This window comes from Sorghum bicolor, chromosome 1 (assembly GCF_000003195.3).
Source record: "Sorghum bicolor cultivar BTx623 chromosome 1, Sorghum_bicolor_NCBIv3, whole genome shotgun sequence".
In the NCBI taxonomy this organism is placed as follows: Eukaryota; Viridiplantae; Streptophyta; class Magnoliopsida; order Poales; family Poaceae; genus Sorghum; species Sorghum bicolor.
Window position 1 is genome coordinate 19,962,135 of NC_012870.2, and position 71,359 is coordinate 20,033,493.

The following is a 71,359-nucleotide window of genomic DNA, read 5'->3' on the forward strand; positions in this document are numbered from 1 at the left end:
CTTATCTTATCCCAATGCCAAGTCAAAACAAGTGAAGTCCAAGTGCTACAACATACAAGTGCAAATATTCAAGTTGTGGTGATTTATTGCATTATTTGATGGCTTGCAAATCCATTATTTGAAGCATGCAAATTGGATGATCATGAGCTAACCAAGGTATATCTTTGTTGATCACATTCATTTGGGTGCATATGAGTTGATTGAATTGGATATATATGCAATGTTGCTTGCTATAAGATGATTGAATGGATTAAATGCTTAGTAATCAAGTTTGGATTGATTTGGGTTGGATAAGTTCATGTAAGTGGATTGAATTGATATATGTCTTGTGAAAGTATTCAATCAAGTTGATTTCAAGTTTGATTCAATTTGAACAAGCATAGCTCAATTGCTTGAAATCTGTCTAAATATTGAAAATCTGAGCTAGCAGTGATCAAGTCTGTGTTTGAGTGATCAAATCTTATTGGAATGGCATGAAATTTGGTATGCATGCTGTGCACTTATCATAGAAGTTGCTGTAGAAATTTCATGAATATTGGATAAGGGATACTCTAGTTTTGTAGTGGATCTTATCAGCTAGTGCAGCAGTTTTTAGCATGCAACAGTGGTGGAAGAATTGAAATCTGGTAGCAATCTATAAGTCAAATGAAGCTCAAATTTTTACAGCTGCTAGATATCTTAGTAAAGCACATCTCCACCAAATTTCGTAGTATTTGGATCTGTACATTGTGAGATATGGATATTTCTTTAAAGGGTACAGAATCTGCCAGAAAAGTGACAATTATTGGATTGATCTAGAGTCACTTTAATTGAAAGGTCCTCAAGTTGGAAACATGTTTATAAGTGTTTGAGGCACCTGAGTTTGGTTTTGAATTGATCTAGAAGCATGACAAGTAATGAGTACAAGGTCATTTGATTGTGGAATGTACTTGGTGTACACATTTAGTACTCAAATTAAAGATCAAGTTCAAACTCAAGATGAAGATGAAGTTTAAATAACTATTGGAAATCATTTGGTAGAAAGAAAAGGACTTAAACAGGTAGAAAGAAAAGGACTTAAAGAAGGATTCATGGTTACTCATCACATTAAGTCCATCACTTGAATCAATCAATCAAAGTAATTCAAGTAAGTATCAAAAATAGTTCTTTGGAGAGAGGTCACTTCTCCCTATGAGAGGGGCGTGCCGCCCGAGGAGTGGGTAAACCAAGTGTGGTGCTTGGAAGGCTAACATGGAAGTGATGATCTAAAGAACATTTGAGATGCTTAGTTGAAGCAATCAAAAGGATTGATCAAGAAAGCAAGCAACAACCCAAAAGAGAGCTAGTCATGCTATTTCAAGTAATATTCTTAATAGTTCTCTCATGCAAGCAATGATCAAGAAAAGATGAAGCAAGCCAACCACAACAAGACATTGCACTTGATCATAAGTGGTTCTAAATTCATATGGGTGAAGATTTGATCTATCAATTGGCATTTATAATTAGTCTTCACCAAGCTTATTAATTTGACTTCACATTGCCATTGGAGAAATGAATTGGAATCTATGTGACTATCCTCTTCTCCAACATAGCAAAGGTATCATTGTAATGTGCATGATCATTTCATCCCTTACTAGTATGCGGTTAGTGCATATAGTACATGCTTAATAGGATCATGCATGACAAATGAAAAGTTTTAAATTCATAGCCCACCACTATTGCTTGAATGATTAGTTGATCTAGTGGTATGTATATGAGTTTATTCATGGGCTAGTGAACCCAAGTACTTGATCTATTTTGGATTGTTGACAAGTGACAAGTGCAACATTGGCAAGATAACCCTTAATGTGAGGTGTGAAAAAGCTTGTCATTGGTTCAAACCGGATTTGGAAACTTAGGCAAATCAACATAGTTCAAGTCAACAATTAGAAGCTCATGATGATTAGAGTACAAGAACAAGACAACAATGCAAATGGATATCTAGACTCAAATGTTCCTTCAATTGGATATCCTACAATTGGTACTCATGATGATGATAGCAAATGTTCAAGATTGCAAATATGTGGTTCCATATTAGAAGACCTTAATTGGTAGAAGAATCTCATATGGTATCGGACAAGATATTTCAAATGATATCACACTTATACATATGGTATCTATCATACAAGAAGGTGGTTCCACAAGTGATCCTCAACTTTAAGTGATCATCAAGTGAAGAAAGTTCCCTCACCAAAAAGATTGTCAAGTGAATGACCCATGCTATGACATAGGGAGAGTTGCCCCACCTAATGTTATCAAGGTCAAAGATCCTATGTGGTATCTCAAGAGCAATTCAAGTATTGTCATTCCAACACATGGTGATGTCCATAAAAAATGCAAGATTCAAGCCTCAACCATCTATCCCAATGCAATCCTTTGTCACAATGAGATTCACACTTTTTCAATTGATATCAATTGATTTAATTGGTATTATACCTTTTATGGAAATTGATGACAAAGGGGGAGAAGTTGGAACAAAGATATGATCATGGGGTAAGTTGGACAACAAAAGATATGTTTCAAAGGGGAAATATCAAAGATGGACATGGACAAGGGAGCAAAGATGGACATGGACAAGGGAGCAACATTAAAGAAAAGAGTTGGATCAAAATTCTTGGACAAAAGAGAAGCACACAAGTAGGGGGAGCAAGCTCATGAACCTTGTTTGTTTGCATTTGATTTGTGCATATTCATGTGCTTGCTTGCATTGCATAAGTGTTTAAATTCAATATGCATGCTTGTGTGGTGTATGCTAGTTATAGAACTTGATTGATGATATGATAACTAGCATGCATAGGTTGGTAGCTAGACTTGTGTTCTTTAAATAAAGACTAGACCCTTGCTCTTAATGTTGATCTCACGGGGTTTCTAGTGTTTTTGTTGTCTAGCTACACATGGTGCTAAGGATGGTGTACATTGAAAGCTTCAAATGCTATCGAACTTGGTATCGAACTACAAAGGTTTATTCTATACACCTTAGCACTTAGTAGGGTTTTGTGGTGCTTATCCAAATCTTGACATAGAGCTTAAATGTTGGATAAGTAGCATAAAATCCAAATCAAGTTAGCAATTTACACTTGTGTGAAGTGCTAGCTTGAAAAAGTTTAAATTCCATATCTTTGTAGAGTTGTCATAAATTACCAAAAAGGGGGAGATTGAAAGGTCCTTGTTTGGTTTTGGTAATTGAGTGACAACTTAGGTGGACTAATAGTGTTTATGTGAGATACACAGGAGATTAGTCCACAGGTGATGATATGATGGAGGAGCTCATTGCATATGAGACATGACATGGAGTCATGTGACCAAGGTGGATAAGATCAAGATGAGGCTTGGCTTGATGGACCGGTTGCAAGAGTGAAGGGCAAGTCGGAGGCTTTGAAGCGAGGGACCGCGTGTGACGGTGAAGCTTGAGCAAGACTTGGCGCCGATGGACCGAGGCAACGGTGAAGAGCAAGTGAGGTCAAGATCAATGAACCAATACGGTCGCGTGATGATATGAAGTGGATCATATCATTTGGTGATTGGTTGGTGCATGTGTTGCATCAACATTGGAGGAGATGGAATGGAAAGCGCAAGGCAAAGGTATAACCTAGGGCTTTTCCATTTCACCGGTCATAGGTGTGTAGAGAAGTTTATGACCGGATTTAGGATAGATGACCGTACTATCAAGAGGGGCAAACTTGTTTGCATATCGGTCATCTAGTGCCACTTGAGCGATCTAACTTTGCATACGTGTTAGGATCGAGTGGCGTGGCAAGTTGAGAGGCTAACTCCTTTGGGAAAATATTTGTGAAAATGCTAACACACTTACACATGGTGGTGTACACTTGGTGGTGTTGGCACATTTGCAAAGGAGAAGGTGTTGAAGTTGATTTTGTTCAACTTGGAGAAGAGAGAGAAGTCTTTCGGTGTTCTCCAGACATTAGGATGGCTTTTAGATTGGAATACTGCTTTGATCCATTTTGATTTGGACTGAGTATTCAAATATATTGGATAGTACTCTAAGTAAGCTTTCCAAAATATCCAAGATCATCGAATTTGGAGTTCGGAGCTAGAAGTTAGCAACCTAACAAGTTGAACTGCAGGCACAGGACGCTGAGAGTCCGGTGCGCACAGGACAAGTCCGGTGGCACAGGACGCTGAGAGTCCGGTGCGCACAGGACAGTCCGGTGGCACAGGATGCTGAGAGTCCGGTGCGCACAGGACAGTCCGGTGTCACAGGACGCTGAGAGTCCGGTGCTGCTGCAAGTTTGCGTTGCTCTCTGCGTGTGAGTCCGGTGCGCACAGGGCGCGTCCGGTGTGAAGCAGCAAAGCGTCCGGTGCTACTGTTCCAGACGCGCGTGCGTGTGCTAGCCGTTGGCGGCAACGGTCAAGTTCAAACGGCTAGTGACACGTGGCTGTTTTTTGGAGCACAGGACGCACTGTTCCAGCGTCCGGTGCTACCTATAGTAAGTCCGGTGCTCACGACTTTTGCCCAGTGAAGGGGCAACGGCTAGTTTAGCCCTTAGGGCTATAAATAGAAGTGGTGGCCGGCTTTGGCCGGTGCTGAGCACCCTTGGGACTTAGTGTCCATGCTTGGGGAGTGCTAGGAAAGCCTCTAACTCACTTGTGCTTGCAAGAGTGCGAATCTATAGCGAGTGAGTGATTCTAGTGCGTTGTATTGAGAGATTGCATCGAGTGGCACTAGGTGTTCGTGTTGCAAGCCGGTGGTGCTTGTTACTCTTGGAGGTTGCCACCTCCTAGACGGCTTGGTGGCTTGTGACTCCGTCGAAGCACGCAAGGAGATTGTGCGGTGCTCCGGAGAAGAGATTGTGAGGGGTACGGTGCTCACCCCGCGGGGATCGCGAAGAGCAACTCTAGTTGAGCGAGACGTGAAGAGCGACAAGTGGTCCGGCCGGGTCAAGTGCTAGAGCTTGTGGTAAGCACTCCACGTGGGAGAGTGTGACTTGCGGGTCACCACTAGCAAGAGGACCGGCGGCAACCTTGGAGCTTGTCTCAACGGGGACGTAGTTTGGTGGCAACCAAGTGAACCTCGGGAGAAAATCTTCGTGTCAACATTGTTCTTCCCGTTGGTTTGCAAGTCCCTAACACAAGCTTGTATTTACATTCATATACTTGTGCTTGTGTAGTTGCTCTTGTAATTAGTTAGCTTGTGTAGCTTGCTAGTTACCTTCTTGCTTGTGTAGCTAGAAGTACTTCCCTTGCGTGACTAATTTGGTTTGTGTAACCTTGTTAGTCACATTGCTTAGTTTGTGTAGCTAAGTATTTTGCGCTCTCTAATTTGGCATTAGTTGCCTTGTTATTGAGCTTTGCTAGTGAGCTTAGGAGCTTTGTGCTTTTGCTTACTAGTTGTGTAGGAGCTCCCCCGTCTTGCAAAGTACTAGTGGCATAGGTTTGTGTGACCTTGCTCCTAGAATTGGTTAGGTGAGCTCTTGCTAAGGTAGCACCTTGTTTGCTTGTTTAGGATCTTTTACAAGGTGCTAGAGAACTTAGATAGAGGGGTCTAGTCTTGGCTAGACCGATAGTTTTAATTCTGCACTTATTTCGGTTAGCCGACGCGATAAGTTTTAGAAAGGACTATTCACCCCCCCTCTAGTCCGCCATCTCGACCCTTCAACCATGATTTCAAGTTGTTTCAAATGGATGTGAAAAGTGCATTCCTCAATGGCCCCCTCTCCGAAACCGTGTATGTGGAGCAACCGTCGGGTTTTGAAGATCCACATCATCCCAATCATGTCTACAAGCTTGATAAGGCACTCTATGGGCTTAAGCAAGCCCCTAGAGCTTGGTATGATTGTCTTAAGGATTTCCTACTCAAATAAGGAGTTGAGATTGGAAAGGCTGATCTCACTTTATTTACTCGCAAAGTCAATAATAATATTTTTATATGCCAAATATATGTCGATGACATTATATTTGGTAGTACTAATGCGGACTTCAGTGAGCAATTTAGTAGGATCATGACCAAGAGGTTCGAGATGTCCATGATGGGGGAGTAGACATACTTTCTTGGATTTCAAATCAAGCAACTCAAAGACGACATGTTCATAAGTCAAACCAAGTACACCACCGACATGCTAAAGAAGTTTGACATTGACAAGGCCAAACCCATAAAGACACCAATGCCAACAACCGGACATCTTAACCTTGATGGAGATGACAAGGCCATTGATCAAAAGGTATATCATTCCATGATTGAATCTTTACTTTACCTTTGTGCATCTAGGCCTGTTATTATGCTTAGTGTGTGCATGTGTGTATTCGAATAGGCAAAAACTCTTGTGAAAAATTGTGTGAATTTTTCAAAAACTATTTTTCACAGCTCAAATGTGTCCATAGTTATGTAATGGCTTCATGAAATCTGGACAAATTTGAGTTGGTTTGAGTATACTATGTGGTTCACCTCCTTTAGAATTTCTGCTCACTGGTTTTTGACCTCCTGCAACTTATGACATTCAAGCATAACTGGAACACAGAGGTTATTTGTCAGTTTTGGGACACAGTTTACACTGATGTAGAGCACAAGATACTTCACTAGATGACTGGGGGCCTTCACTGTCAGTATGATTACCGCCAGTTCTCCCACCTTTTTGGGTTTGATCACCATGTCTGTGATGCTCCTAGCTTATATGGTCATTGTCCAAATGGTGTGGGCAGTGCTGACTTCATTGAAGGAGCCTAATGTCGATCCGACTAAGGCAAATGGTAAGACAGAAGGTCTAAAGCCCTATTTCTATATGCTCAACAATTTGCTCCGTGCTACTATTGACACAAAGGTTGGTGATGCTACTTCAGTTCAGAATCATACTCCAACCATCCATGTTTGCTTTGGGCTTAAGAAGAGGTTCAGTGTGACAGATCTCTTGTGGCATCACATTGAGGAGGCTTCCTAGACCTCCAACCAGTCCTTCCCTTATGCTCCGTATCTCATGTATATCATTGAGCAAGTCACTGGCTTTGCATTCTAGCAAGACAGCAAGCACCTGGATTGGAATGTCAGACGTATATATGCTAAGTCCAATCAAAGGGAAAGGACTAGCAACAGATGCTAGTGGCAACAGTGCAGCACAGGATGATGAGGGGTACCGTGACACTGAGTTTGAGCAGCAGCAGGGTTTTTAGTGAACCGGTGCTTTTGATGATGATGATGATGATGATAATGTTGAGTAGTTCACCTACTGCCTTTGCCCCTTGGAGCTTCTTGAAGCCTACCCTTTTTGGCATTTGATGCCAAAGGGGGAGTGTTAGGCTTATCTCATATGGTATTAGGCTTGGTATTAGGATTATCTCGTGTGGTGAACCATGTGGTAAACTTAAACTTTGTGTGTGTGATGGTTGATTGTAAGCTAAACACCTTTGCTTCATTATTATATCCTGCTTGTGTTAGCTGTTTTGGGATTGTGTTGATGCAATGTTGTTTATGAATGGTTATGATAAGCTTTAAGTCCTTCTCTTTCTTGCATAACCATTCAAGTTCTTTCTTTTTATTCTTTGTGATATATCTTGTCATATGCATCACATTTTATTATCTCACACACACTTAGGCACCCCACGGATTCCAAAATTTAGGGGGAGCTTGTTCTTGATGTATACCATCTTGATTCTAATCAAGATTTGAAATTCTGAATCCAATGCATACATTAAGGGGGAGCTCAACTTGAATTTTTGGAATTCAAAAGCTTCAATTCTTTCAATTTTTATAAGCCTAAGTTGGTTGTCATCAATTACCAAAAAGGGGGAGTTTGTAAGTGCATTCACCCCCGGTGTGGGTTTTGATAATTAATGACAACCAAATTAGGGACTAACATGTTTATCGAGCATAATCTACAGGTGTTAGTCCATTGATGGAATTGAACGAAAACATTCGGTGAATTATAGCACCCCTAAATTTCTAATGGATGAACGGTGTTTCGACTCAAGTGGCTACAAAGTTTTTATTATTTGCTTGAGTTACAGGAAACGCCGCACTATCAAGAGGGATGCAAATTGAGTTGGTAAGATGAGGATAAGAGTGCTCAGGTCAACTTAGCTCTTGCGCTTGAGAGACACACTTGCACGCACGAAGCACTAGGAAATTTCTTCTCTCCCAGGATGAACCGGTAGTACCAACCCTCAGGGCCGGTGGTACCGGCAGTGCCAGCCTTTCTCCTGAGTTTTGCGAGAAAATAAACTATCGGTAGTACCGGGCTCGGGCCGGTGGTACCGGCCAGCACCAGTAGTACCGGTGTGAAACGCCGGTAGTACCGGCAGGCCAAATCTGCGCTGACTTTGGTTGCGGAGATTTGAACTGCCGGTGGTACCGGCCTTCCACCGGTGGTACCGGCAATGGTCGGTAGTACCAACAAAAGCCCGATGGTACCGGTAGGCTTATTTCTCGCAAATCATAGAGACTTCTTACCGTTAGATCTGAGGTAGCCGGTGGTACCGGTGGTTGCCCCGGTAGTACCGGCAGTTGTTCAGGACCTATGTATAAATAGCTCTTCCCTCATTTCTGACCGTTAGCTCTCCCATTCCTTCAACTCTAGATCTGAGAAAATAGTCTCCAAGCTTTGACTCACCCACTCTCTCTCCCTCTTTGCTCCTAGACTTCACTCCTTGAGAGATTCGAGCTAGAGAAGTGAGATTAGAGAGTTGGGAGCTTCGATTTGTTACTTGAGCACTTGGTTTCTTCGTCTTGCCGGTTTGGTTTGCATTTGTTACTCTTGGGTTCTTGGAACCCTAGCCAGCTAGGCGTTCTTCGTGGTTGCCCGTGTTGATTTACTTGTGAGGGCACCCCGAAGTGTTTGTATTACCTCTGATTCTTAGTGGAAATCTTGAGCTAACCTGTGTGGTTGCTTAAGGGAGGAGACCTAAGTGGTCAGACCTTCGTGGTCACCTCAACAACGGGGACGTAGGAACTTCTTTGTGGGGATTGCCGAACCTCGGGAAAAATATCTTGTCTTGCTGTGGAGGTAGCATCGACTACCCTTGTTCTTGTGTTCTTCGTGTTCTTCCTCTCTACTCCCTTTCATAGGTGAACAAGGGCCGATCTACGTTTTAGAGAAGAACTGAGGCAAGGGAACTACATCTAGGAGAGTGGGGTAACTCTCAGATCTGAAATCAAAACTCAATCTACTCTGATTTCGTAGCTTTCATAGGGTGTCGGTAGTACCAACAGTTGCGTCGGTAGTACTGGCTGTCTTACACCGGTAGTACCGGCCCAAACTGTCGGTAGTACCGGCAGGCATTTAACTTCCGCAACTTGAGCTTTTGAGTTTCAGGTTTTTAAGATACGCCTATTCACCCCCCCCTCTAGGCCAATTAGATCCTTTCACCTGCAAAGAGTATCAATACGACATTCGAATTTCATCCTACAAAGAATCATTGTAGGCAAACATACGAGTCCATCTAAATAGTTTCTAGCTCGGTCCACAAAGGAGAGACGCTACATATAGGCTAACTCTCTATAGGAGTATTAGGGTTATTTGTCAATAGCATTAGGGGGTGTTTGGTTCAGCTAGGAGCTCCTATAAATCTAGTCACATTTAGTCTTATTTAGTCACTTTTTACCCAAACACTATGACTAAATAGGATTAAATAGGTTTTAGTCCTCTCTAATAACTTTAAAGTGACTAAATGAGACTAAACTATTTAGGAGAAACTAAAGTTTAGCAGACCAAACCAAACACCCTCTTAGAGCATCTCCAAGAGATTAGCCAAATCGTATTGTAAAGATAAATTTAGCTATTATTGAAGAAAAATGTCTCTAACATAGTTTGTAAATGACTCTAAATTTAGTAGCTCTTCATCCCACCTCTTTCGCTCTCTATTTTTGGATAGCCTACCTCAGTAGCCATTCAATACAGAGTCTGTTAGAGTACTTTAGTATTTTTTTGTCAAATCTATTTTAGAGAGTAACTAAATTAGCAAATTTAACTAATATTTTTAGATAATCTCTTGAAGATGTGCTTAGACCATGTTAAGCTCAAAGGGAATGTACTTTCTAGAAATATTCTGTCATTCATTATACAATTTGAATGAGCTTTAGTGAACAGGAATTTCTAAAATAAGTCGCCTAGAAATCCCTAAAATTGTGATAATTCCAGAATTATCCCTAAAGCTTTAGTGAACAGGAATTTCTAAAATGTGATATTGTTCTCCAATTTATAAAATGAGTCGCCTTGTGGGACGGAGAGTACGAGAAGTTGTGTGACAAAATAGTTTAAAAATACTGATGGTACTACAATTATGTCTTTTCTTTTGCTACCACTCCATATGGTTTGAGTAAACAATTAGTACGTACTACAGAATCATATCCTTCTGCCCTTTTTTTTCAAAATAAAAGTCCAAAACGATAACGGGGAAATCCTGTTGCACGGTCACCCGTCACCCATCCGTTTGGAAAATGAGCAGGGCCGTGCCGTGTGCGTCGCGCCACTGAATTTTTTTCTTTTCCTTTTTTTGTAACGTACTCCAGGTGATCCGCATCATGACGTCATGCCCGCACTTGGGTGCAACAGAGCGGCGGCACGATAGAAAGTCTCCGGTGGCGGCTACGAGGAGTTGACCCCGCAGTCGGCGCAGTCGTTAGAAGTCGCTGTGGAATTAAGGCCTCGTTTAGTTTACAAAAAATTTCAAAACTTCATATCACATCAAATTTTTAGACATATGTATAAAGTATTAAGGCCTTGTTTAGATGCGAAAAGATTTTGGTTTTCGCTACTATAGCACTTTCGTTTGTTTATGATAAATATTGTTCAATTATGGACTAACTAGAATCAAAAGATTCGTCTCGCGATTTACAAGTAAACTGTACAATTAGTTTTAATTTTCGTCTATATTTAATGTTTCATGCATATGTCGAAAGATTCGATGTGACGGAGAATTTTAAAATTTTTTTGATTTTCGGGGTGAACTAAACAAGGCCTAAATATAGATAAAAATAAAAAATTAATTGCATAGTTTGTTTATAATTTGTGAGACGAATCGTTTGAGCCTATTAATCTGTAATTAGATAATAATTGTCAAATATAATCTAAAGTGCTAAAAGCTAAAAAAAATTGTGAACTAAAAGGCTCAATTCAGAAATGCAACGTGGTTACTCTCTCCGTCCATAAATAAGACCTTATTTGACACAACTTAATTTCACTAGTAAGCTGTTTTTTTAGAAAATAGCTTCATAAATAACTTTCTAGATGAAGTTGAATTGTGTTTGAAAAAAGTGGTAAAATAGCTTTACCAACTACTTTTTGCATTGATGAGAGAGAGAAATGAGAGAGAGAGCTGTAATAAATTATTTTTTCCAGCTTCATGTCAACTCATGTGTTTGTGACAGAAAAAAAATAGCTCGCCTATAAAGCTATTTTAGAAATAAGTATGTGGCAAAAAAACAAACAGCTCACAGTCCATCAAAATGTTGTGAGTTGTACCAAACAAGCTCTAAATACACATCTTGCTTCTTTAAATATTGATATATCAAATAATATCAATACTTGTACAAATAAATATATTATAAATGTATATTTTATGTTTAATTGAATAATACATATTATATATGATAATTGTTAGTATATTTTTTTTATTTATTTGATCAAATTTGAAAAAATTATCTTTTTGAAAATTTATTTGTGGGCGGAGGGAGAACCTATAGACGGGGGAGACGACGAGATGATAGGGACAATAATTCTCGGTCTCTAATCCATGGTAAACACGGCAAAAAAATCGAGAAGTCGAGATCAATCTTGCTCGTTGACGCGCAGGTCGGTCGTCGGCGACCGGCGGGTGAGGCCGCATGTGAAACTGAGGCCCACGAGACGAGTCTGTAGGAGCGTGCCATCAAAATCCTGTGGATGAACAGAGCGTTGTGGGTCCACTCAAAAAAATACAGAGCGTCGTGGGAAGTGGACGTGGGAGACTAGGGCCTACGTATAGTTTGTAGGGGCAGTAGTTTGTTTGAGGTTTCTTTTCTTTAGGCCTCGTTTAGTTCGCAAAAATTTATAAAATTTTTCGTCATATCGAATCTTTGGTCGTATGCATAGAGCATTAAATATAGACTAAAATAAAAACTAACTGCACAGTTTACCTGTAATTTGTGAGATGAATCTTTTGAGACTAGTTACTTCGTGATTGGACAATGTTTGTCAAATAAAAACGAAATGCTACAGTACCCAAAAACAAAAAATTTTGCAAACTAAACAAGGTCTTGTTTAGTTCATAAGTTTTTTTGACTTTGGCTGTTGTAGTATTTTTATTTGTATTTAATAATTATTATTTAATTATAAATTAACTAGACTCAAAAGATTCATCTCATAAATTATAAATAAATTGTGTAATTAGTTTTTGTTTTTATCTATATTAATGCTTTATACATACGTCCAAAGATTTAATATAATAAAAAATCTTTAAAATTTTTAGAAACTAAACTAGGCCTAGCTTCTGACGAATTTTAAATTAGTGAAGATCAACGAAAATTTGTTAAGAAGTAAGAGCGTGTTTGGTTCGTGGCCTTCACTTAGCACGCCACGGTGAGGCGTCGCCAATGGTCAGTGTTTAGTTGCGCCTTGTTTAGTTCCCAAAATATTTTGCAAAATTTTTCAGATTTGTCGTCACATCGAATCTTTAGACGTATGCATGCAGTATTAAATATAGATGAAAATAAAAACTAATTACACAGTTTGGTCGGAATTGACGAGACGAATCTTTTGAGCTTAGCTAGTCTATGATTGGACAATATTTGTCAAATACAAACGAAATTGGTACTATTCACATTTTGCAAAATATTTTGGAACTAAACAAGGCCCAATGTTAGGCATGCACAGCCATGAATATGACAACAAATTCTTCAGCATTCTCGCTATAGAGTATGGCGCTACTTTGCTCGCCGCATGTGAGTTGTAGTCAACTATGGCTGGAATCCAAACATCTCATAAGTTTATTTATGCGTGATCCTAATGATAATCTACAAAGCTATCAATACTACTTATTTGAATGGTCTGAGAGCCTACCTTTCATAAAAAAAAATCTACTTATGTGAATGTTAAACGTCAACATTGAAAAAACGACCATAGTGTCATGTTGGACACCCTTAGAGCCTATTTGGATGGACTAGGACTAACAGCTGGTCCTATTAGCTCCTATAAGTGGACTAATGGACTAACAACTAGTCTGGTCTAACAATTACTCTGTTTGTTTGATGCTTAGGGACTAAAATTATCAACTACTTGTTAGTTCTATGGATCTAAACGGGTAGTACACTGCTCCAACAATGACTTATGAGCTAACTGTAAGCATTCTATTTTATATTTTAATAAAAGTGTGAGAAAAGCTACCTCTTGATCAATAGTTAGTTTTATACACACATTTAAGATCATGTGATGTGCTGTCTTGTGGACCCAATCAACATACTATGAGCCATTGCTAAAAGTTGACACTATTAGAGAGATTGTCTTGGAGCTAGTAACTACGTAGTTCTTACTATTGTGGGTGCCCTTAAGGTGTGTACAACCTTGAAAGCATAAAAGGACTCTTAAGAAAAGAGAATAATCAAAACAATTACTAGAATGTTTGAAAGTTCTTCTTTCGGTGGTCTGCACTATATGATTAGAAGAAAAATATAAATAATAGGAGCAACATATAGTATATAGGTCTTGTTTAGTTCACCCTAAAAACTAAAAACTTTTCAAGATTTCCCGTCACGTCGAATCTTACGGCGCATGCATGGAGCATTAAATATAGATAAAAACAAAAGCTAATTAGACAGTTTACCTGTAAATCGCAAGACGGATCTTTTAAGCCTAGTTAGTCTATGATTGAGCAAAGTTTGTTAAATAAAAACGAAAGTACTACAGTGTCAAAATCTAAAAACTTTTTAGACGTAAACAAGGCCATAGTTATGTAAACAAACCAGAATATTTGAAAGTCTTTCCGCACGAGGGAGTTTTGAAAGCGTCCTTCAAAAATACCTGGTTCCGCACGAAGGAACCAGGTTGCTTGTAAAGTTGTAAAGCGCAATCATGCATTCTCATATTTCTATATTGACAGTCATTGTACATCAAGGACCGGTTTGGATGGACCGTATAAACAGTCATTACTGTGACTGTTTCCAAATCCACGCATCCACAGAATAAACAACAGTGGTCTCTTCTACTAGACGTGCTAGCTAGGTTCGCTTGCAGCCGCCGCCTAAATAATTGCAATTTCCCGGTGATACGAGACAACAGAGTGCAAGACATCAGCCCACCCTTATTATAGTTGCTTTTTCACCTTCACTTTCTAAGCATGCAATCAAAAGCATCATTTTTTTTATTGAACAAAAGCATCATATCAGCTAAGACTGTATGTGGAACATGCATGATAACTCAAAATTTTAGATACAAACTAAGAAATATTGTTAAAAATTACAAATTCAAACGATTTGGATGATACACGACCATTTAAGTACTATAAATGGTGATACTCTATTTATCTCGTTTAAATGGCTGATTTGTTTGTTTAAGTGGCTGCGGCAAGTGACTAAAGATTTACCATTTAGCGTTTAGGACAACACTCTCATATGGACTAACTCATTTCCACTAAAATAAAAATGAAACAAACACTCTATGTAACTCTTCTTTGGAACACAGGATTGTCAAAATATACGAATGGAAAGGACGCATGATTGAAGTTGCATGGAACTAACAATCATACATGAATTCAAAATACATGAAAGTTTATATTATGGTCTTTGGATGCAGCACAAGAAAAATGTAGGAATTTCCCTAAAAATAAAAATATAGGAATTCTAATAGAGAGAGATACAAAAGTTTCCATGAGATCTAACATCATACTAGTTTTCCCCCAAAATTCCTATAGTTTTATACGTCCTATTGGAATAAAAAGGACCTTCATAGGGTTTTAATCCTTTGTTTCAAAGGAACATATTGCAATTTTTTACTATAGGATTCAAAAATCCTCTAAAATTCTTATTGTTTTCCTTTTTTCCAAAAGGGGCTAAGAGCACCTCAACAGTACCAAAGAATAATCTAAAAAAATCTGGTTTTCCTAATCTATACTAATATATTAAAGAACCAAAATTCTATCATTTTTTAATCCAGCCCATTCTTCAGGCCCAACTACAAGCCCACTCACCCGTGTTCCACTCGCTTTCACTCATGTCTCCCGGTGTCGCCATCGTTGCCGGAATGCAGTTTGAAGAAGTATGGAATTCGGTGTGAATCACTTAGGGGCTGTTTGGTTGCTGCAACCGAGCCTTATTTACTTTTAAAAAATTTTGCAAAATAGGAATAGTAGCACTTTAGTTTGTATTTGATAAATATTGTCCAATTATGGACTAACTTGGCTCAAAAGATTCGTCTCGCAAATTACAAGTAAACTATGCAATTAGTTATTATTTGTATCTATATTTAATGTTTCATGCATATGCCGCAAGATTTGATGTGACGAGGAATCTAAAATTTTTTGCAAAAAAATTTGGGAACTAAACAAGGCCCTGGCGGAACTAGGCTGGCCGGATGCAGGACAGCCGTGTTTGGTTGCAGGGTAACGCTGTTGGGCTAGGCTCTGGCCATGCAAAAAGGGAGTCGTGGCTAGGTTCGACACGAACGCCAGAATCGGCCATTCCTGTCGGGCCAGGCTCGCTAGCTACAGGATTAATCTAGTTAATAATGTATTAGTGTATGATAACAAATATTAAGTGATATTAATATATTTTAAAGATGTTTAAGACATAATTAGATAAAACAAGAATTTTTAGAGTGTATTTGTAAAAATAAAAAACATAATCATGACTTTTTATTTTTTATCTCGTGCAACATATCTTCATGCAAGCAACCAAACAGTATCTCTACTCAGCCAGACTGAATAGATACCGTCAACCAAACACGACTATATTACATCTTCTCATCTTATCCCATATAAGCCTGACTCTCAGATACGAGCCAAGCTCTACTGCTATGCGAACCAAACAGCCCCTTAGTGGCATTATCTCAGCCATAGTTGATCTCATCGTTTACAGCCATAGTTGATCCCATCATCTTTAAACTATGGAACAAGCTCATCTACGTCTTCACCAGAGGTGAGGTCACTTCCTGCTCCATGTCTTGTTTTTGTATTTATGAATTGATACCATAGTTGTGGGTGTAGGTAAAAGCAATGGTCTCATACTAAAAGGACATAATTGGCCTAGAGGGGGTGAATAGACCTTTTTACAAAACCTGAAACTCACAAACTTGAATTTACGGAAGTTAAATACCATACCGAAAGTTCCGGTGGTCTGGATCAGAAGTTCCGGTCAAGGGTATCAGAACTTTCGGTGCAGACCAGCTGAGCTTCTGATGCCCTAAATGAGCTACCAAATTAGAGTGAATTGAGTTGGGATTTCAGATCTAGTGTTACCACACCCTCCTAGAGGTTGTTAAAGGTGATGTTGAGCTTCTCAGGGTTTGGCACCTCACCAAGTCGTAGATTGAGACCACCCACCTATGAGATAGGGGTAGAGAGAAAGAACAACAAGAACACAAAAGCACAAAGGGTAGTCGAAGCTACCGCAACAGCAGGACAAGCTATTTTTATTAAGGTTCGGTAATCTCCACTAAGGAGTTCCTACGTCCCCGTTGTTGAGGTGACCACTAAGGTCTGACCACGAAGGTCTCCTCCCTCAAGTAACCACAAAGGTCAACTCGAGATTTCCACTAAGAATCAAGAGGTAATACAACACTTCAGGGTGCCCTCACAAATGAATTAACACGGGCAACCACGAAGAACGCCTAGTCGGCTAGGGTTCCAAGAACCCAAGAGTAATAAACACAAACCAAGTCGGCAAGTTGGAGAATCCAAGTGCTCAAGTCATAGATCGATGCTCCCGTTCTCTAATCTCATGTCCCTAGCTCAAACAATCAAAGATTGAAGCTTAGAGGCAAAGGGAGAGAGAGTAGGTGAGTCACAGCTTAGAGAGAGTTAGAAGGTTGAGAATAAGTGTTGCGTGCACAACCAATGGTTAGAAATGAAGGTGAGTGGTATATATAGTGTGGCATCAGAAGGGATTAAAACTTCTGGTTCACCCAGATCTAACGGTTGAAAGAGCTTGGCCCCACCGTGAGAGCACGAGTAAAAGCTCCTATTGAGACTTCCGGTCACAGACCGGAACCGGTCAGCCACCGGAAGTGTTTCTAGCAACGCAAGACAACCCACGGAATTTTACTGCGTGGACTTCCGATCACCGGAACTTCCAGTCAGGGATCGGAAGTGTTTTCTGAAACGCGGGCGACCCTCACTAATCCCGACCAGAACTTCCGGTCACCTATTTTTCACCTAGAAGACTGTCGACACGAGCACTTTTCATCCCCATTTTGCTAACTAGTTTTGTGTCCCTCTTAATAGTGCAGCATTTCCTATTACCCAAATAAAGATTGAAGATGTTGAAACCCTTGATTCGAAACGCCTTTTGTCCATCAAAATTTAGGGTGCTATATGTCACCAAACGTGTTCATTAAATTCTATTAATGGACTAATACCTGTAGATTGTACTTGATAAATAGATTAGTCTCTAATTTAATTGTCATTAATTATCCAAAACCCACATCGAGGGCGAATGCACTTACACATACTCCCTCAGTATAAGATTTAAAAGTCATTTTGGACAAGATTTGGATCAAAATTAAAAATATAAATCATCAATAACTTATAAATTATTGAGTTTGCAAATGTGAAAATTATATGAATAGATTTTTCTTGAAAAATACTTTCATAAAAGTATACATATATTATTTTTTCTAAACATTTTTATAAAAATAAGATGTCAAAGTTGTATTTTAGAGATCGTGTCATTGTCCTAAACAACTTCTAAAACCTATATAGAGGGAGTACATAACGCTCGATGCTACTTATAGGGCCTCATCAAAGATCGCAAAACCACTGTCCATATTCAGTTGACTTGTAAAACTTCAGTAGTTATGGAAACAAATGTTTTGTTGCTGTTATTGTGGTGAGGCATGATTGTGGGCACCATCATGGAACCCTTATTATGTTCTAATGAAAAAATTGTAATATCCTTGTAAAAAAAGAAGTAATATATTGCATACACAAATAGCGATTGATCGATGCCTTATGGTGTTATTCTTATTATGTATTCGACTGTGTTGGCCTTTCCTCGCAATATTTTCTATGTTTATTTTAAAAAATAAGTCAACATGACATTCACCCGTAGCAGCGTAGGACATACTCCATTTTATAGTAAAAATAAAAGAAAAGGCAAGTCTGCCGTTCCCGACGCTAAACTCCAAAACGTAAAGCCTCGTTCGTTTCATCTGGAATGTCCACCTAGAAAAATTCCTGGCTGGAATACTAGCTAAATTTGTATAAGTTTCATCAATTGGAATAATTATTGGGCTGGTTTTGCTGTAACCGAACGGGCCCTTACTTTTTTTTTGAGGGGAACGTAATATTCCTTACATAAATCAAAGAGAAAATAAAAAGAGGAATTGTAAAAGAAAAAACATGAAAAAAAACGCCCCCAGCGGCCCAGCCCACAGGAGAAGCCCGCGTGCACTCTCTCTCTCTCCCTCAGCCGCCAGGTGCCGAGGCCTTCGTCGGTCTTACCCCGGCGACGGTTCCAATTCACATCCCCCGCTCGTGCCCTCTCTCTCTCTGCGCGACGCCTGGGTGGGCTACCGCCGCCACGGCGCCAGGTGCGGAGGCCTTCGTCGGTCAAGCCGGCGACGAGCACCCACAAGGTATTCCCACCCCTTCTCTTCCCTTCCTGCTGTGCAAAACCGAGCACCCACACAAGCAAACCCTAACTTAAAGCTATTTGGTTATTTGATTTGATCCCAACTTCGATTTTTTTGCAAAAAAAAAAACAAAAACAAAAAAAACAAAAAAAAAACTCGGGTTTGCACATATCCCTTTACTGGCTCCGCCCCTGGTTATCAAGAAGCTATTTTTCCACTGTTCTTTCCTGTGCGATTGGGGATTCGGTACTAATCGTGTCCTACAATTCCTGTTCAGGTGGCCGACAATTTTGCAACGCTTTATAAGATCTGTGACAGTTTATATTTTGCAGTTGAAGCTCCGTGATTGTGCTGTGGCACATTCTGTTTTTGTCTTATGATATGGCAGAATCATGTACTGTTTCGAATTCCGAGAATAAGCGCAGTCTCCCAGCATGGATGTTGAAAGCAACCTCAGGTAATCAAGTGGCAAAGACCGAAGATCAGAATAAGCAGGCACTGGAATCTGATGAGCAGATTGGGGCTCTTAATCAGAGCAAGCCCGTCAAAAGGAATAACAGAAGGCCGTTAAAAAGCTTGGATTCAGGGGCTGCTGGTGAACTGGGAGTTTTGCGGCGATGTGAGGGTAGAGAAAAGGCCAGAAGAAAGGGCAAGGATGGTGTCAAAGATGAAGTTGAAGAAATTGTGGAAGTAAAGAGTAAGAATGTAAGAAAAGCGAGTGGAAGAGCTGCTCCGAAGAATAGCAGGAAACGGAAGCTGGATGTCAATTCAGAACCATCATCACCAGTATCAACTGATGATGACATAGAGCTTACTGTTGAGGATCTTGTGAACATAGCTGAAGAGGTAATCATACTGTTTACGTTGTTTGACACAAATTCACACTTTACATCTTGGAGTGTTATGTTGTGGTTTTTTAAGATACACCATTGGTAATATTGAGTATGAGGCTTATTCTTGTGTTAATATTGAGTGTCATAATGAAAACTATTTCTGTATAACCTTCTTGGCTTGCCTAATTCTTAAAGCTTCTAATCTTGTCATAAGTTAAACCTTGTTGTTTTTCTTCCTAATAAGATGATTGAAACTATTCTAACAAGTGATTATATGCTGATGCATTTTGTTTTGCAGTTTGTTAATGCTGATAAACAGAAACAATGTGAACTTGAAGCTGTGAAGGCTACCAGACAGAAAGAGCATCTTCTGTGCCCTACAATTTCCACTGAGGCAGATAAAGGACAGTCAGTAGTAAATGCTCAATCAGTGGAAGGATTGATGCAGTGCACAACAGTCACAAGAAATACGAGAGCAATCGAGTATACAGAAGACGAGAACACAAGCCATCAAGAGGTGCAGTGTCCGTCAAGTATCAAAACGACAGAAGATGTTGCTCAGGATATGATAACCCTGTTATTCGGTCATCTATTGAGTAAACCTGCAGGCAGCACAAAGAAATCTGATCCTGTAGAATCAATGACTAGAACTATAAATCAGGTGCCAGAGGAGAAAGGCTGGCATAGCGAAGTACCAAGGCAGGAGGAACCTTTGAAGAAATCAGAGCCTGTAGAATCAATGACTTCGACCATAAATCATGTGCCAGAGAAGAAAGACTGGCGTAGCGAAGTACCAAAGCTGGGCGAACCTGTGACGAAGAAGAAGAGCAGCCTGAGAGATAAGGTGGCCTTGTTTATGTGACTGCATCAGATGAGCATTGGGCAGTAGAATGTGATTCGTATGAGGCCGCATCTGCTGGTTCTGAGCGTGTCTTGCCCCCTGTAAATATGCCCCGTCCCACTACATTATTTTTACATGTAATTATCTTTATTATATCTTTGGTTAATAAGCTGGCCTTTTGAAATCTAGTAAGCCACAGCAGCCCTCATGTCCATGTGTATATGTTCTGTCATTGTTGCTAGATGGCATTCCTGTGTATAAATGATGTGTGGTGCGTTTTCTATCGGTGTTACTCAACGGCACTAAAGGGGAGCGGTTTAAACATCGTAGGGTTATTACTTTATTAGCCATGGAGCCCCGCTCTCTCCTTACTCGCCATGGAAGCCTTTGCAGAAGTTGCTGGACACAGCTGACAGCCTGACAGTGTCCTGTTCCCAGTCATTTACAGTGCTGCAATGTAAGCTGATGATGCAGCCGTCTTCGTAAAAGCTGTAATGGATGTGTTGCCTATCTTTGGGAGGTTTGGTTACTGATAAACAAGCAAAAGTCCAATCAAATGTGATGACCTTAATACACCTTGTTTGGTTGGTTGATAACTCATGAGGCCAGTCTCAATGTATAGTTTCATGACACAGTTACCAACTAGGTAACCGAGCTATATTCCTCTCTCATCTGATAAAACTTCTTCATTTAATGACTCTGTCAAGTCAGCATTTTTGCTTATGTGGCACCTTATTTAATGTGCATGACACTTTCATGAAACATGCATTGAGACTGGCCTGACAGAAAAAAAAACATTGTTGAACACTTATGAAAGGTATTATGGAGTGGTTAATGTCCAATTAAGATCTTTCTGTATTGCCACTCACTAACGAAGCTGGTTGACTGAAACTGTAAGGTGCACTGAACCGTTTGGCTGACAACGCTGATAAGGCCCTGTTTAGATTGGAGATGAAATTTTTTTTTTGTGTCACATCGGATGTGTCGAGAGGGGTTTTTAGAAACTAATAAAAAATAAATTACATAACTGCAAGACAAATCTATTAAACATAATTAATCTGTCATTAGCACATGTCGGTGTAGCATTTAAGGCTAATCATGGACTAACTAGGCTTAAAAGATTCGTCTCGCGATTTTTAACCAAACTGTGTAATTAGTTTATTTTTTTATCTACATTTAATGTTTCATGCATATGTCCAAAGATTCGATGTGATGGATGAAAAATTTTTTAGTGAAAAACTAAACAGGGCCTAAGGTGATAAGTGATAACTGATTTGTTGTGAAAGAAAAACACTATTAAATAACTGATTAGACTGATAAGCTTAGGTGAACAGGCTAAGATGATCGGAAGAGCTTTCCTTTGGAAAAGCTCGGCGATGGCGATGGCGATGGCGATGCAAATAGTGGACATCGCTTGGTCTCATGGGCCAAGGAAAATAGGCCTGGATCTGCACAGAGCTTTAGGTGGTTATGCCAGAATGGACTGACCCAGATATAGGCCATGGGTTGCCATTGCCACTCCCTGTAATGTTGTTGACAGGCAGCTCATCAAGGCCAGTACCTGCGTTGAACTTCTACAGGCTTGCATGCAACAAGAACAGAACGGTCGGGGATGTGTTGCACGCAGCATCAGAGCTGGGCCTTGTTTAGTTCTGAAAAAGTGAAAAGTTTTCGGTACTGTAGCAGTTTTGTTTGTTTGTGACGAATATTATCTAATCATAGACTAACTAGGATCAAAAGATTCGTCTCGTGATTTACAGCTAAACTGTGTAATTAGTTTTTGTTTTCGTCTATATTTAATGTTTCATGCATGTGCCACAAGATTCGATGTGACGAGGAATCTTGAAAATTTTTTGGTTTTCACCGTGAACTAAACAAGGCACTGGACAAAATTTCTGGAGTACGACTACAGTGACAGAGATTGCAGAATCACTATGCTGTGGGGCTTTCAGTAACAGATTTATTTTATTTTTATATATACTCCCTCCGTCCCACCAAAACATATAATCGAAGGACTGAACACAGATACCAATGCAACATGGAGAATTACCAGAATACCCTTATAAACTGATTTGACATATTTGTAATCATTGCAAACAACAACAATATGGCACTAGCAATTGCGGTAAGCACCAGAAAGGATAGGCAAAGTTTTGGAGAACACTCTAGGGACACAGCCATTACACGTCAAGCTGGTGCTGTCGGTGTGGGTTCCCATCCTAGACCTGGTGTAGTACGCTGGTAGACTACTTTAGCGTTTTTTTTGGTACAAATTTTGAACTCCTGAATTGCATTTTTTCTTGGATAGAGAGAGTATTTTTTTTTTGGCTCCGGTTGAGTATTCCAACTCCGTAGGCGGACCTTGGTTTTGTTTACTTGTTAAGAATCTTCGTCACATCGAATCTTTAGACATATACATAGAGTATTAAATATAGATAAAAAAGAAAAAAATTCATATTACTCCTTCCAAGTTTGCCCTATACCCAAATAGCCCCTCAAACTAATATTTGGTTCAATTTACTCCCTCCAACTATTTAAGTTGGTCCAACTAACACCTTAAAGAGATTTTTCTTTTTGTTTCTCTATGTACAAATTATATTTTATTCCAAAATTTGTGAGGTGATAGAGAACATTTGTATTTTGTGTTAGAAAAATGCACTATGATTTTTAATCATTATGTTTTATATGATATTGTATCTCTACTAATAATTTATTGTTAAATTTCCTAAGTCATCAAAATTTTGGTAAAAAGTTAAGATATATTTTTTCTAACATAACTTATGATGTTCTCTATAATATCACAAAAAATGATATTAAGACTCAACTAATACGTGGAAAAATAGAAATAACAAATCATGTTAAGGTGTAAACTAGACTAACTGAAATAGTTGGAGGAGTAAATTGAACCAGATGTAAGTTTAAGGGGTAATCTAGACATATGTCAAGCTTGAGGGGAGTAATTTGGACTTTTTTCATAAAAAATAACTAATTACATAGTTTGTCTGTAATTTATGAGACGAATCTTTTAAGATTAGTTAATCTATGATTAGATAATATTTGTCAAATACAAACAAAAAGTGCTACAGTAGCCAATGTGGACTTTTCCATTTTTTTGTGCTCCCTGCAAAATCTAAGAACAAAATCTACTTAGGGGGTGTTTGGGACTGCTCCACAAACTCTGCTCCATAAACTCCATCATGGAGCAGCTCCACAAAAAACTGTAGTTTGTGGAAAAAACTGGAGTTTGTGGAGTACCTCTTTAGGTGCTCTCACAACTCCACCTTTTTTACTCGAACTGAGTGTGTCAAGCTGAAACCGTTTGACTAAAAAACATGGAGCGGAGCTGAAAAACATGGAGCGGAGCAGTGCCAAACACCCCCTTAGGCCCGGCCTTCTGGAATTTGGCCCATGTTATGTTCGCACCTAGTCCAACCGAGCTTGATTATTTATATTTTAGATGAAAAATGTTTTTTAACCCAAATTCTTCGGTTGTTCGATTGATTTATCTCTTATCTAGTTTTTTAAAAACCATTTGCTTTCACACTAATGGCAGATTTTTTGCTAGTTTTGCAGATGTGGCGTGTGGCGACATGATAAAGAGGGTAAATCGGATTAAATTAATAATTTAGGGGTAAATAAGACTAAAAATACTTCTAACAAGACATCCAAAAAACATGTGACGGAGTTGATGGAGGTAAAGCTGATTTTGATTGAGAGGAGCATATCAAATAGGACCAAAGTCGAAGTATTTAGAGCAACTTCATGGGACCATAAACAGAGCCCCTACACTATTTTTAATGTTAGAGAAAATCTTAATCCAAGAGGACCTCAACTCAAGTCTCTATTTTACGTGGGTCTCGAATCTCCCCTTTAAGGCCTTGTTTATCTTTAGTCGTATGCATGGAGCATTAAATATAAACAAAAATAAAAACTAATTACACAGTTCACTTGTAATTTGTGAGATGAATCTTTTGAGTCTAGTTACTTTGTGATTGGACAATTTTTGTCAAATAAAAACGAAAGTGCTACAGTAGCCAAAAACTAAAATTTTTGCGAACTAAACAAGGCCTGACTCTGTTTTTCAAAGGTTCATAGGAAGTTTATACTTCTTCTGTAAAAGTTTCATTTATCCACACTAATTCACTCTTATGTTTTTTTCGTTCTGACTCTCTCACCCCACTGTCCTCAAATCTCCCCTTCAACTCTCTCACTTGTGCTCCTCATCTCATCTCTTGTGCTCCCATACCTCCGTACTCCCTCTGGCCTTAAAAGCTTCAACTTTTAGATTTATTCTAAGTCTTTAAAATTTTGACCAAATTTTTAGAAAAAAACGCTAAAATTTATAGTACCAAATTAATACCATTAGATTTATCACAGAATATACTTTGAGATATTCATTTTATGTCATAGATATTGTTGCTCTTTTTTACAAAGTTGGTCAAAGTTTAAAATTTTTAACTGGCACAGATCCTACGAATTGAAGCTTCTAAAGACTGAGGGAGTAGATTGGAACAATAATGGATATGGCCAAATGACAAGAGATTTTATACGGCAGTGTCTATTGAAATATGACTTGAGAGCCCTAATTTGAGTCCCATATATCAATATCTGCTAATAAATTAATGTAATCTAATACCTAAGTGCTCTTAATCAAAACCAGAGCTGCACTCTCATGTGTAGGACACCATCATGAGAGATGAAGTCCTGAACGGCTGAACCCCACGAACAGGCGACTAGGCGAGCACGAGCCTTCAACACCCGCACTCTATATAGAAAGAGCCCGCGGCACCCGTTCATCACAAATCGGACGGCCTAGAGTCCCTCAGGGTTAAAACCCTAAACTAGAAAGGGGCTCGCAGAGTCGCAGTGGCAGCGAGGCAGCCAGCCAGCCAGCCAGCCAGCCTCCCCCCTCCCAAGCCCTATCCTTTCCCCACCTCCCGGGTCTCCCGCATTCCTATCCTCTCCTCTCCTCATCCGCGCCGCCGCCGCCGCCGCCGTAGTCGCCGCCGCCGCGGCTTCCCCTCCTCCCCCGAGCCAAGGTGAGCTTCCTATCTCCAGTCCCGTAGCGTGAGTAGCTTCCTTCTCGCATCGAGTAGCGGTGTTTTGCGCGATTATGTTTGGCCTAGGAGCTGCTGGATCTGCACGCTTGGCCCGGTTACGTACATGTGCGTTTGGACGATTTGAGTTGTAATCGGAGGCTATCTTTGGGATGTTTTGTTGTTTGATTGATGTGTGGTCGGAGCTAGCAGGAAAGCGCTGGGGCTTAGTAGATCCCATTTCTATTAGATTTGCGGTATTGTGCTCGGGGAGAAGATGTACCATGTTCCTGATTAATCACTTGATACAATGTTTAATAGCAGCAGCCGTGCTAGATTACGTAGTGTTGGACGGTATAAGAAGTCATGGATTTAGTTTTCACACTCTGTGAGTTTTCACACTCGTACCATTTTGTCATAGATACTTGCTTCACGGATAGTTCTAGTAAATGAATGGGCAGCTTAGCTCCAGAGAAGTTAGATTAAGTCTGATTTACTAGTGGCTCAGGAGATGTCTACTGCATGGCTTACCGTATGCACTGCCTCTGCCATGTTGTTTTTATTGCTGAAGTAGCCATGGTGCATGAGCATTTTTATTGCTGAAATAGCCAGGGTGCATGCACATTTTTATTGCTGAAATAGCCAGGGACTAGGGTGCATGCTTTTGTTGTCTGAACTGGTTGCGGTTAGGATTTTTTCTGTTTCTGTCTTCGGTTACTTGTTTTTGTCGTGCCACAGCGTTGTCTTTTCCCACTTTCTATTACTTCTTCCATGCACTTTTAGTCCATGTTATGGCATTCATTGTTTGATTGCACCTTTTCCTTTTCTATGTGCAAATACGTTTTCTTTGACATTGTAATTTTTTGCTTCCGGTTACTTCTTCCGGACAACTATACTACATATTGGTTTTGTGTGCTGCCTTTACTGAGTAAATTGTGTACTGTCTTTTTTGTGTTTCATGCAGATGAATGTTGACAAGCTCAAGAAGATGGCAGGTGCTGTGCGCACTGGGGGGAAGGGTAGCATGCGCAGGTGCTTATTCTTCTACTGTATTTATTCAAGACGACGTGTCAACAGTTCTGCAGAGCTTTACTTTCTGTTTAGTGTGTTCAAAAAGGTGCTACTAGGTGCTCGTCTACGCGCGCTTATGCTCTAGGCTGGGGGGAGGGGGGCACCGCCTTGCCTAAGGGGATAGGTGGTGGTTAGGCGGTGTGCCCCCAGATCCAGGCTGTGCTGCCTGTGGGAGGGATGACGGGTGGCGGCGAGCGCTCCAGGAGGAGACTAGCGGCAAGCGCTAGCATGGCCGAGAGGAGGGTGGGCTGGGAACGCAACCAGGAGGATGCATATGACAGGTGGAGGCTGGGGCATGGCCGGGAGGAAGACGAGACGCAGCAGGAAGCAGCAGCGGGATGGGGGCAAGCCAGCGTTGTCGGGGGGGGGGGGGGGGAGGAGAACGAATGGCGAGTGGAAGAGCTGCTGTCGTCGGAGGCAGGAGAACCATCGGAAGGGATTTCGGGAGTTGGACTTGGGTTGAAAATACTGCTATTGCGCTTCTTTTAGCCTGCTTTGTCGGGGCCTAACAGGCCTCTCTCTTTAATAAAGTCCACTTATCTCTTATTTCCTTTTCTTTTTTAAACATATATGTATGTAAATGCTAACACCTAGAAGAACGCCTAGGCTTGCTTAGGCATGGAGGGTCACCGCCTAGAGAGCGCCTAGCGCCTTTTATAACCTTGGTTAGCACATACATTTCTGTTGCACTCACAACCTTTGCATATATTAACTTATGTGGAGTAATTACTCTTTTGATTTAACAGGATCATTTTTGCCATCCCTTGTTTATTTACGTGTGCTTGATTTTGTCTCTGTACATGAATTTGCCTAAAATAATTTCTTATTTATGGTACTGTCTGCAGACTTATGCAATTTGACCTGGTAATATGCTATGATCTGAAATGGTAGACAGATAATGTTATGTAGTTCAAATCATGTTCTACTCAAGAACTTGCTTTAAATTAGCGCATAATCATACTTGTGCTGGTGCTATCGTATATATGGTACCAATGCTGTCATATGTATGGTACCGGTCTAGGAAAGCCCTGAATTCTGTACTTATAATTAGCTTTGATTGGTGGCAGGAAGAAGAAGGCAGTTCACAAGACTACAACCACAGATGACAAAAGACTTCAGAGCACCCTGAAAAGAATAGGAGTGAACACCATTCCTGGTATTGAAGAGGTCAACATCTTTAAGGACGATGTTGTTATTCAGTTTGTGAATCCTAAAGGTAAGATACTCCAGTACTCAACAAGATTAGTACTTCACTTCTTTTCTAACAATGGTTTTTTTTGGTTCCCCTCCAGTGCAAGCTTCAATTGGTGCTAATACATGGGTGGTCAGTGGAACTCCACAGACGAAGAGTATGTTCTCATAACTTGCATTATCTGCTTAATTAGCTTCTGTTAAGACACTCTTAATGGCCTAATATTATTCATTCTGTTGTGTGCTGGCTTTTGTACTTAACTAGGTAGTAATGATGTCCTATAGTCTTGTCACATTGGCAGCTGGTTCTTTGTGTTGTGCATGCCTTTTGTCAATTTAGTTATAAACTTCTTTGAGCTAGATTTGCATAACAGTATTCTTATTGTAGTATTTTTCTTATTTGAACAGAGCTTCAAGATCTGCTTCCATCCATTATCAATCAGCTTGGTACGTTTCTCTTTACCCATGGATACCTATTGAATTCAAAATCTATAACACTATCGATATGTTTCTTTTTGTTTCAAAGTCTACATAGTACTTGAGAATTACTGAAATCATATATGTAGTTACGACTCGTGAGTTCCATAAGTATGCTGTACGAAAAATGATTTTGGTTTACCTCCTATTCAGGTCCTGACAACTTGGACAACCTGCGGAGGCTTGCAGAGCAATTCCAGAAGCAGGCCCCTGGTGCTTCTGGTGCAGAGGCTGGTGCCAGCGCAGGTGCTGCTCAGGACGATGATGACGACGTTCCTGAGCTTGTCCCTGGAGAGACATTTGAGGAGGCCGTGGAAGAGAAAAAGGAGGAGGCATCATAATTTTGCTACAGGCCTACTGTTGTGAAGTGGGTATAAGTGAAGCGTTACCATTAGAAGAGACCTGTTGAGAACTCTGACCTACCTTATTTGTGCCTGTGGTCCGGTTATGTCGTGAACGAGAATTTGGTAGGATGTGCTGGTGGGATTTTACATGAAGTACGCCTCTCTTTTTTCACGCATATATCTCCCTTGCTTTTGTGTGGTAAAGGTCTTGTTAATGGTAAAGGCCACACTTAAACCAAACAAAGGTACCATGATTCCCGAAGATGAATACCAGATATCAGTTCTCACCTGCCATTTATTTGCCTGGGCTGTAGAAAATATATGATCATTTTATGGTCTCGTGTTTCATCTGTTATCCTTACCTGGGCCTTGTTTAGTTCACCTCGAAATCCAAAAAGTTTTTAAAATTTCATGTTACATTAAATTTTGCGGTACATGCATTAAGTATTAAATATAGACGAAAACAAAAACTAATTACACAGTTTGTCTGTAAATCGCGAGACGAATTTTTTTGATCCTAGTTAATTCATAATTGAACAATATTTGTCAAATAAAAACGAAAATGCTACGGTAGTGAAATCCGAAATTTTTTCGAAACTAAACGAGGCCCTACTTATGTTAGAACCTGCTTCAAGTAGCTGCTACTTGTCTGCTGTGGTATTGTTGCCTAGGCTAAGCTCTTGTGCCTTGTATTACTGTTGGAAAATATGGGGATGGCATTATTGTTGCTTAGCCTAAGCTATCGTGCCTTGTAGCAGTGTTGGAAACTGTGGCGATCAGCTGTCTAGCAATTAGCGTAGAGTTGTAGCAGCAGGAAGTCAGGAACAGTTACTTGCAAGGTCCCCCTTAGGCCGTCCCCAACGCTCCACCGTGTATTATAGCCTCGAGTGACACGTCTGTATTTGTTGTCCATCTCACGTCGAATGATAGCCTCGCAGTGTGTCAGTGTATCCTGCAGAAGCGCCTACAGCTTCAGCTGACAAAGTGCTAAAGAACCAGTAGAATGAGCGTTTGGCCTCAGACTGAGCGGAGAAAAGCAACAAAGTAAAGGGACAAAAGCTGCAAGCTACATGTATACACGGTGGACTACCGTTGTGAAATAATATGCCTCAACTACTCCTCATCTACATGGACTACTACTTTTACTTGAGGCTAACATATGTGTTCGCTTGCGTTGGTGGTGCTCTTATCTTGTTGGCCCCCACGCCCAGGCCCACACGTCTGATCTATATGAAGGCGTAGGCCCATTCCCACCCGTTTTCAGGCCCGTTCCGGGTGTTAAATCTTTCGTTGCTGACTTGCTGACTTCATCCTGAAGATCAATTTTGATGGGGCTTTTTCACAGGAAGAGAGGAAAGGTGGATGGGGTTTCATTGTGAGGGATCATGATAGTTTAGCAATGTTAGCCGGTGTAGGGAGAATAAATTTTCAACATGGTGCCCTTAGCGTAGAGATCCATGGTTGCCTTGCAGCTCTTTCTGCAGCGTTTGATCAAGGGATGTTTCATTTTATCCTAGAATCAGACTCAACAGTCTTGTATGGGCGCTTCAGTCTAATGACTATGATTTCTTGGCTGCTGGCGTTCTCATTAGAGAAGCAAAATTTCTTATTTCTATGAATTTTGTACATGTAGATGTGGTCCATGCGCCACGATCTTGTAACAGTTGTGCTCATGAACTTGCTCGTGTTGGCTTGAGTTGGGATCCAGATCAATCTTTTGTCTGGACTGATCCCCTCCCAGAGTTTATAATCTCTTGGGTAACTCGGGATTCAAGTGAACCCGTGAGAAGGCAATAAAATGATTGCTTTGTTAAAAAAAAAAAGACTTGGTGCCCGGCAGCGGCAAGCCACGTTACCAGTGGCCTCCTCCCCTGCCGGGATCCTTCCGTTGCTGCGGGGGATTTGAGGGGGAAAACAGCAAGTCAGGAGGTCTCCCGTCGCTGGCCGGCAACGGCAACACCGCAGTGGTGCCATGAGGACTAGCGAACTGTCCAACCGTGGCTGGTGGCGGACGGATCTTGCCAAGTCGCCATCCAGTATTGTCCATACACCTACCGTTCCCAAGCGGCGGCATGGTGTGTTTAGTAGGTTCTCAGCTCTCGATGTCACCAGCCAGTTCGGCGGCTTCACTGTTTAAGCCGTCGTGTGCCCTGTGCCGGGCGTAGGCGAGTTCCCTGCCCTGAGCGGCTGAGTAACATGAGCACATGGCGACAGGTACACGTGTGCTGATCAGTTTCCTTTGCCTTCGTCGTCTCAAAAAAAAAAAAAAGTACTCGTCTGCTAATAATCCGTTCTGGCTCATGGGCTCAGTCTCACGTTGCTCGCTATGTGTCTGCGGCTTTATGGTCTCTGATACCACGCATGTGATCGCGCCATGCCCGTCCCTGCATATGCATGTATGTATATATGATGTAATTTCTTAATGATTTTTTTATTCTTCGATTAATAACGATCTGACCTTGTTGACGCCATCTATATCCTTTCAATAAATTGCTGATCTCACCGTTGAGAATCTACCGACGTACCAGAAAGGGAGAAGTACAATAAGGACTGCGTGGCCTCTGAAATCTCCAAATAAAATACACACGGTTCGGGGCAGTTGACGGTTCTCGTCTTCTCGCCGTTTGGTTGCCGACTTGTCGTTATCTGCAAAAGGGGGGTGGTTTTCACCAGTTGACGTGTTGATGCTGAAACCAAGTCCAGAAATTGGAACCGTTCATCGGCATGCATATGCACGCCCGTGAGGCAGGCAGGCCAGGCGTATGCATTTTCCCTTCCCTCTTGCAATTGAAATGGTCACGGCTGTCGAATTAGCGTCCAAGTCTCAACAACTATGGCTTACAAGCGAGGACGGCTGTCACGGTTCTGTGACGGGTGTTGTATATATATTTTTTTATTTAGGTTTAGCTAGATATATAGGCATTATCAACTGTTAAGCTTTGGAGACCTACCCTTAAATTTTATCTCTTTATAAACATGCCATTATTAATTCGCCATCTATCTGAATCTTATCACTTTCTGAGATTTAGATACTAAATATTATTAGACCAATCTGTAGGCTACCATATTCTCCTCTTCGGTAGCTTTCTTCTGCTCTTCTAGGCAAGGGATGGTTACCTGACCGCAGCGGGCGCGACAAATATGTTATTAGATCAATAATGAGTCAAACAGAGTCAAACTACGATAGATGACGAAAAAAATATCATGATATTGTTCTAAATACATGAATAGTAATATTTTTTTTCTTAACGGTAAATTGTATATCAATAGAAATATAATTAACCCATTTTTAAAACTCACTGGTCACTAATCAGTATGAGGTCAAACATACACATGAGCATGTGACGAAGCACGAAGCCGAGGCAGAACAGTGTCAAACAAATATACATATATTCATTGAATTGGTATATGTGAATATGTGATACGCGAGTCAGGTCAGCGGTCAGCCAGGGCTCACGGTCACAGATGCAGAATTGCCCATTCTTCACAATAATCTCGCAACTCGAAGGGAAAGAAAAGGAAGAAATGATCGAGCTACTTGTTGTTGTTCAAATATCTTTTTTTTTAATAAGATGGGAAGAATATCTTCACTGATGATTGGCCGCGCGCCGTCCACGCACACACTTGAAGGAGTCAGCACCGTTTCAACGGTGACCAAATGGCACAAGAAACTGGATATGGTCCAGGTCCAGCAAGCCACGATGATGTGTGCTCCTGAAGTTGGCGCGTCTGTTTATCTTCTCTTCAATCACACAAATTTGTTTATCCTTGTATCCTTATACGAATGATGTCGGAAGAGTCGATGCTTCAGGGGGGGGCCTTGCTTGGCGGCACTTGTCCGGCGAACCCGATGCAGGCAGAGACAGCGTAAGAGATCGTCCCGTAGCCGCGCAGCAACTCGCTGCCTAGCGTGAAAACGACTAGGGATCAGACCGGTTTTCTTTCGTCCGCGGCAGGGGAAATTCTTGGGAAGCTGCTTGGATTTTGACGATTTCGATGCCATACAAAAATATCCCATCACCTCGCCGGACCTATCTGTGGCTCGCTGGCCGTGTCTGGTATCGCTACACTGTTGCTACGCTCCGGCCGTTTCTCAGGGGCGATGGAGAAGCTGACACGTGCAAGCCAGCCGTGGCTCGAGAGTCCAGCGCCAACGTCAGAAGCTCGGACCAGACAGGGACGTTGATTCCCAATCGAACGGCCCCCCGGAACTCTGCAGCCTTTCCTTCCCGGCCGCCGTATCCCATCCAGTGGACGGCACGGCGAAGAAGCCTGCATCCATCTCCTTCTGTGACTCCAAGATTTGCCCGTACCAGGCGCCAGCGTCTGACTTGAATGCACTACCGCCAGAGTACACGCACCACACAACCGCCGCTGCCTGCACATATGCGTAATGACAGATCTAATTATTGTAAATTGTTAGATAAATTTGTTAATTTATAATTAAACAATATTTGTCTCAACCAAACGAAAGTGCTACCATGGTCAAAAAAAAAATTTTTCGTTTCATCGACCGTATAGACCTGTGAGGCCATCACCGTAGTCAGTAGCTCCAATCCCCGCCGCCTACGGCGGGTGAGACCGCAAGACCAACCCGCCTGCGCCGTGCCGGCGCCGCTCGAGGACTCCCGGCCGCCCCAACCCCACGCGGCAGCGGCGCCAAACGCCCCCGGCCGCAAGGCCGGAAAAATGAAAGAAACCAGCCGAGATCGCCGACCCGGTATCGGTTCGGCACTTGTTGGTTTGGCGACTCGTCTCAGCCTCACGCTCCGGACCTGACTGACCAACCGAGCGAACCGTCCTTCCACGTTCAACACTTCGCGCGCCCCGCCCGGCCGCCGGTTTTTTTCCGGCCCCGCACGTCAGCTCCCTTGTGGCCACGCACACCGCGTCCACGCCGTGACCTGACCACGTCGTGGGTGGGGCGCGCATCCCGCGGCGGTTCTTAAACCCCCCTGCTCTCCCTCGTCCCTCATCCGTCGCCGCTGAGACCAAATCCCAATTCCCAAATCCAGTTACCCGCTGCCCTCCCGTTCCGTTCCGTCGCGTTCGGGTCCCTCACTCCCCTTCGTAAACTCAGACGGCCAGGGAGCCCCGCGCGCGGGCGCCAGAGAGAGAAAGGGCGGCATGGGAGAAGAGACCCTCGTGGCCATGCCGCTCGCGCCCCACCACCACCACCACCACCAGGCCTGCCTCGACGCGCTCCCCCCCCACCTCGTCCCCACGCCGCCTCCGCCGCCGCCGTCGGGTCCATCAATTGCTGCGGATAAGGTGGAGGAGGAAGGGGATCATCATCTTCCCACAGAGGACGTCGCCGACGGCGAGCCGCGGGCGCAAGTCCCGCGGTCGGTGACCCCGCCCGCCGTGGCGGCGGGCGCCGGCGAGGACGGGGACGTGTACTACGCGCGCAAGATGCTTCAGGGCGTGGTGCTGCGGCCGCCGCCGCACCTGCCGCAGCCAGAGGCGCCGCCGGGGCTGGCCAGGGCGCACTCCACGCCGGCGCCGCACGACTACGCGGCACAAGACGACGAAGACAACGAGGAGCAGCAGCAGCAGCAGCAGCAGCAGAAGAGGCCTGTGGAGCGGTCGGCCTCCGCGAACTCCGCTGGTACGATCGTGGACGACGTGGTGTCCATCGGGCGGTTCTTCCGCGACCGCCGCGACGTGCTGTCCTCGGCCATAACCCGCCGCATCTCGTCGCTCAAGGAATCCTCGTCGCCGGCCCCGGCGAAGGCGGCCGCGGCCGTCGTCGACACCTACGGCGTGCAGGAGATCCACCTGCCCAACGTCAAGGTCACGGTGCGCCTCAAGGACGCGATCGCCGCCGAGGACGACGACGTCGGGTACTCCTTCTCGGGCGGGCACATCAAGGGCCGGGTCAGCTTCTTCTCCCGCTCGGGCTGCCGCGACTGCGCCGCCGTGCGCGCCTTCTTCCGGCAGTCCGGCCTGCCCTACGTGGAGATCAACCTGGACGTGTTCCCGGAGCGCGAGGCCGAGCTGGCCTCCCGCGCGGGCGCCGCGGCGCGCGTGCCCCAGATCTTCCTCAACGAGAAGCTCCTGGGCGGCCTCGTGGTGCTCAACTCCCTGCGCAACAGCGGCGAGTTCGAGCGCCGCGTGCGCGACCTCGCGGGACGCCGGTGCCCCGACTCGGCGCCGCGGGTGCCCGTGTACGGGTTCGACGACGAGGCCGGCGCCGGCAAGGGGGAAGAGGCCGCCGAGGACGCCATGGTGGGCATCGTGAGGGTGCTCCGGCACCGGCTGCCGATCCAGGACAGGTTCGTCAGGGTGAAGCTCGTCAAGAATTGCTTCTCCGGAACAGACATGGTGGACGGCATCGTGAACCACCTGGACTGCAGCAGGAAGAAGGTGAGTCGTCGTACTAGATTGTGCCATTGCTGCTGCTTCATCGTTTGACTTCTTTACTCGTTGGGTGATTCGGTGCTTGGCTGTTTGCTGCTTTTAATCTTTGTTTGCATGCATGAATAGTGATAGTTGACTAAACTGAAGGGCATGGCTGTGGAAATAGTTTAGGTGTGTAGGACGAGAATGCATTTTGCTCCTGCTAATATGGCAACTAGTAATGCCGCATTTATATGAGTGGACCAAAGTGCCGTGGGTGTTAGTAGCAGTGTGATAAAAATGAGTAGCTTAAGAATTTCAGTTAGGGAGTGTTGGTATTTATCTTTGTCGAGCCATTTCACAAGATTTGAACATTTAGTTCCGAGCTTATTACTAGTTTATTAAACACGTTTAGAATGAAGTAACATCTATGTGACTCTTTTATACACGTTGAGTGTGTCTAATGCCTTTAAGAGAAAACATAAATATGGTTGATAGCAGATCACGCGTCTGGTTCCCTTAAAAAAAATGTTCCCTTGTAGTAAGATCGAGGTGAGAATAGTAAGCTGGCATGGTGCCCACCAGATTCAACATTTTGTTGTTTGACAGAAGAAGATGGTATCCTAGAGGATCGATCTAATATCATCCATCACAGTACTACCATTCCTTGAATGCAACTATGCAAACAGTTTGGTCAAAACGAATGGATTTCAGAAAGAAAAGAAAAAAAAAAGGCAGGCAGGGGCCTGGACGCAAATTAGAAACGTCCCTAGGATCACGTGCGGCGGGCGTGTGGGGGAGCGTTACGTGCTGCCGTGCCGAACCGGCCCCGCCCCGCCCCGCCCGCTCGACCTGGTTTTCCCGCGCCGCACGCGCCGCAACGGGTGGGCAGAGGCGGACTCCAACGGAGCGGGGGCCGGCAAGTCGTGACGACGGATTCGATTTGTTCGGCTGGTTAGTTCGTTGCAGCCAGGGCCCCACGACAGGAAACCGTCCGTCCATCACGTCCGCGCCTTGCGCGTCCGCCTTGACCGTTTCTGCCAATACGGGTCCCAATCGTGCATGCATTGTTTTTTTAAACCGTTTTAGGCCTTGTTTAGTTCCAAAATATTTTGCAAAATGGACACTGTAGCTCTTTCGTTTGTATTTGACAAATATTGTCCAATCATGGACTAACTGGGCTCAAAAGATTTGTCTCGTCAATTCCGACCAAACTGTGCAATTAGTTTTTATTTTTGTCTATATTTAGTACTTCATACATGTTTCTAAAGATTCGATGTGACTAGAAATCTGAAAAATTTTGCAAAATTTTTTAGAACTAAACAAGACCTTAGTTCATCGCCGAGGAACAGATCCAGAGTGACGAGTCCACTAGATTACGAACCAATGACGTATACACGGTAAAATCTCGAGCGAGTCTTGACTCTGACTCGATCGATAATTGGAGCCGGTCCTGCTTGCCTGTACGACGCTCCGAGTGAGAATTTTGTGCCGACCACGTTGCTCCACCGGAGGACTCTCACGCCGTGGCGGTGAGGGCTCGACACAACCGTCGTGTGTGCCGCGACCCCTGACCGGTCCGCTGATCCTCATCATGCTATAAGATATGATTCCGGGGCACAGCAGATCTCTCTGGTGGATATTTTTCTCCCACACCAACATAGTGGACGTTTTTTTTTTTTTGGTTAAGGTCGTGAGTAGATGAAACATACTCGTCGTGAGATCGATCGATCGTGTCCCGGTCGTCTTGGAAACAATCGAGAAAAGTTGGAGGAAATGATATTGGAACCTCAGCTCAGGATTTGTTCTTAGTGGGGGCGTGCCGAATGGATAGTGCGAGGTCATTTGACTCACTGGTGCATAAGCACCACCGACCCAACAATTGATCGCGTCCCCTCCCTAATTTTCCTCCACGAAATTTGACTCCGTTTCGTGTTTTGCTGTCCCTGTCCCTGTCCTAGCCAGTCGCTGTCATGGTTACATTGCAGCACCTGATGGATTTTTCGGCGTGCAGCTTCAGGCTTGTGGTGGGCGGAAGAACTTTTCCAGTGCAGTTTGGCTTTCGTTTCTTTCTACAGTATTAATTTGGGTTTGGATGGATAACAACAACCGTTGGTGCTCAGGTTGAACGTATCTGAAGAACGCCATTGTGCACTTGAACCAAATGAGGGCCCTGTTCTTTTTTTTTCCTATAAATGAAATTAATGGTACACAAAAACTGGGCAATAGCTCGGTTATCTTTTGGTTGAAGTGAATTGAACATATATTTAATCATTGCTTGAGGCATGTCATACACCCCCGCTAAATGCTGAAAGATTCGTTCAAATGAAGGCGTTCTCAGTGGCAGTTATAAATAGCTAGCTAGGTGAGCTTAAAATAATAATAATAAAACACGGAGTTATGTGAGCGGTGAGAAGCTGTTTTTGGAAGATCATGCTAGACTAACTCTTTTGACAATCGCTAACTATTTATTCTGTCTTCTTGATAGCCAATAAAATCCGTTGTATATTAGTTATTTGGAACCATTGAAGACGTCTTTAGGATCAAACAATCCAATGTTCCTTCACCCTTCTTCTAAGACTGGAATAACGACTGACAACCTATGAGCTGTTGTTGCAGGCTGTGGAGATCGGCAAGGAGCTCGCAAGAAAGCACTTCATCCACCATGTCTTCAGGTCGGTGCACCATCCGTCCATCCCCATAGCAGATACTGTACCAAACTCTTGCAATGCCATTTTAGCTGACGGGTCCATGATGCCGTGCCGTGTGCAGGGAGAACGACTTCGAAGACGGGGCCCAGAACCTGTACCGCTTCTTGGAGCACGACCCCGCTGTCCCCAAGTACTACAACTTCCGGGGCTCCACCAACGACGGCGAGCCCAAGCCTGCCGCGGCCGTCGGTCAGAGGATGACCAGGATCATGCTCGCCATCCTGGAGGCCTACGCCTCCGACGACCGCCGCCACCTCGACTACAGCCGCATCGCTGCCAGCGAGGAGTTCAGAAGGTACGGCAACACACGCCGTCGCCACCTGCTTGCACGTACTGTTCAGAGTGTCAGCAAGTTAAATTACTAACGAACAACGGCCTTGCCTTTCGTTTTCGGTGCGTCACTCAGGTACGCGAACCTGGTTCAGGAACTGCAGCGGGCGGACATGACCCAGCTCCCCGCGGAGGAGCGGCTGCCGTTCTTCCTGAACCTGCACAACGCCATGGCCATCCACGCCGTGATCCGAGTCGGCCAGCCGGGCGCCGTCGATCGCCGGCCCTTCTTCTCTGACTTCCAGTACGTCGTGGGAGGGCACCCCTACTCCCTCGCCGCGATCAGGAACGGTATCCTCAGGGCTAACCGGCGGCAGCCCTACACGCTGGCCAAGCCGTTCGGCTCCAATGACAGGAGGCTCGAGGTATGCAGATGACACGGTTCAGTCGGTGTCATCTCTGGAATTTAGCACTGCTCTTCTATAGCTTATGATCGTCGTTACCCGAAAAAGCAATTTTTTTTTTTAAAAAAAATCTTCCATGCAGCTGGCACAGCGGCGCGCAAACCCACTGGTGCATTTCGCGCTGTGCGACGCGACGCGGTCGAGCCCGATCGTGCGGTTCTACACGACGCAGGGCGTGGAGCCGGAGCTCCGGCACGCGGCGAGGGAGTTCTTTCTCCGCGGTGGCGTGGAGATCGACTTGGAGAGCCGGACCGTGCATCTCACCAGGATCATCAAATGGTGAGTTGTCTTCTCTGCTTCTCTACTCTCTGTCTCTCTGTTACCTGGTCAGCCTGCCTTCCCTCGGTGCATGTTCAGACGCCACAACACAACCAAGTTGTGAATGCGTTGTGGTTTGAATCAAGAAGAAGAGACGCTTATGAGTTCGTTGTGGTTTGAATCAAGAAGAAGAAACCCTGATAAAGATCGCCGTGGCTTGTTTGATTGTCTCAGGTACAGCGCGGATTTTGGGCAGGACAGGGACATCCTCCGGTGGCTCCTCAACTACCTTGACCCGACCAAAGCCGGGCTTCTGACGCATCTCCTGAACGATGGCGGCCCGATCAACATCTCCTACATGAACTACGACTGGTCTCTGAACGTCTGACCAGAATTCCTCCGGGACGGGTACAGTGGTGTAACTTGGGGGTAGGGCCACGGTACATTCAGAGGTGCAGTCAGTTCGATCAGCTGTTAGTTAATGGCCAATTGGACGGATCATAGAGCGCGCGGACGCTCACATATATATGCAATTAGCATACTGAGCTTGTTCAGTAGAGAGAAGTCTTAAGATGTATATATATAGAATTGTGAATGTTGATTTTGTACTCTGAAGAGTGCATCACTATGGGAGAAATTTCTCTCCAGCTGAAGGCATGTCGTTCAGGGCAAATTTTCTGTATTTGAGTTGTGAATGTTGATTTTGCTTCGATAGTGAAGAAATAGTAGATTTATATATCATTTATATATTCTGGGGAAATGGACTGTTCTAGTCGGCGTGAAGTTTCCGCAGTGAAGAGCAAATGCGTTTTGGTGAAGTGCATTTCTGCTGTTCAAGTAATGATTTTTGTTCTATTCTCAGTGACATCGGCAGTGTCATGGTACCTGCATTTTGGTCCTGGTACTTGAGACTGATCCGATAGACTGTTATTGCAGTGTAGGCCCAATTGAACCGGTGGGACTGCATTGTTGCGTCGTCAATTCGTCATGCACATATATTCGAGCTGTCGTGCGGGAACGGTATCGTGGTCGGCCAGGCCCAGGTTGCGTGGTCCAAAGCCCAGTGTATCGACGGTCGCTTGACTGATCGAGCGCATGCATGCGTCAAGGGAGAAGAGCCTTGCTTGCATCTCATTCTCATCTCATGACTCATGTGCATGCGTGCTTTGCAGGGTCAGTCATGCCGTTGGAGAACACGGCACACCTTCCATCCGGAATCAGAGCGCCGCAGTTGCATCTTTTCGGCCAGACCGCGTTTTCATAAGTCCAGTCTCAATGCATAGTTTTATGACACAGTTACTAAGACTATAAACTAGGTAACCGAGCCATAGAAGTTTTATGGAGATGAAACTCCTCTCTCATCTGATGAAACTCCTTAATTTAATGACCTTGTCAAATCAGCAATTTTACTTATCTGACATCCTATTTAATGTGCATGACACTCTCATAAAACATACTTTAATAAGATTGGCCTTAGAAAAATCCACGAAGTGGAGTACTATAGGCCTTGTTGCGTGGAAGGCTCGCGGCCGATCGGTCCGCATCCATCCTCGACCCGTTTACGTCCTAGCTCCTCTTAGGCTGTCTCCAATAGGAGACCTATTTGGAAACCCAAACCCAAAATGGGTCTCCAACACAATACCTATAGCCTCCAACAGAGTACCCATACAGAAGACCCATTTTGGGTATCAGGAGAGGCATAACCCAAATTTGGGTATCCTCTCTCCTTGAGACCTATTTGCAGAGAGTGTTGTCTTTTAGGTCTTGTTGTTGGAGAAGACTAAAAATAGGTATGTAACTTTTTACCTGTAGCGCTACCCAAAGGACAGATGAGTATTGTATTTTAGGTAACGATTGTTGGAGATAGTCTTACTTTTCGAAATGACGAGATGCTTGAAGAGGCCAGCACGAATTAAGACCTGTATAATTAGTTTTTATTTTTATTTATATTTAATGTTTCATATATATGTCTAAAAAATCGATGTGATAAAAAATCTAAAAAAAATTATAATTTCTTTTTAAAACTAAGCAAGGCCTAAAAGCAGACGCATACGGTTTGCCGCACACCCATCATCACGCCGCGCACATGCGCCCACAGGGGCGGATCCACGGGGTGGGCTGTTCGGGCTGCAGCTCCCCTGAGCCTAACTTATGCCTTTAAATCTATAGTACTTTTCAAATTACCATTAATCTCTAGCTTTAGTTCTAAACCTTCACTATTTAGCCCCCTTTTGTCCCAATTCTAGATCCGCCCCTGTACACCTAAGCCCAACAACCAAACCGTTGCAAGACTGAAAGATCAAAGACGGTTTGCTCAACATTTTTCCAGTTCCGTGAATCGACTGAGCTTTGCCACGCCCTTATCACTGATGGATTCTTGAGAAGCTAGTGTCAGGAATGCTACTATTTTATTTTATTTTATTTTTATAGAAAAACCGGCGTAAACGAACAGAAGGAAGGAGACGGCGCAAGCAGTCAAGCCCAAGCGCAAAGATTCCAGGCCCAAACGACTGGCCAAGGCGCCAGGCCCAACAGGCGCTATGCTTGCTGGCCCAGAGTGGAACAACTAGCTCTGTATGAGTGTTGCGTCTGTCCTCGCCCACGCTACCTTCGCCTCCGCGATTCTCCTTCCCCCCTTCGATCCCGCTGCTAACAGCTAGTCTGTCAAGCACCTGTGCTCGCCGACGCGCAGCTGTGAGCCACAGCCCCGCCACCGTGTTCATCGCGCGCGGCGTCGAAGATGCAGTGCCCAAAGCCCTCCGCGTCGTTTCCGCGCTGCTGATCCTCCACCCCCACGTGATGGCTGTTAGCTAAACTAGATAGCAAACCGATGTAATCTTTGTTTCAAGTATTGTTTAGATCATGCATTAGTCGTAGTGGGCTAGGACATGATCGGTGGCGTGCTGGATCGTGATCTAAGCCGAGTCGGTCTTGTATCCGGCGCCAGAACGCGTGCTGCGCACGCGGCGTGCTCCGCAGTGAAACAGAGTCGCGCACGACCGTGATCTGGCGCGGAGAGTCCTTGGCACGAACGCCAAGATTGTATCTGCATCATGTGTATATACCGAAAGGCTGCAATGTTGGGCAGCGCCTAATTAATTCTATCTTGAGTTCATCTTCTAGCTCTCATCGTGGTCACCGCCGTCGAGCGTCGCCGGGTTCGCGCACAGGAACGCTATTCGGTTCCAACACGTGGTATCAGAGCCGTTTGGGCTTGACAGGAGAGGTGTTCGGTGCAGTTGGAGAGTAGAAGACGAAGCTAGGTGACTCAGATCATCATCAAGAAGAAGAAGAAGGCGAGAACTCTAACATCGCCGAGATGAGTTCGTCGGAGAAAGACAAGGACGTGATGGATCGGGCGTTCAACCAGGCAGCCGGGAACTTGATCTGGCCGATCTTAACTCGCACAAATTATCAAGAGTGGGCGTCTCATATTCAATGCAATCTTGAGGGGATGTTTCTCTGGGATGCAATTGAGGATGCAAAAGTTGAGCGACGCCGGGACAGACTAGCTTTGGGAGCTATGCTCCGCGGTGTGCCAACTGAGATGCATTCCATGTTGCTGAAGAAGAAGAACGCCAAGGAGGCATGGGAGGCGCTCAAGACCATGAGACTTGGAGCAGATCGAGTTAAGGAAGTCAATGCTCAAAAGCTCTTGTCTGAGTTTGAACAGATCACTTTCAAGCAAGGAGAGACAATTGATGAATTTGCAATCAGAATCTTGAAGTTAGCCACAGATCTGGAAGGATTGGGAGAGAAGATTGCTGACAGTCGAGTTGTCAAGAAATTCCTCCGTGTGGTGCCGGCACGCTACAATCAGGTAGCGGTCACTATCGAGATGTTCTGCGACATGAAAACTCTAACGCTCGAGGAGCTCGTTGGCCGGCTGAGAGCGGCTGAAGATCGTTTTGAGCCCTCGATGGAGGAGGTCACAGAGAAGATGCCTAAACTTTTGCTCTCTGAAGAAGAGTGGTTGGCAAAGCACAAGAGCCGTATGATTCAGGATGGGTCTTCATCATCCTCGAATCAGAAGAATAGCGGTGGCCGTTATGTTCGCAAGGACAAGACTGGAACGCGTGGAGGAGGCGAAGCACGCGATTCCGGAGTAAGACTCACGTCCATGGGGACACCGAGGAGAAACGGCAGATGCAACAAGTGCAAGAAGTACGAGCACTTTGCAAAAGAGTGCAAGACCAAGCAGAAGGAGGAAAGGCAGGAAGGTGCTCACCATGCTGCGGCCGATATCGAAACCGGGGCGCTGATGGTGGCACAGGTGTGCACGGTGATCCGCTCGCCGATCAAGCACACACCAACTGTGTTCCTGAATCAGGAACGCGTATTCCCTGGCGTGTATAGTGAAGGCGCGTGGATCCTGGATACAGGCGCCACGAATCACATGACGGGCTGCAGCGAGGCACTGTCGAGCCTTGACAAGTCGGTGCGTGGCGCAGTACGTTTTGGAGATGGATCCACGGTGGAGATTCATGGGATCGGCGCCGTCACCATCGCTGGGAAGAACAACGAGCACAGAGTGCTCACCGAGGTATACTACATACCTTCCCTCAAATGTAATATAATTAGTCTTGGACAACTTGAAGAAGGAGGACACCGGGTTGAGATAGACCACGGAGTCATGGAGGTGTTTGAGCGTGATCAAGGCCTGCATCAGCAGAGAAGAATTCTTATTCGAGCAGAAAGGAAGAACCGACTTTATGTCATGAAGATCAAGCTCAGTTCACCGATCTGCTTATTGTCCAAGATGGAAGAGGAGGCTTGGTTGTGGCATGCCCGGTATGGACATCTGAATTTTCGAGCACTCCAAACCTTGGGGGCCAAGGCCATGGTGGAAGGCATTCCCCTCATCAAGAGAGTAGAGCAGGTTTGCGATGGATGTGCACTTGGGAAGCATCACCGTACACCGTTTCCACAGACATCAACGTATCGAGCAACGGATAGGCTTGAACTGGTGCATGGGGACTTGTGCGGTCAGATTTCACCACCTACTCCAGCAGGCAAACAGTACTTCCTACTCATTGTTGATGATTGCAGTCGCTATATGTGGTTAGAGTTGCTAACACACAAGAACCAGGCCTTGGAGATTTTTCAGAAGCTAATGAAAGCAGCAGAGGTGGAGTCGGGCTGTTGTCTGAAAAGTTTCAGAACAGACAGAGGTGGGGAGTTCAACTCAGGTGCGATGATCTCGTTCTGCAGTCAGCGTGGGATCAAACACAGCACAACCACACCCTACACTCCTCAACAGAATAGCGTTGTGGAGCGTCGTAATCAGACTGTCGTCGAGATGGCTCGGTGTTTAATGAAGTCGATGAAAGTTCCGGCAAAATTCTGGGGAGAGGCAGTCAAAACTGCAGTGTATATTCTAAACCGGTCACCGATGAAAAGCCTGAATAACCAGACTCCGTTTGAAGCATGGCATAAGAAGAAGCCAGCAGTACGTCACATGCGCACTTTCGGGTGTATGGCTTATGCCAAGAAGGTTGGTCCGACAATTACCAAGCTTTCTGATAGATCAATCCCTGGTGTATTCTTTGGTTATGAACCAGGAACGAAGGGGTACAGAATTTATGATCCAGTTCGAGATAAGTTGATGATCTCCAGAGATGTGATCTTCGATGAGAAGCAGCCGTGGAATTGGGGGGGAGAATTCCAGCAGCAACACCGAAGCAATAGAAGTACCTCAGGTCTTTGATGTTCAGTACTCGGATACTGTTCCTGATCAGGCAACGGACTCGGCAATGGGTTCAGTTTCAGATTCTGACAGTGGGTTCGATCCTTTCTCTGAAGGTGCTCCGGTTTCTCCTGCTGGTTCAATTCCACAAGCAGTGAATGAGGGAAGCTTAGGCACACCACCTCACACCCCGATCTCTGGAAGCACAGGATCAGCACCCCCAGCAGCTCAGATTCAGTGGGCCACCCCACCATCAGATGGCTTGGTGGATTCAGCAGGGAGACAGCTTCGATACAGGACTCTATCTGATCTACTTGAATCAACAGATGTGGTTGATATGCAGTACAGTGGCTTATGTCTGATGACTGCAGATGAGCCTGGGTCAGTGGAGGAGGCCATGAAAGAGGCATGCTGGAGGGAGGCAATGCAGACTGAGATGTAGTCGATTGAAGAAAGCAGAACTTGGGAAATTGCAGAATTACCAGCAAAGTAAAGAGCTATAGGGCTCAAGTGGGTTTTTAAAGTTAAGAAAAATCCTGAAGGGAAGATAGTGAAATACAAAGCAAGGTTAGTGGCTAAAGGGTATGCTCAACAGCAGGGTGTTGATTATGAGGAAGTCTTTGCACCCGTTGCCAGAATTGAAACAGTTAGGGTGAGGATGGCACAAGCAGCTCAGGGAGGTTGGCAAATACATCACATGGATGTAAAATCTGCATTCCTAAATGGAGATCTGTCAGAGACAGTGTTTGTGCAGCAACCACCTGGTTTTGTGATTGGCAAAGGTGACAAAGTATTAAGGCTGAAAAAGGCTCTGTATGGGTTGAAGCAGGCACCGAGGGCCTGGAACTCTAAGCTAGATAAGGAGTTGATCAACCTTGGCTTTGTGAGAAGCAAGTATGAACATGCAGTATACAGAAGGAATAACAAGAAGTCCTTCCTGATTGTGGGCGTTTATGTTGATGATCTAATCATCTCAGGACCACATGTGTCTGATATCTTTCAGTTCAAAGAGGAGATGAAGAAGAAATTCAACATGAGTGATTTAGGCCTTCTGAGCTATTACTTAGGGATTGAAGTAAAGCAAACAGAAGAAGGAAACACATTGAGTCAGAGCTCCTATGCACTGAAGATTCTTGAAAATACAGGGATGATGAACTGCAACCCTAGTGCAACTCCAATGGAAGCAAGACTGAAACTCACAAAAAGTCTGGAAGATGAAGTTGTTAATCCTACTGCATATAGAAGTATAATTGGTAGCTTGAGGTATCTAATAAACACCAGGCCAGATCTTGCATTTTCTGTTGGTGTGGTAAGTAGATACATGGAAGCTCCAAGTAAGCAGCATTGGGCTGCAGTAAAACACATCCTGAGATATCTGAAAGGTACAGTGGAGTATGGCTGCAAGTTTGAGAGAACAGCTGCACTAAAACCCTTCTTGTTGGGCTACAGTGACAGTGATTTTGCTGGAGACATTCAGGACAGGAAGAGTACTACAGGAGTGGTGTTTTTTCTCGGGAATAGTCTAGTCACATGGGTTTCACAAAAACAGAAAATTGTGACATTGTCATCTTGTGAAGCAGAATATATGGCAGCAGCAGCCGCAGCCTGTCAGGGTGTATGGTTAAGTCGACTAATTGGTGATCTATTGGGAACAAAGGAGACTCCAGTCAAACTGCTCATGGACAATATGTCGGCCATTACTCTAAGTAAGAATCCAGTGCACCATGATAGAAGTAAACACATTGATACAAAGTTTCATTACATTCGTGAGTGCATTGAGCAAGGGAAGGTGGAGATAGAGCATGTTAGAACTGAAGAACAGCTCGCAGATATCTTCACAAAAGCTTTGGGAAGAGTGAGGTTTCAGGAGATGAGGCAAGCTTTGGGAGTAGTGAAGGTGCATCAAGTTTAGGGAGAGTTTTGTTAGCTAAACTAGATAGCAAACCGATGTAATCTTTATTTCAAGTATTGTTTAGATCATGCATTAGTTGTAGTGGGCTAGGACACGATCGGTGGCGTGCTGGATCGTGATCTAAGCTGAGTCGGTCTTGTATCTGGCGCCAGAACGCGTGCTGCGCACGCGGCGTGCTCCGCAGTGAAACGGAGTCGCGCACGGCCGTGATCTGGCGCGGAGAGTCCTTGGCACGAACGCCAAGATTGTATCTGCATCATGTGTATATACCGAAAGGCTGCAATGTTGGGCAGCGCCTAATTAATTCTATCTTGAGTTCATCTTCTAGCTCTCGCCGTGGTCACCGCCGTCGAGCGTCGCCGGGTTCGCGCACAGGAACGCTATTCGGTTCCAACAATGGCCGCGGAACCAGGGATCGCGCTGAAGCTGGAGCCGACGGCCGGGCACGAGCAGACACATCCCTCCGCTCGTCGACTGCGCTCCGTCCCCTGCGGGTGCAGGTGCGGCGCGCTCTGACAACCTCAGCGCGTTCCGCGACAACCTACTGGCCGGCGATCCTCGGCGCCCTTCCGCCGGCCGCGCCCACGGGCTTCGTACGGCACACTGCAAGCCGTGTACGGCTACGGCCTTGACATGGTTGTGCTACTGCTCATTGAATCATGCCGGTTGATGATGGGCCTCGGCCGCGGCAAGACGTCGCTGACGTGCGTGGACGTGCGCCTGCTGTCCATCCCGGACTTCCGTCGTCTCAACCGCCGGCACGGTGATCAAACGCCTTGCCACCGAGGCGTACGCGCCACTGCGGTCCGCGCTTGCCAAGGCCATGGAGGGTCTAGTAGGCTACAAGAAGGGCCCCCCGCGGTCTCGTTCCTGGACACCTGCTACGACGACATCAGGGGCGTCGAGGCGGGCAAGACGCTCCCCGCGGTGTCGCTGGTGTTCCACGGCGGCGCGAGCCTGGAGATGGACGCGCCGGGGATCCTGTACGTCGCCAGCGGCTCAGCGCGTCGCAGGCGTGTCTGTGTCTTGCGGCCAACAACAATGATGACTCTGATCGGACATGGCCATCATCGGGAACACGCAGCAGAAGACGTATAATGTGCTGTATGATATGATCTCGGCAAGAAGGTCGTTGGCTTCACGCTGTTTGCTGATTTATTGGCTTTCCACGCTGGTTGAATTAAGAGCAATAAATCTAAATTTTATATACAGATCTTTTTTGTTCAGCATCGCTATTTTGATTGAACCTAGGGTTCTCCTTTCATTATTCATTGGCTAACAAATCGTTAGCAACAATCACAATCACAAGTACAACATCAGCTACAGAGTTGGTGATCAACTCCTCACCCTCATTACACAGATAATAACCCAGTGCAGCCAGCTCATGAGTATTACATTCTCTACTAAGGCTCTGTTTAGTTCCCCACCCAAAAACTTTTCGCTCACCCATCGAATCTCTGCACACATTGATACATGAAAGCATTAAATATAGACAAAAAAAGACTTCGAATCTTGGGCAGTCCTAATGCTAGAAACTATAGATACTATATATATAGAAACTATGGTCCCAATGAATAATTTTTATAGAATAATTTTTTATCCAATCACATTCATTCTCTCTACATTCTCAATCAATCATATCACTTCATGTCTTAGATCTCATATAGACATAGTTTCTAATTTAGATTTGGTTTCTATGATTTTTACTCTCTCTCTCCAGTAACAACCTTGCCACATCAACAATGTGTTTATGTGGCATTACAATTAATGTCTATAGAAACTATAATAGTTTCTGTATTGAGAGTGCTCTAATTACACAGTTTAGTTGTAAAATCGCGAGACGAATATTTTAAGCCTAATTAGTCCATAATAAACCATAACTGCTATAGTAACTCACTCGTGTTAATGACGGATTAATTAAGCTTAACAAATTCATTCTACAGTTTCTAGACGAGCTATGTAATTTATTTTTTTATTAGTATGCAAAACCCCTCACAACATTCTTCTGACACATCCGACATATTCTTTTCGCGAACTAAACAAGGCCTAATATGAAAACATTCAAAGGAAGATAAATTTTGAACACATCAGAGACTCACCGCTCATCACAAGGCAATTCGCAATGGACTCGCGCACAACCTTCGGAAAATGGCAAGATGCAGTACGACGGCCCGTCCGTACGTCCTGGATGTATGTCTTCATATTCAGACTGACCGTTCCTGTGAACCCTGTGTGAAGGGTAAGATAGCATATGTGCACCTTCCTCGAAGCTTCCGGTTGATGGTGCCTTACCACTGTATTACCCTTTGCCTTTGGGCATGCAAATAGAGCACTACCCATATATAGGCCGTATATAACAAACTAAAGAAACGTCGACCGTTGGTTGCGGTTTGTGAAAAAACGTACTGGATGCACTTGATGTTGTTTGCAGGATGCATGTGCTGATGGTGATAGTAGCCTTGCTTATCTTCCATCTTACATTTCGTTCGCACGTACGTACGTCGCTCGTTTCCACTAAACAATTTGTTCAGTGTTTTTTTTTTCTCTTTGTGTTGGACGCGCCCTCTTTGCCAAGGGCTCGAAGCCCTCGACAAAGGCCTAAAAGAGGGCTTTTGTCGAGGGCCTTTTATCGGGTACTCGGCAAAGCCTTTGCCAAGAGCCAAGTTGGCCCTCGGCAAATAAAAGCGACAGTCACAGCGCCGTTCCCTTGGACAGTGTCTTTATCGAGGGCCGTCTATGGACCCTCGGCAAAGAATAGGTCTTTGCCGAGGGTCTCTACCTATGGCCCTCGGCAAATAAATTATGCAGATTTTTTTTTGAAAAAATCTTTGCCGAGGGCTGAGGAGAAGGCCCTCGGCAAAGACCCATTCTTTGCCGAGGGCTGATTTGTAGTGCTGCCCAAAAGAAGGCAAGCACTTTAGTACGTTAAGAAAAAAAAAGGGCAAACACATACTGTAAGAATTGACGAGTTGAACTACACATACACATATTCAGTCTATCGGTTTGAAGTTTGAAGAGCATCAAACGCAAAATACGCAATAGCCTTGAAAGCACAAATCTAGCTAGTAGTAAGAGTAGTGGTAACAGATGACAATGAGAGAAGGTTGTGCGCGCGGTGATACTGCAAAGGACAGGAGTCACACGGCACATGCATATATGTTGTGGACGTATACTAGACGTCAGGATGCGAGGACTCGCGGACGTGCCGGACGCGCACCTCCACTTCCTCCAAATAACCGTCAAATGCAGCAGCATGCACATTCGATTCCAAGTGGCCTGCCGGAGTTGTAGCATATCGTGCGATCGAGGAAAGATGCCTTCCATCATTACAGCCGTTCTCCGTTACGCTTACGCGCGCTTCAACAGGACGGGAGAAGTGGGGAGAACTGGCTGGGAACGTACAAAATTACAACGCGATCTCCCTCCTCTCCTCCTCGATCGCTGGTTTTGTTTACGAGGAAACAGATAAACCCCCTTTTCGCAAACAGATACCAATTTCCTTTCACGTATTACCGGACGATGAATCCCAGAGATTTACGTACGTACGGCACATAGGGGACCCACCACGATCGACGTGTTGCTTCCTCACGAGTCAGGACTCGACCCAGCCACCGGACACAGAGCCAACCCAGATCGAGATCGTTCCCACTCCGCCGCCGCCGCCGGCTAAAACCCCAATTCCGTCTTCTTCCTCCTTCCCAAATCCCAACCTCCCCTCCCAGCCTATATATCCGCGCCGCCTCCCCAAGTGCTATAGATCTATACCCTCGTCTTCTTTTCTATTCTAATCGTGCAACAACAGCTCGTCTCCAGCAGATCGATTCGATCCCCTCCTCTCCCCTCCCGCGCCGTGTTCTGAGGATGGCGTCCTTCAGGGTGGCCGACGCGTCGGAGTACCTGGCGATCACGGGCTGGGGCATCGAAGACGTGAAGCTAGCCAAGAAGGCGTGGGTGTTCGTCGGCCAGCAGTGCAAGAAGTTCGACATCACCCCCGTCAACTACGAATTCGAGGTGCACGCCATGAGCTCGGAGAAGCTGCCCTTCATCCTGCCCGCCGTCTTCACCATCGGGCCCAAGATCAGCGAGGACGGCAGCCACAGCGCGTCGCTGCTGCTCTACGCCAAGCTCATCGCGCCGCACGACAAGAACTCGTCCCACGTCCGCGAGCTCGTCAAGGGCGTCATCGAGGGCGAGACCCGCGTCCTCGCCGCGTCCATGACCATGGAGCAGATCTTCCAGGGCACCAAGTCGTTCAAGCAGGCCGTCTTCGAGAACGTGCAGCTCGAGCTCAACCAGTTTGGGCTCTACATCTACAACGCCAACGTCAAGCAGCTCGTCGACGTGCCCGGGCAGGAGTACTTCTCGTACCTTGGACAGAAGACGCAGCAGGGTGCCGTCAACCAGGCCAAGGTCGATGTCGCTGAGGCGAGGATGTTGGGCGCCGTCGGCGCCAAGGAACGTGAGGGCACTACACTGCAGAAGGCGGCCGAGGTCGACGCCCAGACCAAGGTCTTCAGGGTGCGCCAGGAGGCTATTGGGATCAAGGAGCAGGCCAAGGTGGAGGCTGAGGTCAAGGTGTTCGAGAACGAGAGGGAGGCCGTCGTCGCCGCCGCCAAGGCCGACCTCGCCACCAAGAAGGCGGCGTGGGATAGGCAGACTAAGGTCGCCGAGGTTGAGGCGTCCAAGGCCGTCGCTATCCGCGAGGCCGAGCTCCAGATGGAGGTGGAGCAGAAGAACGCGCTGCGGCTGACCGAGAAACTGAAGGCGGAGCAGCTCAGCAAGGCCACGGTTCAGTACGACATGCAGGTACCGTCCGGCCGTCTCTGGTCAATTTTCAGTTTCAGAGAACTTGCATTGCGATTTTCGAATCTCAATTCCATGTTGCAGTTTTCAGTTTCAGAGAACTTGCATTGCGATTTTAGAATCTCAATTCCATGTTGCAGTTTTCAGTGAACATGCATTGCGATTTTAGAATCTCAATTCCGATCCATGCTGTGATGGTTGCAGGTCCAAGACTCTAACGCCGCGCTCTACAGCCGGCAGAAGTCGGCGGAGGCCAAGCTGTACGAGCAGCAGAAGGCGGCGGAGGCACGCAAGGCGCAGGCGGACGCGCAGTTCTTCGAGCAGAAGCTGGCCGAGGACGCCAAACTGTACGCCAAGCAGAAGGAGGCGGAGTCCCTGGCCACGGTGGGCAAGGCGAAGGCGGAGTACGTGGCGTCCATGCTCCAGGCGCTGGGCGGCAACTACCACGCGCTGCGCGACTACATGATGATCGACGGCGGGCTGTACCAGGAGCTGGCGCGCATCAACGCCGGCGCCGTCAGCGGCATGCAGCCCAAGATCAGTATCTGGACCGGCGCGGACGGCGGCGCGGGCGGCGACCTCGGGGCCAGCAGCAGCGGCGCCGGCGCCGCGGCGATGCAGCACGTTGCGGGGGTGTACAAGATGCTCCCGCCGCTGCTGTCGACGGTGCACGAGCAGACGGGGATGCTCCCGCCGGCGTGGATGGGCGCGCTGCCACCCAAGGAAGAGCCCAACACCAACTGAATCGGCTAGAGTGCTGGTGCGCTACATGGCTGTGGCATTGGTTATCTTATTAGCGTCTCTTGATTGGTCGGTTAGTAGTCGTTCGTCAAGGTTTGTTAGGGTTAAGTTCTTGATTGGTCATTTTCGAGTCAGTCAGTTCGTGAAGGGTTAAGTGACATGGCATATAGTTAGATACTACATCATCTATCTGGCACCTCTGGGTGCTCTGTGAACTCGGTTTTTTTATATGAGCGTTCTGTGTGAACTCTTGGTTAATGCTGGTTGTGATATTTTCTCTTCTATATATATTCCTGATGGTAGTGCTACTATAATTGGATTGCATCTTATTTCTCAGTAATATGTTCATGCTCCAAAAAAAAACGATTAAATGTGCATTTGGGTGTTGCTCAAAACAATAAATGTTCAAGCTTGTGGTTGGGGTGAATGTGCTGCTTGTACTGATCAAAACGTGGCTCTGTGCTTTTGTGTGTTGCTGCGGACAGCAACTGGCGCTGTGCTTTTTGTGTGTCGGTGTTGCTGGCTATGGCTTGCTGCTGGTGTGAACTCTGTAGAGTATATTTGTGCAAGCAGAGGCTCCTTGTGTCCCTGCTGTGTGCCTCGTTCCTGGGCACGCACAGGTGCTTGCTATGCCAACTGTGACTCGTTGCTGGGCATTGCTAATGCCAGTGTATCTGTAAATCTACGGGCACTCAGGGAGTGCTCTGACACGAGAAGCTAAGAGCTAGCATAGTTCTAAAAAACAATTGGTAATTGTTGATGCAAAACTGGTCTGCAAACACAAAGGGCTAATACCCGATTCAAACGTTAAGGCGTGCCAGCCGATTTGACCTTACTATCGGCAAAGGTGATAACTCGAATACTTTAGTCCTGACAACAGCGATGCGCCCGGATGTCACGGCTAAGAGTTACTCACGCGGAACTCGAGAACACGCCGAGCTTAAGTCGACGGATTCCTAAGAACTCGTAATAAAAGGAAAAAGAATATGACGAAGTCGTCGAAGAGTAAATGCTGGAATATGAGTAAAAACGTGTGTTTGATTGATTGATTGATTCTTATTATAAGGTCTTAGGGTTTATATTTATACCCTGCTCAAAGAGCTACAACCAGACACGATTAGAATTCGAATTCCAAATTACACAGAATTCGTATACAAAACGATGCAAATAATTAAGGAAATAATAAAACTATCCTTCGTGGCAAACCGAGACTCCTCCACATGACAACCGGCAGCTTCTGGACTCCTCCTTCGCATCATCGGCAATCCCCTTGTCATAGTCATCGGCAGACCTTTTTATCCAGCTATCGGCACCATATTACTGCCCGTGGACTTAGTCACATTCAACCTCTCCCTCGTCGGCAACCATCCTCATCGGCAACCCGCATCGTACTACCACCTTATCCTGTCATCCTAGACACGTGTCCAAAAACGGTGTCAACACATGCCCCCCAGTTTCGGAGTATAAAACTATTAATGCTCCGAAATTCTCTGCAGTAATGATGCCTTCTCCCGCAATTAATGCTCCTAATCTGGTAACCAACAACCTCAACCTGGACAACTCTGATCCTAATCTTCTGCAGATTCCTCGAAATCCCCAACTTCCTAAACGAGCGTCTTTCTCGGTCGTACATCGGCAACAATACCGTTACAAAGATCTGCCGATGCTCTGACCAGGATATTCGGAAAAACGGTTACTCCCCCCCTATCCGCCCATCGGCAAGATGACCGTTATAGAATATCGCCGATGGACTGACCAGGAGATCTCGCACAGTAAAATATCTTCAGATAATGACCGCTTCCCGTCAAATCACCTGCACAATCCCTGGATTACCGTGCGAACAGTTACCATATCCACCTGAGTACCCTCGGATTTCTCGGATGCGGCAAAGAGATAAGTCGGATTTGCCCTTGCCCATTTTGTCCTATAAATAGTTCCTTCTTGGGTACTCCTTCCCCATCACACCATTCTACTACCCAACTTTACTTTTCCAGCGGCGGCGCCACCAAAAACTCCCAAGGTCTCCGACAAGTATCCCTCTTCACCAACTCCGGCGCCTTCAAACGCTTCCTCCGCAGCAAGATGGCCGTCGGGTTCGTCGTCCCTGAGGTCAAATCTCCACCCCGTCTTCTGTATTTTTCTTCATATTCCTGTTCACTCGCAATTCATTTTACTGAACATCTTCCTTTTCTTTCCTCTCTGTATTTCTTTCTACGCCCAAAATCACTAGGAATTGTCCAACAAAATTGTCATCCCCACCGATCAACCACACCTTCAATGCCTCGGCCCTCTAGGGGACCCAGATCCAACTGACCTTATCAACGCAGAAACCAACAGGATCCCCTTCAGAGCCGAAAATTTTTCCTTAGATCTGTGGAAGGACACCTTCCGCTCTTGGCCCAGCCCAACTGTAGGGTGGAAAGACTGGTTCCTGAGGGTCAGCAACTCTAATGAAGTTCAGTGGGGTGAAAGGAATCTAGCCCAATGCATTAGATTGTCCATTGCCGACATGCATAGGAACGAGTCACTGCTGATAGCTGCATCCTACTTTTGGTTAGACACCCTCAATGCTTTTGCCTTTGGTCACGGCCCTGCTTCTCCTACTCTTTTCGACGTAGCTATGCTTACTGGTCTAGATATATCTTCTGCCGATAGCACCCACTTTTTTGATACTGCCCCTAGTGCCAAAGTGGAGACTCGCGCTATTGGCGGTTGGTCGGGGTACATTCAGAAGTACCGCGGGAAAGGATCTGTCACCATAAAGGAACAAACCACCTTTCTGAACATGTGGCTGGACAAGTTTATATTCTGTGGTCGATCGGCAGGACCGACTTCTGTCTACCTATCGGCAGCAGAAAGACTGGCTAACGGTGGCCGATTCCCTCTCGGCCGATACTTGCTTGGCGCTGCTTACCACCTTCTCCATCAAGTAGCCCAGAAACTTCTGCTCGGCCAATCCACTGGCAACTTGGGAGGCCCCTGGTGGTTTGTCAACATGTGGCTCAATCTGCATCTGCACAAGCGTCTCAACTTCAACCTGTTCACACAGCGTTTTCCAAGAGATATAGCTGAAAACCATGTATTGGGTGAAGAGGAATCGGCAACACGCGCCCCCTTGAACTTTGGCGAAGCTGTCATAGTTCTGCCTGGTTCAGGGGGTAATCCAGATCAGATCGGCCGATTCTTCCAGACTCTGTATGAGGGTTTGACTAGAGACGAACGACCATGGTTGGCTTATGATGACCCAGATAGCATGCTCCCTCTGACCTTCAATCCATTTGACGAAGCTCTCGACAGGGACAATGAGGTGATGATGGCAATTGTGACCCCCAGAATCATTCCAGTGAATTTCTTTGGTAGCACAAAAACCTCCCCTCAAACTTACGAATTTTACAATCCATCGGCATTAGCTCGCCAGTTAGCTTTCGGCCAGTTGCCGATTGCACTTCCTTATGCCGATGTGATAAAACCCAGAGAAACTATCAACAACCTTCTTGAGTGGACTCGAGCAGCCCAACTACCACCAAACGCCGATATAGATGTAGATCTGTCAGAATGGGTTCCGGCTACTTTTATCACTGAGGCATACAAGTTATGGTGGGCAGAATGGAAAGAGCATCTATTCTGCAGATCGGCACTTTCATACCGCGGCATGATTGACTCCGAATACGAAGTTCCCGATGACACTGTAAGTAACTCAAACCAACGTTTCATTTTTTCAATATTACCTCCATCGGCAGCTTACCCTTGTATTCCTTTTGCAGGTTGACAATATTCCTCCATTGGTTAGCAGGAGTGGCAGGCCGATCGACTTGTTTCCATCAGGCCCGATTTCCTCAATCGGCCACAATGCTCCCACCCTAGCTTCCATCGTGCATCGGGGTGTACGCCTCAGAAAAGTCACCACCAGAAGAACCCAGACATCACCAACGGTTGCTGCTCCCACTCTTGCGCGGGCTTTCAAGGCAATTTGTCAAATCTTTTCCTTTATGCTGACTATCTTTATATCGGCTATATTTATGCTTATAAACTCTTGTTCATTATTGCAGCAAACCGGCACATCGGCGAAAGCCAGGTGTGAGAGTACCGATGCCCCCTAGTCTAGCCAACCCAAGAGAAAGGGCACCACGGGTGCTAAGACTGGAACAAAGCGCCAGAAGGTAGCAACTTCCCCTCCTCCTCCGGTATCTCCAATTCCGGTGGAGTCTTCCCCTTCTTCTCCAGAAGTCCAGACGCAGCAAGCACCATTTCCCCAGCCAATGCAGGAAGCACCACAGATGGAAGAACTCCAGCAGGAAGAACCTCAAACGGAAGGCACATCAGCTGACGTGGGTGAACAAATAACTGGCCCATCTGGTTCAATCACATCATCGGCAGTTCCCCCGATCCAAACAACTGTTGTTCCTCCTCCGGGTAACATATTTTAATAATACTGCCGCCGATGAACTTATTCTCATTTAGTCTCATAACCCTTTCTGTCTTCTTTCAGTCGATATCGTTCCATCGGCAACATTTGCCGATCAACCTGTAGCTCCATCGGTATCTTTGAGTCAAAGGCAAGAAATTGCCTTGAAACAAGTAAGTCATCCAATTTTTCCACCAGTATCGTCTGCCGAAACTTTGACCATAAAAATGACTTATTTCATTCTCATTTTCAGGAACAAGATTCTCCCGATAGCTTATTCTCCTTCGCCATTGATATCTTCGAAGAAGAAGGTGAGGAAGCAAGCTCCTCTCGGGCAATTGGGACTGTATCGGCAGAAACCAGAGCTAAGCTGGAGGAGCTATCGGCCATACTTCATCAAGACACAGCTCAACTGGTCAACGATTCTGACCCAGCCAAGGCCCTGTTCAAAACCCTTAGAGGTCAAGTTCCTGCCGATGCTGAAGAAACCCTCTTCCATGCTGCACACCTAGAAAGCCGCCAGCTACAGTACGAGAGAGCCACTCGACGCCTTGCCGATAGAGCCGCTCAAATCCAGCTTTCTGAGGAGATGATGAAAGAAAAACTCTTAGCCGATGAGAAACATAAGAACATCGGCACCTTAAAGTCCTCAGGTGATGTACTGAAGCAGAAAGTATCTGATCTATCGGCAAAAAGAGAAGCTCTACTGGCCGAACTCAAGCAAGTAGAGGATGCTCTGTCTCAAGCCCAGCAAGAAGAGAGTCAACTGCCGGAGACCATCAAGCACCTTGAACAAGAACGAAACGTCCATGGTCGCAAAGCGCTGCAGTTGAAGAGGAAGCTGAAGCCGATAGAAGGTTCTGCCGATGATGATATCAAGGAGATAGAGACGGCCAATCAGATCCGGCTGCGCACCATATCGACAATCCAAGAGCTGCTGAACATCTGAAGCTTTCATCGGCAACACACCTTTGTTTTCCCGCTTTTAGCTTTTAGTCTAGCCGATAAGACTGTTATCGGCATCTTTTGAAACATTAAGTCTGCCCCTAAACATTTAAATCCAGCCGATAGGAGTGTTATCGGCACTTAAACTTTTATGCATCGACCCATATGCTGGGGTAGTACTTCTTTAAATATTTGCCATTTAATGCTCTGGGAAATTCAACTCCTTCGAGAGTTTCTAGAATATAGGCATTACCAGGAGCCGAGTGTCTTATCCGATAAGGACCTTCCCAATTAGGAGACCACTTCCCAAACTTCGAACTTTTAGTCCCGACTGGCAAGATCAACTTCCATACCAAATCCCCGTCAGCAAACTCCTTAGCTTTTACTTTCTTATCATACCATCTAGCAACTCTCTTCTTATTTTCTTCTATACTCATTAAAGCCTTTAACCGATGCCCTGCTAAATCATCTAACTCATCGGTCATCAAAGTGGCATAATCATCGGCAGCCAATTGATCTTGAACAGATAATCGCCTAGATCCAGCCTTAATCTCCCAAGGCAACACTGCATCATGTCCATACACCAATTGATAGGGTGACACCTTGGTTGATCCATGACAAGCCATCCGATAAGACCATAGTGCTTCATTTAACAATGTATGCCACCGCCTAGGATTTTCTTCAATCTTTCGTTTAATAAGCTTGATAATTCCTTTGTTAGACGCTTCGGCCTGCCCATTGGCTTGAGCATAGTAAGGAGAAGAATTCAACACTTTAATCCCCATACCGATCGCGAATTCATCGAACTCCCCTGACGTGAACATGGTGCCCTGATCGGTAGTAATCGTTTGGGGAATCCCAAATCGGTAAACAATATGTTCCTTTACAAAATCAACCATATTGGCCGATGTGACTTTCTTCAAAGGAATAGCTTCGACCCACTTAGTGAAATAGTCAGTGGCAACTAGGATGAACTTATGCCCCTTGCTAGATGGTGGATAAATCTGGCCGATCAGATCGATGGCCCATCCCCGGAACGGCCAAGGTTTTATTATAGGATTCATAGCCGATGCGGGTGCTCTCTGGATATTACCGAACTTTTGACAACCTTGACATCCCTTGAAATATTTAAAACAATCTTCAAGTATGGTTGGCCAAAAATATCCATTCCTTCGAATCATCCACTTCATCTTAAAAGCTGACTGATGTGCTCCACACACTCCTTCATGGATTTCCCCCATCAAACTTCTGGCTTCATCATCACCCAAGCATCGGAGAAGAATTCCGTCGACAGTTCGATAATACAATTCATTTTCAAGGAGCACATACTTGGTTGCCTGAAATCGAACCCGTCTTTCAACTTTTTTGGATGGATCTTTTAGATAATCAATAATTTCTTTCCTCCAGTCACCGGCACTGACTGCCGATGTCGCATTAACCATAGGCTGATATCCCGAGGCATGCTGGGCTAACCGATTAGCGTCTTCATTGTGCAATCGGGGAACATGCTCCAATCGGAAGTCCTTGAATTCCTTTAACAGTTGCATACTTTTCTCGAAATAGGTTATGAGAACTTCACTTCGGCATTCATAGCTTCCGGCCAATTGATTTATAATCAACATAGAATCCCCGAATATTTCAACAGCATCAGCACGAACTTCTCTTAACAACTCCAATCCCTTGATCAGAGCTTGATACTCAGCCTGATTATTTGTCGATGTAGCAACAATCGGCAAGGAAAACTCATACTTCCTCCCCTTAGGGGAAACCAATACAATGCCGATTCCTGCCCCCCGGTCACAGGTAGATCCATCAAAGAAGAGCGCCCAGGGTGCAATTTCCAAGGTTTCCACTAGACCGCAATGCTGAGTCACAAAATCGGCCATGATCTGCCCTTTGACTACCTTAGCCGATTCGTAACGCAAATCGAACTCCGACAGCGCTAAAATCCATTTGCCGATCCTACCACTCATAATCGGCATGGACAGCATGTATCGGACCACGTCATCTTTGCAAACAACAGTGCATTCAGCCGATAACAGGTAATGTCTCAGCTTGATACATGAAAAATATAAGCATAAGCATAGTTTCTCAATGGCCGAATACCTGATTTCAGCATCAATCAACCTCCTACTCAAATAATAAATCACCCTTTCTTTCCCTTCAAACTCTTGAACTAGAGCTGAACCGATAACCGATCCATCGGTAGATAAATACAATCTGAAGGGCTTTCCTTGTTGAGGTGGAACTAGGACTGGAGGATTTACTAGATACCTCTTGATTTCATTCAGAGCCAACTGCTGTTCTTCTCCCCAAATAAACTCTTGATCGGCTTTCAATTTAAGAAGAGGACTGAAAGCACGGATCCTACCAGATAAATTCGATATAAATCTTCTGATAAAATTCACCTTGCCGATCAAGGATTGGAGCTCGGTTTTATTGGTAGGGGCCACTATTTTATTGATGGCATCAATAGATCTTCGACTAATTTCAATACCCCTCTGATGTACCATGAAACCAAGAAACTGCCCTGCCGATACGCCAAACGCACATTTGTTGGGATTCATCTTCAATCCATGCTTCCTTGTGCACTCTAGCACTTTTCGTAAATCGGCAAGATGCTTTGAGAAATCTCCAGATTTAACCACCACATCATCAATATAAATTTCTACGATCTTGCTGATGAACTCATGAAATATAAAATTCATAGCCCTTTGATAAGTAGCACCAGCATTCTTTAACCCAAAAGTCATGACTATCCATTCAAATAGTCCAACATGACCAGGACACCTGAATGCGGTTTTTGGAATATCCTCCTCTGCCATGAATATTTGATTGTAACCTGCATTACCATCCATGAAACTGATGACCCGATGGCCAGCCGCAGCGTCAACCAGTAGATCGGCGACAGGCATTGGGTATCCATCCATCGGCGTAGCTTTATTGAGATTCCTGAAATCAATGCACACCCGAAGCTTCCCGTTCTTCTTGTAAACCGGAACAACATTGGAAATCCATTCGGCATACCGACACTGCCGAATAAACTTAGCTTCAATAAGTTTAGTGATCTCGGTCTTAATATCAGGTAGAATGTTAGGATTACATCGGCGGGCTGGTTGCTGATGTGGCCGAAATCCAGACTTGATGGGTAACCGATGTTCAACAATTGATCGGTCTAAACCAGGCATCTCTGTATAATCCCAAGCAAAGCAATCTTTATATTCCTTTAACAAACTAGTTAACTGCCGTTTACACTCAGGATCTAATTTAGCACTAATAAAAGTAGGCCTAGGCTTATCACCGCCACCTATATCTACTTCTACCAACTCATCGGCCGATGTGAATCCCTGGCCCAATTTTCCATCATCGGCGAATCTATCCATTAAAAACCGTCGTCAGAACCGACTGCTTGGATCGGTGGAATCTCATAATCGGCAACTTTGAGAAAATCTTTCTCCCAAACTTCTCCTGAAATGCACCTGGTCCTTTCGTAAGTATCCGCTTCTGCCGATGCGATAACATAAGAAGAATCTCCTGGGACAATCTCAATCTTGTCACCTACCCACTGAACCAAGCATTGATGCATTGTAGATGGGATACAACAATTGGCATGAATCCAATCCCTCCCCAATAATAAATTGTAGGCACCTTTTCCGCTAATCACGAAAAAGGTCGTCGGCAAGGTTTTGCTGCCGATGGTCAATTCTGCGCATATCGCCCCCTTGACTGGAGACACGTTTCCTTCAAAGTCTTTGAGCATCATATCGGTCTTGGTCAAATCTTGATCCCCTTTCCCAAGCTTCCGATATACTGCATACGGCATAATATTAATGGCAGCCCCACCATCAACTAGGATTTTGGTCATTGGCTGCCCATCAACCCTTCCTTTGAGGAACAGAGCTTTAAGATGTTGCCTCTCGTTATCGGCAGGTTTCTCAAAGATAGCCGTCATCGGATCCAGAGCCAACTGAGCTATTTGATCAGAAAATTCCAACTCGTCATCACTGGCTGGTGCAAGAAACTCCATCGGCAACATGAAGACCATGTTGACGCCTGCCGATGGACCTTCCCTCTTAGTGCCTGACGGCTGCCGATTTCCAGAGTTCTCTTCCTTGTTTAGCTCTTCTTGCCTTTCACGTTGCAATCTCCTTTTCTGTGTCTTGGTTAATCCTCCAGGGCACCATGGAGGAAGTGGCCTTTGCCTTGCCGTCGGGCGTCGGTTCTCCCTTGACTCCATACGATGCGTGTTAGCATCCCTGCAAAATATGAATTCATCGGGAACCCGCGCATCAGCCATTTCCTCGAGCTCTTCTTGGTTCCTGGGAAAATACTGGACACGGTCACTAAGTCTGTTGTGCCCACTAAATCTGCCCCCCAGCCGGTCATGAACTGACACCCTTCCTCTGATCGGCCCATTAAATCGCCGTCCATCATTATGATAATGCCGATTGGTCCTATCGTACCGATCATAACCGTTGCACTCAGGGCAGTCTCTGATAGTAGGAAGCTTGATATTTTCCTCCCAACAATGGATGAAGAATGGACAATTCCAATGATCCCTGTGCCGATTCCACTCCTGTCGGCGCCTTTCTTCTTCCCGTCGATAATCTTCCTGCTGGCGCCGATACCGATCTTCCCGTTGTTGCCATGTTTCTCGAGGCCTTCTATGAGTTATGACGATACCAGATCGAGGAAGCCTTCCTGAGCTAGTTCCTTCCTGAACCAAGCCCTTACTTCTTGCATCGGCAGTAGTAACTTGATGCTGAGGATCTACCGATGCACTCTTCTCAGCTGTCTCCGATGTTAAGACCTTAGCCTTCCCCTTAGCATCCAACATGTTTGTCGGGAAAGGATGTTGGTCTATCTTCATCGGCTTCTGGGCTTTGGAACTGTCAAACTTGATTCTCCCTGACTCTATAGCCGATTGCAGCTGCTGTCTGAATACTTTGCACTCGTTGGTGTCATGGGAAGTTGCATTATACCACTTGTAATATCTCATCCTCTTCAACTCTTCTGCCGATGGGATCACATGGTTAGGTGACAGTTTGATCTGACCTTCCTGAAGTAGAAAGTCAAATATCCTATCAGCCTTAGCGGTGTCAAAAGCAAACTTCTCTGGTTCCTTCTGCCCAAAAGGGCAAGACATTGGCTTCTTGTTTTTTACCCATTCTGCCAAGCCGATTACTGGTTCTTCATCAGAATCTGAGCTTGTTGCTTCATCAACAAATGACACTTTCTTATTCCATGCCCTCTTAGGCTCGAAAGGCTTGATGTCTTGATCAGATATCCTCTGCACCAAGTGACTTAAACTTTCGAACTCCTGAGAGGCATACTTATCCCTGATATGTGGCAACAAACCCTGGAAAGCCAAATCGGCTAGCTGCCGATCATCCAGAACCAGGCTATAGCATTTATTCTTGACCTCTCGTATCCTCTGCACAAATCCCTCAACCGACTCATCATTACGTTGCCTCAACTTGACCAAGTCGGTGATCTTCTTCTCATGAACCCCCGAGAAGAAGTATCTGTGGAATTGCTTCTCTAGATCGGCCCAAGTAATTACCGAGTTGGGAGGTAATGATATGAATCAAGTAAAGGCCGATCCAGACAATGATGATGAAAATAGACGAACTCTCAATTCGTCCCTGTTACCAGCCTCTCCACACTGAATAATGAACCTGTTGACATGCTCCATGGTTGACGTGTCGTCCTGTCCGGAAAACTTTGTAAAATCCGGTACCTTGTACCGATGTGGAAGCGGGATCAAATCATACGCTGGAGGATACGGTGTCCGATAAGAATAAGTGTTGACTTTGGGTTTTATCCCAAATTGTTCCCTCATTACTTCAGCAATCTTATCGGCCCAATACGCATCGGCATCTTGCCGATGGGGCGGCTGCGGATCTGGCACTTGGTGGCGAACCTCCATGTGTCTGTTTGGGACGTGACCTGCATGGAACATTGTATTGGTCACCTGTCCTCCAATCTGCGGACTACCAAACTGCTGTCCACCGATTAGCTGTCCTCCGAGTTGCTGCCCAAAATTCATTGGCTGGTTGGGAATCCCCTGACCTTGGAACCCGGGATAGACCTGCCCTTGCTGGAACCCTGTAGTCTGATAACTCTGCTGGGGCGATTGTGGAAAGGCTTGCTGTCCAAGCCATCCATTATTAGCGTTCATCGGCATAGGTGCTGTCGATGATTGGTAATTGGGTACCGTCGTTGAATTGACATACCCCGACTGGGCCATAGGCCTCTGTTGCATCAGCATTGACTCTACCGATGCGTTGGGCATCTGGAACATTGAATCTTGAGGATTTCCAGTGTGAGGCCTTGCAGTAGTAGTTGTGGTATACCGAGGACTCTGGTTCACCGGCACATTGGAAGGTGCCGATGTCATAGGAGTTTTGCCCCTCATGTCAGTTATCTGTGATGTTCCCGGCGTCAACTCTGGAGGCATACCATAACCCCACCAGTTGGGAGGAAGAGTCAACCCTGACATTGCCGATGCCAACATATCTGTTGTCAGTTTATGCTGCCCGACTGAAATTTGTGGGTTGGTTGCCATCGGCATAGATAGTGCACCAGTAGTCCCCGATGTACTTGGAGGGACGGCAGACTGTGCACTTGCATTCGTCAAGGCAGCCGATGGAGCCGTGACCTCTGGTGCCGTTGGCTGATGATGGGAGGGCCCCACATAATCTGGCGGGATTTGTCCTTCCTTGAAAGTTCTTGCTACGGCGTTGAAAACCGTATTAGACAGCACACCAGCTTGGTTAATCAACGCTCGATTGATGGCATTGTCAACCATATCTTGAAGCTTGCCAGGATTGGCGTCAAAGGTGACTTGCCGTGGTGCCGGCAGTGCATCTTTCTGGACCACTTCGCCGCTCCTGTTTATGCTGAAAGACCTCAGGCATTGCTGCTTAAACACTTCCATGGCTTGGGCAATAGCTTGCTTTTGCTCATCCTTGAGGTTGGCCTCCGTCACGGGGATGACGTTGTCTTGATCGAGGTCAGAGATCGACATGTTGATCTTGATCTTGAATCTGTCCCACCGGGCGTGCCAAAAGATGTGTTGATGCAAAACTGGTCTGCAAACACAAAGGGCTAATACCCGATTCAAACGTTAAGGCGTGCCAGCCGATTTGACCTTACTATCGGCAAAGGTGATAACTCGAATACTTTAGTCCTGACAACAGCGATGCGCCCGGATGTCACGGCTAAGAGGTACTCACGCGGAACTCGAGAACACGCCGAGCTTAAGTCGACGGATTCCTAAGAACTCGTAATAAAAGGAAAAAGAATATGACGAAGTCGTCGAAGAGTAAATGCTGAAATATGAGTAAAAACGTGTGTTTGATTGATTGATTGATTCTTATTACAAGGTCTTAGGGTTTATATTTATACCCTGCTCAAAGAGCTACAACCAGACACGATTAGAATTCGAATTCCAAATTACACAGAATTCGTATACAAAACGATGCAAATAATTAAGGAAATAATAAAACTATCCTTCGTGGCAAACCGAGACTCCTCCACATGACAACTGGCAGCTTCTGGACTCCTCCTTCGCATCATCGGCAATCCCCTTGTCATAGTCATCGGCAGACCTTTTTATCCAGCTATCGGCACCATATTACTGCCCGTGGACTTAGTCACATTCAACCTCTCCCTCATCGGCAACCATCCTCATCGGCAACCCGCATCGTACTACCACCTTATCCTGTCATCCTAGACACGTGTCCAAAAACGGTGTCAACAGTAATGATGAGTTTTTCAAGTAGCTAAAAAAGTTAGAAGCTCCAACAGATTACAAAATATTGCTCCTAAAAATAGAAGATAATTTTATCAGGAAAATCATCCAATTACTTTTATAGTTTCTTTATCCCTTGTACAATATATTTGCATTAGAACCTTATACTTACTCTTATTCTTCTTCCATACTCTTCTTCCCCGCCTGTCCTTCTACTTCTAGACTATATTGGAATTTTTCTAAGTGCAATAAGATCGGAAGTTGAGATATGAAGTTGTTGTAGAGTGTTTTTTTAATCTTGTCAAAAATGAAGATTGGTAATAGATTTTGAAAACCCTCGGAGATGCTCTAACCCCGCACTGAGTTTTTGAGGCTTTGCTACCTGTGAACTCCAAGAGATCGATCCTTCATAAAATTCATGTTCTAGGTAACTCTTACAATTGATTTTAGAGAAAAATAGCAGTTGGTTTGAGAATAATGTCACTTATATATGTCAGAGATTTGGACTCACGAGCTGCGCTACCCTGGCGCCTATTTTCCTTGACGTGATTTAAGTGATAGTATTGTCCTTGCTACATTTGCTGCAATTCTATATTTGCAAAACCTTTCGTTCCTTAGATTTTTCAATTTTATAGTTGTGATCTCATAAACTCTTTTTTTCCCCTCTTTGGGGTACATTTTTTGTTCGAAGGACGAAGAAGTGTGGATGCTTATATTCCATAATATATGGGCCACATTCTCCCTGCAACTTATTTTTCCAGGGGGCGCGATCTATCAACTGGGCCTCTAGTGATGTTTTTTTATGCAGCCGCCTCTAGAAAGAAAAAACGAAGATATTTGAAAATTGTTTATCTAGTACTAGTGTAGACCGTAGAGTGCTAAAAAAAATCAAAGAAGTGCAACTCGGTATAACGCAGTTGGAAAGCACTTGGAATGCCTTCTTCAGTGTTTCAGTCGTTCTCGTACCCTTCTTTGGATTGTCTATTTTTTAATACAGAAGAATGCCCCGCGCGTTGCTGCGGGAATTACCGGTAAAATTATACTATCATAATATATGCTAATAGATGATTTTTAGTATTCTAGCATAGACAACTTAATATATATATATATATATATATATATATATATATATATATATATATATATATATGTTAGAAAATGATGTGGTTTGCTAATGTGAATAACATAGATACAAGATAAATGATATATGTTAGTTCGATTTATTAGTGGATAATGATGTGAACACTTTGCATGGCGGGATAATGTATTAGTGAGATGATTTAGTGGATGTTGATGTGGACGTTTTGCATGGCAAGAGAATTAGTTAGTGGGATGCTCTAGTAGATGATGATGTGGATGCTTTGCATGTCAAGAGAATTAGCTAGTGGGGTTTATCTATATAAGCGATATAGATAACATTTAAATAACATATAAAGATGTTCAACTACCATTTAAAAATGCCTAAAGTGAGGATAGCTCGATTTGTTATATTTCTTTTCATTGAAATTGTCCACTCGAATTTAAGTCTTCCATCACTTAGGTTTTCTATGTAACACCATGATTTTTTCTATTTCTTACATTTTTTATGAAAATAAACCTATTTCTGTGATTTTTTTTGCAATTCATATATTTCAAAGGAGCCTTATATATGCTTTTTTCAGAGGCCTGCCTGGGCTACCGCCCGAGGCGTTGCCCAGAAATCTCTTACCAGTTTCTTTGTCCAGCCCAAGAAAACCCATACAATATAGATTTAGTCTTATCAAATGCGGTATAAAAATACTGAAAGGTCCAAATGGCTAGAGGAGGATTGAATAGCCTATTTAAAAATTCTACAAACTTCACTAAGCAAGTGAGTTAGTAAAACAAATAGCGAAGCAATTCTAGCACTAGCTTAACTAAGCTATGCAAGCCACCTATACAAACTAGTACAAGGCTAAACACTAAAGCACAACAACCAAAGAACTAAGCTAAACAAGCTACACAACTAGCAAGGTATGCACAAAAGTAAAGGAGAGGTGAGTGATTGTTATACCGACGTTGTGGAGTAGAAATATAGCCAATCAATCAATCACAACAATAAGAGAATCCTCGGCAAGAGATGACACAAGATTTTTTACCGAGGTTCACTTGCTTCCCGGCAAGCTAGTCCTCGTTGTGGCGATACACCCACTTGATGGATCACGAGCTAATTGGCAATCTAAAGCCAAACCCTCAGCGGGTGCCGCACATCCACTCACAAGATGGGGATCCTCCAAGCCACGAGCAATCCACTAGAGTAGCCAATTGCGATCTCCCACGGGAAAGGCTCAAGAACCCCTCACAAATCACTTGGTGAGGCTCGAAACAATCTCCAATCACGAGCTCAACACCACCGCTGCTCCAAGCCGTCTAGGGCGTCGGGAAACACCCAAGAGTAACAAGAAATCCGCAGCAAACTCAAGTATCAAGTGCCACTAAATGCAACTCTCAAAGCAATGCACTTGAATCTCACTCAATCTCACTAGGATGAGCAATCAAGCAAGGAGATGAGTGAAGGGAGTGTTCTCTAGCTCAATGTATGTCTCAAGTAATCAAATGTGCAAGAGTTAACCTCCCAAAGCCGGCCACCAACTATTTATAAGCCCCTCAAAGAAACTAGCCGTTGGCCACTTTCACTGGGCTGAAAACGGGGGCACCGGACGCTACTAAGTGAGCACCGGACGCTCGACTCCCTGCGTCCGGTGCACTGGAGTTGGCCACGTGTCGAACTTGAATCTCGTGCGTCAGTTTCTAACGGCTACCTGCAACACACCGGACGCTCTGCAAGTCCACACCGGACGGTCCGGTGCTCACCGGACTCGTGCGCAGAGAGTTTGTCAAACTCGCGACCTCACCGGACGCTGGGCACCGGACAGTCCGGTGCTCACCGGACTCGTGCGCAGAGAGGGTTGCAAAAACCCCTCACAACGGACGCTAACCACCGGACGCTCTCAGAGTGCGTCCGGTGCTTAACCCTAGCAGGGTCAGGCACACCGGACGCTGAGGCCAGCGTCCGGTGCCTCCGCACTCAGCGTCTGGTGAGTGTTTCTCAGTGAGAAAACACTCCCGCGACTTCACCAAATTCTCATCGGCGCAATAGAAAATATACTCTTATTTTTCTCAAAAGCGCCAACAAGTGTTAACACCAGGAAATCCACACTCCTCTCAACCCTAGGAAATCCACCTCCTTTGTAAAAGTGCTAACACCAACAAGTGTTCACCACCAAAGTGCATGTGTGTTAGCTTTTCACAAACATTTTCACCAAAGGAGTTAAGTTAGCACTTTACTAGATCCTAATGCATATGCTCAAGATGTAGACCTAGTAGCACTTGATTCGAGAGATGACCGTGATTTTCCCTCTTGATAGTCGGCTATCTATCCTAAACCCGGTCAATCACTTCTCTACTCATCTTAGACCGGCAAAAGTAAAACCCTATGTTTATACCTTTGCCTTGATAACTTTGCTCCTCGTCTATCACCATGATCTTCACTCATGCTTCATCCTTTTGTGATCATATGGCCACCTTTCCATGCCACCATGCACCTTCATCACATGTGTTGTTATGCCTAACTCACATCACTCAAACACAAGGCATTAGCAACTTGGTGTCATTAATTACCAAAACCAAACTTGGACTTTCAAATACCTTATACTATTTTTAGCCCTCCCTTTGAGGTGTTTCTGGATCCGCAACTGCTTCTTTGATGGAACATGTCTGTCGTCAGTCGAGAGACCTGTTTGCAGAGGCGGACCGACCAGTAGGGCGAGGTCGGGCGGCCGCCCTAGGTGCTTGCCGGTGAGCACCACTAGTACCCCGTAGTTCTTCAGCCGTCCATGGCGTCCGTCGTCCGTCATGGAGCATAGCGCCGCCGCCGCTGGATGTCGTGTTCGTGAGCTCCTGGAATCAAGATAGAAGATATTGGACGCATGGGCTAGTAGGCCGTTTTTCACTCTTGCCAACAACTTAAAAGGCCCATTTTCTGGCCCATTTTGGCCTAGAGAAGGTGCAGGGCACATCGCACAGGCCACAGGCGCTGGCTGGCTGCGGCGCTCGGCTTATCCGCTCCGGCCGCTCGCTGGTTGCGGCGCTCGGCTGTTCTCGAGCGGCGACGCGGCGCAGCGGCGCTCCAGCTCCAGGCGGCCAGACCAGCAAGCTAGGATCCCTCTTCCTCCTCCATTCCTCTTCTCTGCGCGGGTGTGCACAGCAGACCGGCATGCGGCAGTGGACGGCGGCCAGCGAGCTGCGAGCGGCACCGAGGGCGCAGCCGCGTAGAGCCAGCAGATGGAAGGGGGAGGAGATGAAGAAGCTAGAGCCGCGGCCGGTGATGTGTCTACCATGACAAGGAGGCCGGCAGCTGCAAATCCAACTCCATTGCGCCAGAAGCGGTATAAGAAATTAGGTAATGCCCAAAGCCCCAAAATTCCAAAGGCCAGAGTTAATTCATTGCAAATTGTTTGTCAATTAAAATAGACAGAGATAAGAGATTGATCTCTGATTCACCAATTGTAATAAATTGAATTGTTAATTGGTTTTGCAGATTTGAAAAGCTTTTATTCTAGCACAAATTTTGCAAGTGGAAGCAACACAGGGCCTAGTACTCATGAAAGTGGCAATTTGAATGTTGTTGTTGCTGAACCTACAGGACAAGAAGAGACACATCCTGAAACTGAAGGACAAGAAGAGACACATCCAACAGAAACAGTACATGGTGTAGGTGTTGAACAGGATGTTGAAGGTATTAAGGTTTTCAATCCAGATGTTCATCTTGTTTATGATCCGGCCCTTCGTATAGAAATTGATCAATTCCATCCGGATATTAGAGATGATGTTAGGAGGGCTTATTTGGTGAGGGGACCAACCAAACCTTATGGTCATAATTTTCCTAAGAAGCCAAATGATAAGAGGAAGTTTCTAAATAATTGGTTACAACAATTTGATTGGTTGGAATATAGTGTGGCCAAGGATGCAACATTTTGCTTGTACTGCTTTCTTTTTAAACAAAAGCCCTTAGAAACACATTTTGGTCATGATGCATTTAGTAAAGAAGGGTATAGAAATTGGAAAAATGCATATGATGGATTTCCTCAGCATGTTGGTGGCATCAACGAACTAGCTTGGTTAGACCCGGTGATACAAGATGGGGTTCTCATTTCACCACATTACTTCGTATTGAAAACATGTGAGAATCTGTAACAAAGGTATTGTCTATGGTTCATGGGGATGAACGCAATCATGGCAGAGCAGCTGGTTTGTTGAAGAAAATGGAGAGCTTTACCTTTGTTTTGAATATGAAGTTGATGTTGAAAGTGCTTCGTATTACTAATGAGTTATCTCTCTTACTGTAAAAGAAGGATCAGAATATAGTTCAAGCCATGTCATTGCTTGTGGATGTCAAAACACGTTTGGTGAACTTGAGAAATGGAGGTTGGGAGCCATTATTTGAAGAAGTGAAAGCCTTTTGTGTTGCAAAAAGGATAAAGTTGCCAGATTTCAGTGAGCGTAGACCAAGATGAGGTCGATCAAGACTTGATGACGACTTGATAACTAAAGAACATCATTATCGAGTGGACACTTTCTTGGCTGCACTTGATGCTATTCTCATAGTGATGGATCATCGCTTCAATGAGGTATCATCAGAGGTACTTATTTGCTTCTCTTGTCTTGATCCAAGAGATTCATTTGCTATGTTTAATGTGGAGAAGATTGCTCGGCTAACAGAGATCTATGATCAAGATTTTTCAATTGTTGATCGTTCTAATATAAGGGATGACCTTGAAACATTCATTTTACATGTGCGAAGAGTTGATGATTATAGAGCCTGTCATGATTTTGCAAGTTTGGCCATGAAGTTGGTTGAGAATAAAGCACACACTTCATTTCCAGTAGTCTATCGCATCATTGAGCTAGCATTGCTTCTTCCAGTGGCCATGGCATCAGTTGAAAGAGCTTTCTCAGCCATGAATATAATCAAGACTGATTTGCGAAACAGAATGAATGATGTATGGCTTAATGACTTGACTCTGTGTTACAATGAGAAGGAGATATTTAGAGAACTTGATCCTGAGAAAATTAAGGTGACATTTCAGTCCATGAAAGATCGAAAGATGAGTTTGCCTGCAAAGCGGTCTAGGGGTTCTTAGGACTGGTATGTACCTTCTTTTTTACCTTTTTTATATTCAAACTTCTTTTGTACCTTTTGTTTGTTGAATTATATATTACAACTTATTTATACCGGTATTATCGGTAAAGTTTTATAGCTGTACATAGCGTGCTAGCGCTTCGCCCTAGCTCACATTTTCTGCTGGGTCCGCCACTGCCTGTTTGTGCAAGGCTCTTATTATGTGTAGGTTGTATATGAACTTCTATTTAAGTTACTAATTAAAAATGTACTTCCTGCTTCCTAACAGTGGTACAATTGCGAACTGACCATAGCTCAGCTTGTTGGGTTTCTTGTTGGATTTATTCCAGGTGGCGCTATGCTTTCGGTGATAGACGATGTCCTCGTCGACAGCGATGAGCCTGTGCTGATTTCG

At 44.8% G+C, this 71,359-nt stretch overlaps 4 protein-coding genes across 5 annotated transcripts; all 4 read left to right on the forward strand.

The window, feature by feature from the left end:
- LOC8067403 lies at positions 18,564 to 20,679 on the forward strand. Of its 2 annotated transcripts, none has more exons than XM_002464424.2 (3): positions 18,564 to 18,725; positions 19,000 to 19,568; positions 19,854 to 20,679. In XM_002464424.2, exons 2-3 carry the CDS (start codon positions 19,104 to 19,106, stop codon positions 20,415 to 20,417), a joined length of 1,029 nt encoding a protein of 342 aa, XP_002464469.1. In that variant the 5' UTR covers positions 18,564 to 18,725; positions 19,000 to 19,103; the 3' UTR covers positions 20,418 to 20,679. The 2 variants fall into 2 exon arrangements, with proteins under 2 accessions (XP_002464469.1, XP_021310295.1); XM_021454620.1 differs by having other exon boundaries at positions 19,055 to 19,568.
- Positions 25,080 to 28,809, forward strand: LOC8067135 (basic transcription factor 3). Its single transcript, XM_002464425.2, has 6 exons — positions 25,080 to 25,435; positions 26,397 to 26,464; positions 27,571 to 27,719; positions 27,796 to 27,852; positions 28,103 to 28,141; positions 28,325 to 28,809. The coding sequence occupies exons 2-6, from the start codon at positions 26,397 to 26,399 to the stop codon at positions 28,510 to 28,512; spliced, it is 501 nt and encodes a 166-aa protein (XP_002464470.1). The 5' UTR covers positions 25,080 to 25,435; the 3' UTR covers positions 28,513 to 28,809.
- LOC8067136 lies at positions 33,489 to 39,346 on the forward strand. Its single transcript, XM_002464426.2, has 6 exons — positions 33,489 to 34,881; positions 37,474 to 37,529; positions 37,627 to 37,860; positions 37,972 to 38,260; positions 38,382 to 38,578; positions 38,792 to 39,346. The coding sequence occupies exons 1-6, from the start codon at positions 33,643 to 33,645 to the stop codon at positions 38,943 to 38,945; spliced, it is 2,169 nt and encodes a 722-aa protein (XP_002464471.1). The 5' UTR covers positions 33,489 to 33,642; the 3' UTR covers positions 38,946 to 39,346.
- LOC8067137 (flotillin-like protein 2) lies at positions 49,785 to 52,013 on the forward strand. Its single transcript, XM_002464427.2, has 2 exons — positions 49,785 to 50,961; positions 51,163 to 52,013. The coding sequence occupies exons 1-2, from the start codon at positions 50,017 to 50,019 to the stop codon at positions 51,700 to 51,702; spliced, it is 1,485 nt and encodes a 494-aa protein (XP_002464472.1). The 5' UTR covers positions 49,785 to 50,016; the 3' UTR covers positions 51,703 to 52,013.

Coding starts and splice junctions, on each gene's coding strand:
- LOC8067135 (XM_002464425.2), top strand. CDS start 26,397: ATGAATGTTGACAAGCTCAAGAAGATGGCAGGTGCTGTGCGCACTGGG. Junction 26,465..27,570: donor GGGAAGGGTAGCATGCGCAG/GTGCTTATTCTT, acceptor GATTGGTGGCAG/GAAGAAGAAGGCAGTTCACA. Junction 28,142..28,324: donor ATCCATTATCAATCAGCTTG/GTACGTTTCTCT, acceptor CCTCCTATTCAG/GTCCTGACAACTTGGACAAC.
- LOC8067137 (XM_002464427.2), top strand. CDS start 50,017: ATGGCGTCCTTCAGGGTGGCCGACGCGTCGGAGTACCTGGCGATCACG. Junction 50,962..51,162: donor CGGTTCAGTACGACATGCAG/GTACCGTCCGGC, acceptor TGATGGTTGCAG/GTCCAAGACTCTAACGCCGC.
- LOC8067136 (XM_002464426.2), top strand. CDS start 33,643: ATGGGAGAAGAGACCCTCGTGGCCATGCCGCTCGCGCCCCACCACCAC. Junction 34,882..37,473: donor TGGACTGCAGCAGGAAGAAG/GTGAGTCGTCGT, acceptor CTGTTGTTGCAG/GCTGTGGAGATCGGCAAGGA. Junction 38,579..38,791: donor CTCACCAGGATCATCAAATG/GTGAGTTGTCTT, acceptor TGATTGTCTCAG/GTACAGCGCGGATTTTGGGC.
- LOC8067403 (XM_002464424.2), top strand. CDS start 19,104: ATGGCAGAATCATGTACTGTTTCGAATTCCGAGAATAAGCGCAGTCTC. Junction 19,569..19,853: donor TTGTGAACATAGCTGAAGAG/GTAATCATACTG, acceptor TTTGTTTTGCAG/TTTGTTAATGCTGATAAACA.